This window comes from Chanodichthys erythropterus, chromosome 10 (genome assembly GCF_024489055.1).
Source record: "Chanodichthys erythropterus isolate Z2021 chromosome 10, ASM2448905v1, whole genome shotgun sequence".
NCBI classification, from domain to species: domain Eukaryota; kingdom Metazoa; phylum Chordata; class Actinopteri; order Cypriniformes; family Xenocyprididae; genus Chanodichthys; species Chanodichthys erythropterus.
In genome coordinates this window covers 3706978-3777987 of record NC_090230.1, presented here as the reverse complement: position 1 = coordinate 3777987, position 71010 = coordinate 3706978, and the positions used below count along the sequence as shown (strand labels likewise).

Here is a 71010-nt window from a genome sequence, read left to right as displayed (position 1 = left end):
ATATATATATATATATATATATATATATATATATATATATACAGTGCCCTCCACAATTATTGGCACCCTTAGTAATTATGAGCAAAGGCGGCTGTGAAAATAAATCTGCACTGTTTATCCTTTTGATCTTTCATTAAAAAAATTCTAAAAATTTCTAACCTTTCATTGAATGAAAACAGTTGAAAGTGGGGGGAAACTCACATTATGAAATAAATGTTTTTCTCCAATACATGTTGGCCATAATTATTGGCACCCCTAGAAATTCTTATGAGTAAAATATCTCTGAAGTATATTCCCATTCATATTTACATTTTTTTAGCACACTAGGGTGATCATGAACATGAAATTGTCTAGCCATGACTTCCTGTTCCACAGGAGAATAAACATCAGGAAACACAAAGGACAAATTTCCTTAATCATTCATCACAATGAGTAGAACCACAGAATATAGTTCTGATGTTCAGCAAAAGATTGTTGAGCTTCACAAAATAGAAAGTGGCTTTAAGAAAATAGCTAAAGCATTGAAACTCCCCATTTCCACTATCAGGGCAATAATTAAGAAGTTCCAATCAACTAAAGATATGAAGTGAGGAGGAGAGTTTGAGTGGCTAAAGACTCTCCAAGGATCACAGTTGGAGAATTGCAGAGATTAGTTGAGTCTTGAGTCTCAGAAAGCCTAAAAAAAATAAAATAATAATAATCAAACTGCACCTACATCCCCACAAGTTGTTTGGGAGGGTTTCAAGAAAAAATCCTCTGCTCTCATCCAGAAACAATCTCCAGCATATTCAGTGGTCAGACACGACTGAAATGAAACTAAAAAAAGAGCTTTTTGGCAGCAAACCCACCGGATGGGTTTGGTGCACACATGGTTAAAAAGTACCCCATGCCCACGGTTAAATATACTGCTGGATCTTTAATGTTGTGGGCCTATTTTTCTGCTGGAGGTCCTGGACATCTTGTTCAGATACATGGTATCATGGATTCTGTCAAATACCAACAGATAAAAATCAAAACTTGACTGTTTCTGCTAGAAATCCAATAATGGACCGTGGTTGGATCTTCCATCAGGACAATGATCCAAAACAAACATCAAAACCAACACTAAAATGGGTCACTGAGCACAAAATGAAGCTTCTGCTATGACCATCTCAGTCCTCTGACCTGAACCCTAAAGAAAATGAGTGGAGTGAACTGAAGAGAAGAAGCACCATCATGGAGCTGGGAAACTGAAGGATCTGGAGAGTTTCTGCATGAAGGAATGGCCTCTGATCTCTTGTCAGGTGTTCTCCAAACTCATCAGGCATTATAGGTGAAGACTCAGAGCTGTTATCTTGGCAAAAGGAGGTTGCAAAAAGTATAATAAAAGTGCCAATAATTGTGGCCAATGTGTTTTGGAGAAAAACATTTATTTCATAAAGTGAGTTTCCCCCCACTTTCAATTATTTTCCTTAAAGGTTATAATTTTGTGAATTTTTGAATGAAAGATCAAAAGGATAAACAACGCAGATTTATTTTCACAGCTGCTTTTGCTCATAATTAAGGGTGCCAATATTTGTGGAGGGCACTGTATAGGGCCTGTTCACAATCTGATCACTCAAACCACTTCAGGAGGTGGTCTGAGATGCATTCCAGTTAAAACTGTAATTGTAAAATGAAGAAAACTAAAGGGGCTTTTGCACTGGAGGATCTTTTTCATAGATCTTAAAACTATTGTTTTTTGTTTGTTTTTTAAGAGGTGGATTCACCAAAATTTATAATAGACTAAAAAAAAGTAGAAAAAAGATCATGAAAATTAAAGGTACAATATGTAAAATTTTTGCAGTAAAATATCCAAAAACCACTAGGCTTTTCAACTACTTGTAAATCATGAGAAAATTCCCATCCTAAACAGTGACACGGGGCAGTGCAGTCGCCTGTCAATGACGTCAGTTACCTTTGTTACCGCCTTTACTGACGTAGAAACCACATGACAACAGTGCTGTGGACAAATGCGGAAGTAGAGTCTAGCGTCCAGCAAACCACTAGCTTGCTTCAAGCAGTTCCTTATTTACTTCTTGCATGTTTTATGGTGGATTGTGTTACTTATTTATGGAACATAATTACTGTTTACCATCTGCCGCTGGTTCTGTCGACAAGGACAGCTCCTGTAAACTCATGCGGAAGCGGCGCCGGCGACTGTGTCATAATAAAAGTCCCGCTGCTCGTGAGGCGTGTGTTGATCAATCGCTCCAGCTCCTCGTTCAGCTCCCGCAACACTCGGTCCTGCTCTGCTTCATACTACAGTAACGTTAATAATCGCATCCACAAACATGAGTTCTTCCAGACTCCAATCCCTATTCTTTTGAACCGTCTGTTGAGGTGTCCCAAGTTTCCGCTCTAAAACTTGGCGTCATCAAACTACGCCTTTGTTTTGAATAGGCTTCTAGCGACCTCTAGCGGAAAAAAATATCACAAATTGTACCTTTAATGCAAACTAATGAAAGCAGGTAAAACAGGTACATCTTCTTGGGGTTTAATGGAGGATTGGTGTAGTAATCACATAAAGCCACGTACATTGTGCATCTATCACTAAATAATACAATGCCATGCTTATTATTTCAACCTAAATAAAATCAGTTTGAGATTTTAATGATAATCGGTAATGTCATTACAACGCCAAATCATCAGAATCAACATTGTGTGGCACTAAATCTTTAGATCCAATGCCTACTAAACATCATTACATTAATGTTACACAATGATAAATTATAATATAATTACATGTTGATATTTTGTTGCTTTTAATTTTTGGTATTAAAGGGTTAGTTCGCCCAAAAATTAAAATAATGCCATTTATTACTCATCCTCATGCTGTTCCACACCCGTAAGACCTTTGTTAATCTTCAGAACGCAAATTAAGATATAATTGTTGAAATCCGATGACTCAGTGAGGCCTCTATAGCCAGCAATGACATTTCCTCTCTCAAGATCCATAAATGTGCTACAAACATATGAAGAGTTTGGTTCCAAAACGCGATAAACGCCATTTTCAAAAAATTTGAGTTTCCGCCAAAATCAGTATTGTATCTGGTCGGTATTGAAAAGTCATTTATTAATTTTGCGCAAAATGCGATATCCGTTGTGTTATTCTGTCATGTTTTCTCCCTTTCTTTCCAAAACGCGACAAACGCCAGTCTCCCTTCTCTGCAGAACGCGATATATCCGCTCAACCAATCACAGCGCACCATTCCATGCACTGTAAACAGTAATGGCGGCGCTCTGAATACACCCCGCATCCTTTATCTACTTTGTACTTTGTGATCAACAAAAACAGAAAAATGAATAATTTCGATGAACATTGCTGAACCTGTGGTGCTTTCTGCGGTGGGGAAGAAACGCAAGCCATCGAAATCATTTACGTGAGGAGATTAAGAAGGCGAGGCACTCGAGTCGGGAGGAGGAAAAATGCCGGCTGTTGCTTGTTTCACGACAGCATCAAACTTCTATCACGCTCCCTAAACTGAACTGTTTATTTTAACCATGCGGTGACGCCAGATACGCCTTGATCGGTAATGACAAACAGAGACATAATTCATTTATAAGATTAACAAGATGACTCGTTGAATTCATTTTGGGAGCGACGAATGAATGTATTTTTAGTCAAATGCATGTACATACGATTAGTATTGACAAAGTTCAGAGGCTGTCATATATGTGAATTAACTTACTTTCAATATGAAAAATAACTTTTATATTGATGGATTAAGTGCATTTTGAAAAAAACAAAAAACCGTGTCATGCATTTATTGCATTTTGGGGAAAAAATAATAAATTTTTATAATAAACCTTTGAAAATCAAAATCTAGATTTGAATTTTTAATGTTTTTATAACCAAAAGATGCTATGTGAAAGTTTGAAACAGAAAAGAGTGGTTTTCATTTTGCCAATTTCTTGGTAAAGAAAACACCTTTTTACTCAAATTAATCAAAATGGATTTATAGCGTTTTGGAACCAAACTCTTCATATTTAAATCAGTTCATGTGAGTACAGTGGTTCAATATTAGTATTATAAAGCGGCGAGAATATTTTTGGTGCGCCAAAAAAACAAAATAACGACTTAATTAGTGATGGCCGATTTAAAAACACTGCTTCAGGAAGCTTCGGAGCACAATGAATCAGTGTACCGAATCATGATTCAGATTGCATGTCAGACCGCCAACGGCTGAAATCACATGACTTTGGTGTTCCGAACTGCTGATTTGACACACTGATTCATAATGCTCTGAAGCTTCCTGAAGCAATGTTTTGAAATCGGCCATCACTATATAAGCCGTTATTTTGGTTGATATTCTCCTCGCTTTATAATATTAATATTGAACCACTGTACTCACATGAACTGATTTAAATATGTTTTTAGTACATTAATGGATCTTGAGAGAGGAAATGTCATTGCTCCCTATGCAGGCCTCACTGAGTCATCAGATTTCAACAAAAATATCTTAATTTGCGTTCCGAAGATTAACGAAGGCCTTACAGGTGTGGAACGGCATGAGGGTGAGTAATAAATGACAGAATTTTAATTTTTGGGTGAACTAACCCTTTAAGTAATAAAAATGCAACATCTTCCAAACGTCTCATTTCAACACCATTTTGACATCAAACACCAACATTTAGTCATGTGGTATTGTATCCAAAACCCAATTTCTGCTAAACATCATAATGATAAAGTCCACACAACAACTTTTAACATCTAATGATGCTATTATTTAACGTAATCCTTCACATTAAAAATCAGTTTACAGGCTTTTATAGACAAACTAGGAAGTCAGGGAAGGTCTCGATCTTTCCCATCTTACACACTATCCTGACAGCGCACTCATCTCATTTTTCTTCACTGTTTTAAATCCTATCGTAAAACAATTGCACCCTGCCCAATCATGATTCTTAAGGGAGGTTTTAAGACTTGAACATTAATGTGAAGAGTTGATCCTTGTTCACCATGGGTAAGGTGGAGGAATTTGTCAGCCTCTCAAATACCACAGTCACGTCAGACCCAGAGACCTATCCAGTCTTTTGCGATGGACACTGAGCCAAACCTTAGCCATCCACCCCTTCAAAACCACTGGACACCGGCATCACAGTTTTCCACAGTTCCAGTTCCCTTGCTTTCACCCACTTCCACCAGCCACTGTTTGGAAAGATGTTGTGTTTGTTCCTATTATCATCTTTATTTTGGTTTAAGTTAATACAGCTGTTATTATTATCCACCTCAGCTCATCCTTGCCTTCACCTGCACATAACAATTACAAATATTACTGTATAGCTTTAACTGTAATGAATATAAAGTTATTAATTTTCATTTCAGTTTGCCGAGCACATTCAAGCAAACTTTAGTGGGACCATCAGGATTACTGTGAAGAACTCAAGAAAATTGTTAGCCTAAGGATCTGACATGGAAAACTTTTGTCCATCCACATGCAATCCTCTACATAAAATCTCTGAATGAAGTTGCCACTTTACAAAGTTTTGTCTGTTCAAATGAATTTTGTGCATATTTGAATGTTTTTTATTTATTTTCATTTCATTTTTGTAGTATAGTTGCACTTTTCATTCTGAACTCAAACAATAATTTGAGCTGTGTTGCATTATATGTAATGTTGGATATTATTTAACCTCTGCTCCCTTTAGAGCAGTGGTCTCAAACTCAATTCCTGGCCACAGCTCTGCACAGTTTAGCTCCAACCAGCTCCAGCTCATGCCTGTTTGGAAGTTTCTAGTAATCCAGAAGACTTTGATTAGTTGGATCAGGTGTGTTTGATTAGGGTTGGAGCAAAACTGTGCATAGCTGTGGCCCTCCAGGAATTGAGTTTGAGACCACTGCTTTAGTGTGTAAAATATCTGAATAAAACCTTTTCTCCAGCTGCCATTTTGAGTGTTGCATGAGTTTCTGTGTGCCTCCTTTTACTATTTTTGGCCTCAGCATTCTGCATTATTACTTTGATGCTAATCTTACTTTTCAATATACAATAGGAAACTCTGAAGCTTATTTATAAGTTATTTGATAACTCAAAATCTCTGGCCATTTTGACAGCCTGACCATCATTGTTATTAATTGTACTAATTTTAATCTTAAAGGTGGGGTAAGCCATTTTTCAAAAATGCTGTTGGACAGTGTTGATATTTGAAATCAACCTAAACAAACACACCCCTCTCTTCATTGCTCCACCTTCAAATCTCACCCTCCAATCCTAACCACCCTGCTAAGAGTCCCCGGCCCCTTCGCTTAGGCGAATGCGCTAACAACGACATTAAACACCGCATTCTCTAGCGGTCATCAGTGCGCAGTGGTTTACCTGCACAACTCTCACTATGATGTGGATCTCATAGTGGATGTCTGTTTATCACAGCTGACATGCAACAAAATAATGCTTCATGAAAAATAAAACGCAGATGGTGAACAAATGACAAGGAAGCACAAAAAAAAACAGCAGCTCCAGACAATCAATGACACTCAAACCCAGTGTTACTCACATGTGGAATCAAAGCAGCCTCCACGTCTGTTTTCAGGCCTTCCCACTTAGCTCTCTCCAGCGCTGGAAAGCTTTTCTAGTATTAACGCAGGTCCTAAAGCACTTGTCCAGCCATAAACCTTCATTCCAGCGACATTCTTTTGAGCTCTTTTGTATTGTGTCCCTCTCTTTGCTTTCTGCAGTTTTTCTTCAAATCTCCCTTTTGCTCGATCTCTCCCCTCGACCATCATACGCCCCCTAATGATGATTGGCTACACGTTTGTTGTTAGTGTAGGCCGGCTAACTTCCAAACAGTGTTTTTGAAACATGACTTACCCCACTTTTAATTCTAATCTCAACCCTAAAACAAACAACAAAAGTGTGCACTTACATCTACACCAATCAGGCATAACATTATGACTACTAACAGGTGAAGTGAATAAAACAATGAATCAAAACATCGAGCTACTGTAATTCAGAGATGGCAACCCGTGACGTTCTAACCGGAGCTGTTCTGTGAGATTAGGAATTATATGTTTCCATGTCAAAAGCTCTCCATATACAAGCTCTCTAAAGGTGATACATGGGGCATCCTTTTGAGCAATGTTGCTGGGCAATGTTGCCGAGCGATGCAAATTTCGATGTAAAGTATCCAGATAGAACTTTGTTGCCCATTCTCAATGGGAAAGTGCTCAAGCAACATCGCTCAGGAACACTGCCCGGCAACACTGCTCAAAAAGTTGCCCTGTGTATCATCACCTTAAGTTGTTTACATTCATTATTGTATTGTTAAGTGCTTTGAGGCATGAGGTAGTTTAACACTGTCTCTTGAGACGCTTTGCTGAGAGCAGCTGAGTGTGTGCGTTCATGCGTTTTGGAGGAGACCTGAGTTTGGATGGCGATTTGTGGGAGGGTGAGATCGTATGCTTTCAATGCTAGCAGGCTAATGTTAGCATTTTCCAGATCACCTACTGCACCTTTAAGCTAACCTTAAACTGGTTTAAGCATCATCCTTTTATCAGAACGAACTCAAAGAGTTGCCAAAGAACTGGTCTCTTTACATCCCAATACCTTCAGCCAGATCTTTTCTTTTCTATTTTATCAAGATTATCAACAAAGACTGGTGAAGACAGATATCTATTATAATGCATGAAGCTTTTTATCTCATTCTTAATAACCAAATAGCATGTTGGTTACCAAGAATGATTGAAGGAATTACATGATGTTTCCTCTTACTGAAAATCTGAAGTAGGTTAGTAAGTTAATCAGTCTGATTTGCAACATAGTAGGGATGTGACTGTAATCAAACTGTAAAGTTTTGCATCATGACATTGTTTCCAGCAAAAGTATTTATGAGCTTGTTGCTTATCTGGTGCAGATACGTTTGATGGACAGTGTTATAGCTGCTCAGTTGCTTACTCTCATGACACATAGCTGAAAGTATTCCTTGTCTGACCTTTTATGCCTTGTGTGGAGTTTGAGTTGAGTCAGGCAAGACACGGGAAAGGACCATTTGCAAAATATTCTGTATTTTTGTAATTCCGCTAGGTGGCAGTAATGTCGCAGAAACTGCACTCCAGCACTGCACATTTTGTATGTCGCCCGCCTTATACTAATGAGCTGAAGAGTTGAATCAGGTGTGTTAGATGAAAGTGATATCCAAAATGTGCAGTGCTGGTGGTCCTCCAGGACAGGTTTGGGAACCACTGACCTACGGTATGGCGCATCGGCTGAAGACACACATCTAAATCAGAGACAACAAAATAAACACGGCAGGTGTCAGTATGCCAGATGTGTTTTTTAATTAAGAATTAAAAATAAGTAGGCAATAATATAATAAATAGTAGCCTATTATAAGCATATACATATAAATAACTTTGATACTTTGGTGTTACCAGCAATGCAGTAATGTGAACATAAATATAAACTTTAATACAGTGTTACCTGTACTGTAATGCAAACATGTAAATATAAATTACTTTGATAAAGTGATTTATAATAATCAATAATCATTTCCAGTACACCATTGTTGTGTATATACAAAAATGTATATACACTGTATATAAAATGTACATTGCTAAAGACAAATAAGCAGACAGATGGGTCAAGGATGTAACCAACAAGTGGCAGACGTGGCAGCGGTGGAACATCTTGATGGTGATGAATAATGTTACGGATTGTTGCTGCTGGTATGACAACACACTCCCAGCCTGAACTTTTCCAAACGCAGAATCCACCAATAAATCCTCATTGAACATCTTGATTGTGGTAGCCAAAGGGAGGTAGGTAGTGCTGGCAAAGTCTTAATACAGCTCGGCCACGTGGAGGTCTGAGGTCAGGCAGCTCACTGGTTACACATCTGTAAACTTCTGAAATAAAAAAAAAGTATTAAGCAAAGTAAATTCCTTAGTTTTTAATCTGTAGTCTGACCTTTAATATTTTTCATTATATTCATCTTATTTATGCTTGGGACACACTTAACGACTAGCTAAAACATTCTAAGAAACACAAAGACTGTTTCCTTCGACTGAATTTAAAGCAGATTTTAATACTTGCACAATACCAAATAAATACCAACTGCTGGCTCTGAATTCGGCGCATTTGTATGATCAGTCATAAGAATCAAATTACATTCATAGTCATGTAGTGTGTTCCCGGCTTTAGTTTATTTTAAAAGGATTTGATAATCTACCAAACCATTGTTCTAGGTTTGTGCCAGCTCTGTTCTATTTCAGTACAGAAATGAACAGGAGGAACTTCACTGATGCCAAGCTGCGAGTTGTGTGCTGTCTGGTATATTACTGCAACAACGTGGTTGCACAAAGCTGTCCCAGCATCACAGGAACAACTGCTGTGGGACACTCACAGTATTTTTAATATCTTCTGTGAAGAAAATTAAATTAATATGACAAAAGTCCTAAATTAATATTCTAATTTGAATTTTTTAAACAAATACTGTAATGAGTACTAGGCCTATACCTAACCTTTTTACGGAATAGTTTCACCATGTCTGTCTTTGTACAGAAACCTCAAAAACGGCTGTATAAAAATTAGCACTTAATTCAGACTTAAGCTATCTTGTGTCCTCCTACTCTTAAACTATGTTGCTTCTGCCATCCTCACTGACCTGAAACACATCACCCTCATCATGCTTATCTCTCTCGTTTCTTGAAATTATTTATAGTTATTATTCATAGTACAACAATCGTATATGTTGCATCAGTCAAAATGAACAGAATATTATGTAAACATGTTAACTATAATTTTGGTATGAATGGTCAGAAACTGGGACGAGAATATACTCACTCTCAAGGTGTTAAAGCAATCTGAAACTTTGCTGTTAGGAGTGACAGCTGACTGCCTCACAATACAATTAATGTCGTCCACAGTAATCCTGGGAAGCTCTTTTAAACAGCGAGTGTAAAATATCATCTTCTTCTGCACTGTCTCCACAGTTAACCAACAGCAAAAACTGAGCTGGCTGAGGCAATACGAGGACGTGAAGTTTATTATATACTTTATTATGACTCCCTACAGCATTATTTTGCAGCAGCTTTATTAAGGTCACGGTCACCGTGATTTTGCCAAGTAAGACATGTTCCTGGATCAATATATTTTGTTGATCCTGGAACAACATTACAGTCTGAAAATTTAGTCTTAAAGGTGCCCTAGAATCAAAAATTGAATTTACCTCGGCATAGTTAAATAACAAGAGTTCAGTACATGGAAAAGACATACATTGCTTACATTGCATTACATTACATTGCTAATGTACTGTTAAATGTGGTTAAAGTTACCATCGTTTATTACTGTATTCACGGAGACAAGAGCCGTCGCTATTTTCATTATTAAACACTTGCAGTCTGTATAATGCATATACACAACTTCATTCTTTATAAATCTCTCCAACAGTGTGTAATGTTAGCTTTAGCCACGGAGCACAATCAAACTCATTCATAATCAAAACATCCAAAAAAATACTATAATCACATGATCCGATCCATGCACGCAGCATGCATGATGGACATCTTGTAAAGATCCATTTGAGGGTCAAAATAGACAGTTAAAAAAATGAATAAAAAAAAATCTATGGGGTATTTTGAGCTGAAACTTTTCAGACACATTCAGGGGACACCTTAGACTTATATTACATCTTTTGAAAAGACATTCTATGGCACCTTTAACCCTATTCCTATCCCTAAACCTAACCCTAACCCTACCCATAACTTATCCCTAAAATCAGAGGGAAAGATAGGTAAATACGATTGATGTAGAAGCACCTAACCCTGGTTGCAAGCCTAAACTTGACATAAACAGCAAACTTGTCCCTCAAATCTGATTGGTTGATTTGAATGTTGTTCCAGGATCAACAAAGATGTTGATCCAGGAACATGTCTTACTTGGCAAAATCACAGTGACCACTTTATTAGGCAGTTTAAATCACCAAGAGATATGTTTTAATGCATTTGATATTTATAGTGAACAGTAAACATGTCAGATTAAATAACAGCAAGTTTACAATGATCATGCACATAGACTGATTACATCCTTTATCCTTTATCATCCTTTGCAATGAAGTAGACAGCAAATAGTCATGGCTGGTTAAAGGTCGGGACGGCTGTTTACCCAAGACTTCAGTTTATCATTAATTACAAAGCTAGTTATTTATTGAGAAATATTCTGAGGGGAGCGGTTTAAATATGAATGTTTTTAATGGAGGTTTTGCTAACTTTTACATTTTATAAGTTTTTAATTAAGGAAAAATATCTGTGAAGGATAGACATACATCGATTAATTTGGTTGTACTGTTAGGCTATTTAATGTGTTCTTGGATTGTTCTGGTGACGAAACAGTGCAAAAATATCTCTCTGGGGAATTTCAGTATAGACAAAATAAATAAATAAAATATACAATATGATCTGTGGGAAATTATAAGTGATCTAGGAGCTTTATATAGGGTTTTTTTGTTTGTTTTTTTGTTACAGTGGATTACTTTGAAAATACTATAAGTCTATCCCTCTTAGACTGCACCTTTTCCATTAATGAACAATATGTGCCCCTAAATTGACTTTCCAGTGCATTTTTTTTTATCTTTATAAATGCCTTTACAACATTAATAATGTATTAAATTAAAAAAAAAAGTTCAATATAGAAATATGCAATGATAAAACTTGAAAGATGGTTTTAAAGGGTTAGTTCACCCAAAAATGAACAATGTCATTTATTACTCACCCTCATGCCATTCCACACCAGTAAGACCTTCGTTCATCTTCGGAACACAAATTAAGATATTTTAGTTGAAATCCAATGGCTCAGTGAGGCCTCCATAGCCAGCAATGACACTTCCTCTCTCAAGATCCATTAATGTACTAAAAACATACTTAAATTGGTTCATGTGAGTACAGTGGTTCAATATTAATATTATAAAGTGAATCATGAATCATGATTCGGATCGCGTGTCAAACCGCCAAATTGCTGAAATCATGTGACTTTGGCGCTCCGAACCGCTGATTCAACACAAAAGATTCATAATGCTCTGAAGCTTCCTGAAGCAGTGTTTTGAAATCGGCCATCACTATATAAGTTGTTATTTTGCTTTTTTTGGTGCACAAAAAATATTCTCGTCACTTTATAATATTAATATTGAACCACTGTACTCACATGAACTGATTTAAATATGTTTTTAGTACATTAATGGATCTTGAGAGAGGAAATGTCATTGCTGGCTATGGAGGCCTCACGGAGCCATCAGATTTCAACAAAAATACCTTAATTTGCGTTGCAAAGATTAACGAAGGTCTTACGGGTGTAGAACGGCATGAGGGTGAGTAATAAATGACATTATTTTCATTTTTGGGTAAACAAACCCTTTAACACGTGAGTCATCGAGTCGTTCGTTCAACGAAGCAAGTGGCTGTATTTATGAATGAATCATTGAATCAGGAACAATTTGTTCAAAGCTGCAGATTCGTTCACAAAAAAAACGCTGTTTTGTAGTTCTGATGTGGCTTTTCTTGGAGCTATTATTTCATTGCAAAATAGAGCAAATACTGACAATATTGTGAAGAACATCACTTGATATGATAATTAATGTCACATCGCGTGGATATTTGGATTTGCATTCTTGCTCGTATAATATTATCAACATTAAAGGGATAGTTCACCCAAAAATGAAAATGTGATGTTTATCTGCTTACCCTCAGCACATCCAAGATGTAGGTGACTTTGTTTCTTCAGTAGAACACAAATGATGATTTTTAACTCCCGTCTGTCAGTCAAATAATGCAAGTGGATGGTCACACAATCTATAAGAGTCAAAAAATATGCACAGACGAATCCAAATTAAACCCTGCGGCTCGTGACGGCACATTGACGTCCTAAGACACGAAACGATCAGTTTGTGTGAGAAAACGAACAGTATTTATATCATTTTTTACCACTAAAACACCACTATGTCCAACCGCGTTCATCACTCGATTCGTGAGGTCTGATCGCGCTCTGACAGCGGCAGTGATGTCTCGTGCATACTTCAATGAATACTAGACATCACTTCCGTTGTCAGAGCACAATTAGACATCACCAAGTGAATGCTGAACACAGTTGGACATAGTGGTGTTTTAGAGGTAAAAAATGCAAAAACCGATAGTTTCGTGTCTTAAGACATCAATGCGCCGTCACGAGCTGCAGGGTTTAATTTGGATTCGTCTGTGCATGTTTATTGACTCTTATAGATTGTGTGACCATCCACTTGCATTATTTGACTGACAGACGGCAACGGTTGGAGTTAAAAATCATCATTTGTGTTCTACTGAAGAAACAAAGTCACCTACATCTTGGATGCCCTGGGGGAAACAGATAAACATCACATTTTCATTTTTGGATGAACTAGCCTATCCCTTTAACTTTTTTTTTTTTTTTTTTTTTTTTTGTAAATTTGATGCAAATGTAATATAATACTAAATATAGTGTTAGAAATGTACATACTTTTTTTTTTAAATGAAAATATAAAAAAAACTGCAGGTTAAAACGCGTCATCACGGTCTGTGAAAAGGGTCTATGATTTGATAGCCCTTATTCTGGGATTTGTAGTTCCTGTTTAAATTGCTGTTGTAATTACGCTTTTATGTATAAAATGTAATAAAATGTAACGTTATTTAAAAAATAGTAATGGTTAGAAAAAAAAGAAAAAAACTTCAAGGCGAGCGTCATGCTTGTCGCAATAAAGCCCGCCCATACACGCGCTTGGCCAATCAGAAGAAACTCATTGCTTCAACTCATAGCTTGTCAATCATGTAAATAAGCCCAATATATTTGCTTAGCCAATCAGAAGAAACGGACCACTTCTACCTTCAAGGCGAGCTTGTCAATCTTGTGTAAATAAACCCCACCTACACATGAGGCAGAGAGGTCCACTTTCACAGCGTGATTTCGGCAAGTTCTTCATGTAAAATGGTCTCGAACAAGTTTTTCAAGTAACGTTAGGTTTGCCCTTTGATATTGTTTTAACAACTTTGTCTTATGCTAAAGACATAAACGAGCTGCCCGGTAAAGAACTTACATTAGTGATGGCTTCGGAAGGCGAGCATGATGATCCATTCCAGAGAATTCTGCATCAAATCGGTGGGAAAAGTAACATTCATTTAATCAGCGCATTGAGTGGACCTGATGGAGACACCGGCGTTTTACAGGACTTTATCGCTGATATGTTTAATAATGGGGACCATGAAGAAATCACCGACTGCATTGGCAACCGTAACGGAGAAATCAAAATCCAAACAAATGTCTGCAGTCCTGACCAATCACACGCTGATCAATTCGGACAGAGTTCATCCACAGCTGCCGATAGCTGCACCAAGAGCGAGAAACTAGATCCACTCAAGAATAAAACCGTGAGTTCAAGCAGAAACATCGGCGGCAAGCAGAGAGCCATTAAATGCTCCGTGATCATATTCATCTTCAGACACGATTATGTGTGTAATAAAGAGAACTATGTGTGTTTGAGGGAGATCCTGAAGGACGTGAGAGCTCGCTTAAAGAGAAACGCACTTCCTCCGGCTCTGTTGGGACTCATTCACACTGACTGCGATCAATCGGAGAGCCGCGAGTCAGTGGAGTTACTGGATCGATCAATGCGATCAGTGTTTATCAGTCACCCCCAACAGGCCATATGGACCGGCCGGTACGTCACGAAGTCCCCGGATTTGTTGCAGGAGATCAGATGTAACGCCTGCCGGGCGGTGAAGTCTTCAATGTCTGCAGGTTAGACATTAAAACTAGTGCACTGCCAGCATGACAGCCTGTTTGGGTAATATGGGTATCACATTCCAACCCGATCTCATCATGAGAAAACCTAACTATTTTACGATATGGCGGTTTCGTATGATTTCCTGTGTTATTTGTATGGAAACCTTATTTCCGCCATGAAATAATAACATAGAAAAGGTGAGACCCCCCTCTTCTCTGATGAAGTGTTTACAGGCGTGAAGGAGGGACAACTTGTCACTCACATGAAATCGACCAATAGCAAACCACAACCATCATATCCACTACCCATGGGCAAAATCAAGTCCCGCCCTACGTTTTTTTTTTTTTTTTGTCTTGTTCGAGAAGCCGTTTCACTCAGATATTAAGTTAGCTACATCACATCAGGGAAGAAAATACTATCTCAACTATCATTTCATGCCGACTTTAAAGGGTTAGTTCACCCAAAAATGAAAATTCTGTCATTTATTACTTACCCTCATGCCGTTAGGAACACAAATTAAGATATTTTAGTTGAAATCCGATGGCTCCGTGAAGCCTCCATAGGGAGCAATAGCCGCTTTTCCACTGTCGGGCCAGTGTGAGCCAGGGCAGTGTGCCAGGCTGGGCCTATGGCCACAGACCTTAGGCACCGAGGCCAAAATCAAGTTGCGTTTCCACTGTCGGTCCGCTAGCTCCGCAGCGCTGATCTAAAAACAGCCCCTTAAACACACCTCCCTTCATGGGCGTAGGTTTAGGGGGGGACGCTAGGTACTAGTCCCTATCAATATTTTGATATGACAAATTTGTCCCCACCAATATTTAGCAAGCTCCTTTGCACTGCTATTTGGATCGATTCTAACGGCCAGGACGACGACAGTACAAGAAACGGCGTAATTTGATTGGCGGCGGGGTATCTTACAGGCTACACGCGCGGGCCGGGTATGGAAGGCGAAAAGGGCCAAAACGTGTGAAACCGACGTCTTAACACGTAATTAAATCAAAAGACAAAATCCTGCCATTTGCAATCCTAATCTGCTTGTGCAAGTACACCACACCACCAGGTGGTGGTAAAGTCCCACGTTTTTTATTTCGCAAATGACGTGTTAACACGTAATTACGCGTTAACACGTAATTACGCGTTAACACGTCATTTGCGCGTTAACACGTAATTACGTGTTAAGACGTCGGTTTCACACGTTTTGGCCCTTTTGGCCTTCCATAGCCGGGACTACTTTTGTGCTTGCACTAGCAGCGAGCGGTTGGTGTGTGTGTGTGCGCGCGCGCATGTTGACGACGCCGACGGTAAGTTACCAGGGCTGTCTCTCTGCCACATACAAAGGCCAGAGTAAAAACATTTTAATATTCCGTTTTAACTATAATTAGCTAACCCCACAAATAAACTAGCAGTAGTGACTGACCAGGCTTTCAAATGCAGATTCTACTGTGGAAAATAGTATTAACTGGTGATAGTATGTGTTACCCAGGATGATAGAATGCTACATTAGCAAGTAACTGAATGTCAATTAGCCAACAGTGTTTTTTGTAAGTATAAATAGGCTATTAACGTAGCCTATAGTAAATTATGTTTGTTTGTTAATAAACCGTATGGTTGTTCAGCATTTCACATTCCCAGGTATTAACGTGAGTGTCCCCACCAAAGCTGAGACCAAACCTACGCCCATGCCTCCCTTGATCAAACGTCACACAACCCAACCCATTTTAGCTCCGCCTTTCACCTCGACCGCGCCTCAAGCCCCAGCTGGTCCGCTTTGGACCAAGGTTTTCGGCGGGCCGAAAAACCCGTGCCTTTGGCACCGAGGAAGCACAGAAAAGGCACGATCAAGCCCCGGAAGTGACAGTGGAAACGAAACCGGCCCTGGCGTGCACAGGCACGCCCGCCTTTGGCCCGGCAGTGGAAACGCGGCTAATGACATTTCCTCTCTCAATATCCATAAAGGTACTAAAAACATATTTAAATTGGTTCATGTAAATACAGTTGCAAAATATTAATATTATAAAGCAACGAGAATATTTTTGGAGCTCCAAAAAAAATGATGGCCGATTTCAAAACACTGCTTCAGGAAGCTTCGGAGCATAAATGAATCAGCGTATCGAATCATGAATCGGATTGTGTGTCAAACTGCCGGCGGCTGAAATCACGTGACTTTGGCGCTCCGAACAGCAGATTCGATACACTGATTCATTGTGCTCCGATGCTTCCTGAAGCAGTGTTTTGAAATTGGCCATCACTTTATAAGTGTTTTTTTTTTTTTTTGGCGCACCAAAAATGTTCTTGTCGCTTTATAATATTAATATTGAACCACTGTACTCACATGAACTGATTTAAATATGTTTTTAGTACCTTTATGGATCTTGAGAGAGGAAATGTCATTGCTCCCTAATGGCCTCACTGAGCCATTGGATTTCAACTAAAATATCTTAATTTGTGTTCCGAAAATGAACGAAGATCTTATGAGTGTGGAACGGTATGAGGGTGAGTAATAAATGACAGAATTTTCATTTTTGGGCGAACTAACCCTTTAAGGTCTACCCCTAAACCTAACCCTCAGTGGGTCGTAAGCAGATCATACAAAATCGTATGATTAGATTTTATGAATTCATACGAATTGGTCACCAATTCGCCAAAAAGTAATGTTTCGTTTCATAAAAGTTTAACTTCTTTTAACTGGAGTGTCATGTCTTCAGAAAGCTGTGTTATGCTCAAGATACTGGAAAACATAAAATAAACATAAAATTTCAAATTGCCATGAGAGTGTGTTGAGGTTTTTAGACTATGCAACACTCTGGCAATTGGAAACTATTTTGCGTCTTGCGCGTAACACAGCGTTTTTAAAAAATGCAACACTCCAGTTAAAAGTTCAACTTTTATAAAACGTGTCTCTAGACTTTGCGTTTTTAAAGCAATTTTTTAAATTTCACTGCGCTGCTTTTCTATAGTTTTCATGTGTAAACTTACTTAAGGCTGGGCGATAAAACGATAACAATAATCGTCGAAAATCGTGAAAAATTTGAACGATATAAAGATTTGACATTTATCATGATAATTATCGATATCGACTTATAAGAAAAATGTATTGTGATAATTTTTTTTTTGGGCCCTATCTCCCAGCCCTAAATGTAATAAACGGACATGTTTGGCCATTGAGCATCCAATGCAGGAGGGGCCATTCACACAGAATGGGCTTTTCTGTGAAAAAACATGAGAATTTCTACTCACTAGTTCACTTTTAAAAATATGTTGTTCATACTCATTCTCTTGCAAGCTATTCAAACTGTAGATTTAAAAAAAAAAAAAAAAAAAAAGATTTGTCAGAAGATTAATGGTGGTGTAAACATGGTGTATTTGTTAATTTCAGCTTTTTACTTTACTTTTTACTGATTATCGAGCTGCATGATTAATCATTAAAAGATCACGATCTCGATTCAAACATGCACGTGATCTTTTTCCTAAATGACAGTTATGTGTTGGTGCTGCCGTTGAACCAGAAAGAGCAGTTGTCATGTTTAGGTATGAAACAGCTTTGCAAACATTCTTTTTAACCACGCAGTATTGTTATTTCGGTAACACTTTACAATAAGGTTCATTAGTTAAACATTAGTTAATGTATTAACTAACATGAACTAACCATGAGCAATACATTTGTTACTGTATTTACTAATCTTCGTCAACGTTGGTTAAAGCTGCAGTCCGCGATTTTTCCTCTTTGTCGCCATCTCTGTTTGAAACCTGCAATTGCAGTCATATGCGGAACAGTTATCTGTACGTGCGTTGTGCATCGGCACAGCTCGTCAGTGCGGATGAATCTAATGCTTGCTGTCAGTCACCGCACCGGTGTGGATACTGTACTTCAGAATCACAGATTCTACGTCTTGAAAGTATGACCAATATAAGAATTTTCAATGGAAAATATCATCTGAACAAGTAACATGTCTGCCACTTTTGTTCTGACCAACTGAGGAAAAAAGCATTAGGCCTACAATAAATTGCGCTGCCAATGATGATTAAATCTAACGAACGCTTAGCTCGGATCATACGAAACCGTGCAAATTATTATTACTGTTATACTTTGTTCTCAAATTGTTAATGTTAACAACATCAGCATTACTATGACTATGTGTATATTAGCCTTACCTGTAGATTTTAATTTCTGTAGCCACTCAACAGTCCAAAGTCTTTTGCTTTTTGACTACGGGTGAATCTCCAGTTGTCACTGATGATTGTCACTTGGACCTTTCTGGATTATAATCCGCCATCAAAATGATTTTTAATTATTTCAGCTGCTGTGAGAAAAGGCTATAAATGATCCGCTACCAGCAGCATCCTCATGTGATAAAACGATTAGCCTAGACTCCTTCCTTTCTGTTTACGGACGTGACATAATGAGGCACAGAGGAACTGCTGCATGCTCAAATTTCCCGCTGAAGTCCACAATGTCGCTTTTATTATAAAACATTATTACAAGCTTAACGTTGTGAATCGAGCTAATGAGATAATGAGATAGTTTTGAACAGTGGCTGGTTATGTTCTTGCTCAATAATTGATTTTGGATAATTTTTAACCAAAAAAAGTTACGGACTGCAGCTTTAATGAAAATAGTTGTTCATGTTAGTTCACAGTGAATTAACTAATGTTGACAATATTTTAATAATGTATTAGTAAATGTTGAAATTAACATTAACAAAAGGTGCGTCCCAATTCGCGTATTCTATGACGTTTTTAAGTATAAATAGTGTGAGTAGTGCGTTCATACAGAAAATTCCAAAAAGAAAAGGTGCACTTTAAATACCCGGATGATGCACTAAATTAACAGAAAAAAAGAAGTGTGCAATGTTGGACACTTCGTGCACTCAACTGTCGCAGCTTTAACTACGTAGGAGATGGGAGGGTCGTACTCCATTGTTAAATGACAAAATAACCTTAAACAATTCACACACTACATGGATGAGTGCATAGTGCACAAGTACATAGTGTATAACTGTATAGTTCATCATTTGGGATGCAACTAAAGATTAATAAATGCTGTATAAGTGCAGTTCATTATTAGTTCATGTTAACTTATACTTAACTAATGTTAACTAATGAACCTTATTGTAAAGTGTTACAGTTATTTCTATGTTACAGTAATTAAAATGATTACAGAAGTACTAGGATAAAAGTTTATAGTTCGGATATAAACACTGACGTCTACGGTAGTATCAAAATAAAGTATAATAAAGTAAAAATCACCTTTTGAAAGTAATTTGGCGCTTCAAATAAGATTGTATCAATTACATTGTTACATTAGTATGTGGTGACAAGTGACTTACGAAAAAGTATTTGTCATTGAATCATTTACTCACAAAATTTGTTCAAAAAGTAACTTTTAATAGTCAAACTTTAGTGTAGCATTCTTTGGTTTTTGTAGCCATAGCCATAATTAGCAAAAATGTTGAGTGTTTTTGCCCATATGCCTGTTGGTTTTGTTGTACCGCCAATGTAGGTCACAACTCTTTGGTTCATGAGTCACATGATTTGGCGAATTAGAATGAATGGAGCCCCCAAGAAGAACGAAAGAAAGAATGCTTTTAATGAGTCCATTCTCAATGGCTCTTTATGTTGCAGAGAGTGGCACTGGCAGTAAAAGCAGTTTGTTTTGGTCCTTGAAATGTTTACCAGGAATATTCAGGAAGGGACACAGAGGACAGGCTGACTTCAACACCAACAGTTTGCAGCAAGGTATGCTATTCATTTGCATTGGGCTTCAAACCAGTTGTTTCACTATGTATTCACTGCGCAATCTTTACTCTTGCAGCCAATCCAAATACAGGTGAAGAAGGAATTCCCTTGCAGACGCAGACTACGGCACAGTGACGCCAGACAGGTTTTGCAAATAGACCAAGATGGTTGAAAAACAAGCATCAAACTACCTGTCTGTGTTCTGCTCAGGTCATATATTCTTGCACTATACCTTACCAGTCAATAGGATTTGGAGGAATGAGAAATGAAGGCAACGAAAGGCTGCTAGAGCATTATTCTTGATACCATTTTGATATCAGTAGGAAATCTCACTACTATCACAGTAGTATATAGAGTCTGAGTTTATTAGTATTAAATAATCTAATGTGACAATTGTTGAACACTGTGACTGACTGTTATGTATTAATTGCTGTTATTTGAAATAAAAGAAACATCATTTTGTTGCATCATAGGCAGTACGTTTTGCACTATTCCTTCATGTGATTCTGAAATAACCAAGGAAATGAATTGTAGCTGTTCAAAACCATTCCAGGACTACATAAGCCATACTGTTGAAAACATGAAAAATTAAAGTTACCATGAAATCAAAATTGACGATTCTTGTTTTTCTTTGTTTTGTCTTGTTTTTTTGTTTTGTTTTTTTTTTTTAAATTTTGCATTGTTTATTCTGAATGATTTATCCATGCACATCATTGTTTAAAAAAAAAAATCACTTATAACTTTCCCTCCCTCTTGCAGCACCATCTCTTCTCTGATGAGGGCGGGGCGACCTGCCACTCACATGAGATCCACCAATAGCAAACCACAACCATCCAGTCAGTTCCCCATGGATAAAATCAAGCCCTACCCTACATTTGGTTTTTGTTCTAGAAGCCGTTTTACTAGGATATACATCACAATAGGGAGGAAAAGACTATAACAACTTCTGTTTTGCTGACTTAAAAAAAAAAAAAATAATTATAATTGACATTAACAGTTGAAATTATGACAAAGTCAATTATAACATGGAAAGTTGCAATTTTAACCTTTTATCTCATTATGACATAGTATCTCAATTTCAAATTTATCTTCAATATTCAGTATTCTTAATTTGTTTTCATAATTTCAACTTTTTGCCTCAGTACTTAATAATTTTGACTTTTTATATGATTTGGTAAGTCAAAGTAAAGGTTTGGCAACACATTATTTATTTATTTATTTTTTCTAATGTGGCAGAAATGAGCTTCCATAGACTCTTGTTAGTTAAAACTGATTTTATTATACGTACTGCATACAGAATAGGCTAAACTATATATATATATATATATTTATTTATTTATTTATTTATTTTTATTTATTTTTGGCTGTTTACAATCTGAACTAATTAATCAATTAGTTAGTAGTTTTAGTAGTTTAATTTATATATACAGTTGTGTTCAAAATTATTCATACCCTTTGTAAATAGTAAATTATGTAAAATATTCAAACCCTTTGCAAAGAAGGCTGTGAAAATAAATCTGCATTGTTAATCCTTTTGATCTTTTATTTAAATTTTTTTTTTTTTTTTTTACAAAAATCCAACCATTCATTGGTGAATAAGAATTTTAAATGGGGGGGAAATCTCATTATGAAATAAATGTTTTTCTCTAATACACATTGCTCACAATTAATCATACCCTTTTATTCAGTACTTTTTGCAACCTCATTTTGCCAAGATAACAGCTCTGAGTCTTCATCTATAATTCCTGGTGAGTTTGGAGAACACCTGACAAGAGATCAGAGGCCATTCCTTCATACAGAATCTCTCCAGATCCTTCAGATTCCCAGCTCCATGTTGGTGCTTCTTCTCTTCAGTTCACTCCACTCATTTCTTTAGGGTTCAGGTAAGGGGACTGGGTCGGCCATGCTCAGTGACCCATTTTTGTGCTGGTTTTGAAGTTTGTTTTGGATCATTGTCCTGTTGGAAGATCCAACCACGGCCCATTATAAGATTTCTAGCAGAAGCAGTCAGGTTTTGATTTTTTATCTGTTGGTATTTGATAGAATCCATGATGCCATGTATCTAAACAAGATGTCCAGGACCTCCAGCAGAAAAATAGGCCCACAACATTAAAGATCCAGCAGTATATTTCATTGTACACATGGGCTACTTTATCTTTATCAAACTTATCTTAATTAAAAAATGCCAATTTACAGTATATATTGTACATGTAAATTGTTGATTTTGGTGGTTTTAGTAGTTTAATTTATATTACATTAGAAAATCTAAACATACTAAGTAATTTATGAGATGAAGTCATAATTAAGAGATAATAATTCTAAATTATGAAATAAAAGTCAAAATCATGGCTGACAGCCATTTTATCTCATAACTTGTCTCATAATTTTAATTGTTGTCTCGTATTTATTTATAACTTAAAATAGTATTTATTATGATTAACCCAAATCATGGGCTTCCACAGATACATAACATAGTACCGTTTTTATTTATTTGTTTTTATTTAGTTGTTTATTTATGTATTTTTCAGATTAAAAGTAGAAAGGAAATGTGTTCCATTTTGGACCACCGAGTGGCATGACGAACCACAGCTTCATATTATCTTCGCTAAATAGCAGAGAAGAAGAGCCACTGAAGGGTTGACCGCTTCAAAGCCTGTCTGGAAACATTTATCACTACATGCCTTACACATCTAATATATTCATTTGAAAATAATTGATAATACCCATGAAATAATAGTTTTGTAATATTTGCTTATTGCCACTTTCATGTATTCTGCAGCACATGGTCTTATACTAAATGACATTTCATATTTTCAGGCACAATTTTCGGTGTGTCCCGTAGAAGCGCTCATTGTCAGATGAGTTTGTGCCGCTGCCGTAATAGCAGTTGATCGCTCGAGCGCTCACACTGTTTCATTGAGAGTCAAACAAGCTTTATTCCTCTTATTACGGTTTGTGTATTTAAATCATTGTGCTGGAGGAGATCCGGTGACAGTCGCAAACAGACATGATCACTTCAGCCGGTGAGTGAATGCAGTGAATGAGAAAGAGTGCGTTTGATTTAGCTGAGTCACACAGCTAACGGCTAACACAGCGAATAAGTTTATTGAGCTTTAGAACTTTATTTGTGCTTAGTGTACATATATTTTCAATTATAATGATGCTATATGTAATACTTTAGCGCTTAAATGCGCTGGTGATAGTGTAAATGTTTGTTAATGTCATTTCTCGTGGCATTTTCACTGCCGTGGTTTGTTTACAACGGCAAAAAAGTGTGATTTCTTTTATTTTTAAAGTTGACCTAGTCTCAACATTGTTTTGACTATATAAATATTATCAAGAAGCCATGCATATCATATGTTAGTTGTAAATAAAACTGATGTTTTAGGGTGTTATTTAGCAGATCTGTCATGTCACTGACAACATTATGATAGATAGATGGATAGATGGGGAGACTGATATGTGGACAGATGGATAGACAGGCTGAAAGACTGATTTCTAAATAGAAAGCAAGAAAACACTGTTGTACTGATGGATGGTTTACTGTTTTGTAGCTGGTATCATTTCCCTCCTGGATGAAGATGAGCCACAGCTCAAGGTACAGCATGTGCTCAAACAAAAAGATTAATGCTTATTATTATTATATCGATGTGGTTATTATTAACAATATTTTGTTCTTTTTAAGGAGTTTGCTCTACACAAACTAAACTCCATTGTCAATGACTTTTGGGCTGAGATTTCAGAGTCAGTAGACAAAATGTAAGTAGCACTGATCATGGCTTATTTCTCATTTTTTGAAGGAGATCACCCAAAATTGCCATAAATATGGAAATATTTGCACCATTTCTTTATTTTCTAATCTGAAAAGTATGACCCATATGAACTGCATAAAATTCAAGAAAAATTTCTGTAAAATATTATTATTATTATTATATTAATAATTTATGAGATTAATGAGATAATTAATGAGAGAGCGAGTGTGTGTGTGTGTGTGTGTGTGAATTAGTCATACCATCTCTCTATTAACTGTGAAGCTGTGGGTTGTAAGTAGTTACTTCAAAAGTAGAAAAATATATGCTATAACTTTTGAGCTACTAAGATGCTTTAGTAATAAATCACAGGACAGGGTTTTTGATGAGTTTCCATGCTCCTCTCTGTGCACGCAAACTTCATGTGATGTGCAGCTACTGTCTGTATGAATGTTCGTGTGCCACAATGCATCAGCGCCATAGCTCAATATAATGATACACATCCAATGCTCCAAAATCGCTTGAATGTCCAAACTGACAAACACATAATTTCATGTGGACGTAAGCAAAAGTGATCTCACTTCGGGGATCGCGCTCTCTCTATGTGTGTTGACTCTGCGTTTGAGTTCGCCTCCGTGTTGCTTCCATGCCGCTGACTGGACCGGGCGTAGTCACGTGACTACACACGTGGTAGTATGTTTTTAAGGGGAAAGTATTAACAGGATTAAATAACTGACATGGGAAAATTATGTCTGTTAGAGGTTCTGAATTTCGGTTTCAATTACTTTTGATTAATCATGCAGCCCTACTAAATAATAATGTTTGGTATTATGGTTCAGTAGTATTATTGCAATAGTATTTTCTTTATTGTTCCAGTTCAGTTTATTTATTTATAAAGCACTATTAAAACAACAAAGTGTTGACCAAAGTGCTATAAAATTATTCCTGACGAAATGAAACAACGACTTCATAACAGACAAGACACCTAAAAACAGTACAAACAAAACCAATGCCTCAACACACTGCAGTCTCGAAAGCTAGACAAAGAAGATGCGCCTTCAAATGTCTTTTTAAAGTGTTTAGAGTTGGAGCGACTCTAATCTGAGATGGTAGACTACCATATGTACTACCAAAGACTGTCAGACTGTGGCTTGTGCACCTGCAAGAGCTCTGACAGATAAGAGGGAGTTAACTTGTTGCTGGGAGCTGACTTATTGATTTTTAAAATAATTTAAAGGTCCCGTTCTTCGTGATCCCAGGTTTCAAACTTTAGTTAGTGTGTAATGTTGTTGTTAGAGTATAAATAAAATCTGTAAAATTTTAAAGCTCAAAGTTCAATGCCAAGTGAGATATTTTATTTAACAGAAGTCGCCTACATCGAACGGCCAGTTTGGGCTACATCCCTCTACTTCCTTCTTTAATGACGTCACTAAAACCGTTTTTTTGACTAACCTCCGCCCACAGGAATACACAAGAGTTGCGTTTGTAGAGTGTGTTTGTCGCCATGTCGTCGAAACGGTGTTATTGTCATCCCGCAGTCCAATCACCGGGTCACGCAGTTACTGTGATACTCTGCGGCGAGTCCTACCAGTCCGGTCTGAAATAGTCAGAATATAAACACTTATTATAAGTGTACCATAATGATTCAGGATAAGACAAAAGCACGGTTTGGAAAATGGATTCATGTTGTATATTCTCATTATATAATTTTTGTACATTTTTAACAGAAAAAAGTTGCGGACTGCAGCTTTAAATAATACATTTTTTTATTACAACAATTATAATAATAATAATTTTTTTTACAGTAGTATTATTGCTATAGTAATATTTCTTTATTGTTTTTTAAAGTAATAAAATAAACATTATTTTCAGGGCCTGATATTAAGCCTTGTCATGTATTGCATTGACATCATTCAGAAAAGCCAGTCAGTCATTCACTTGTCCGAGTAAAAAAGTTGCTTGTCCTGGAAAAAAATAGGATTTTTGTGTTGTAAATATAATTTATTCTGAAGCAATATTCTCATCAGTATTCTATCAGCTTTGACATATTAAATTTGCATATTTGTGATATTTACCCTGAGGGCATTTTTTTTAACCTTTATAAAGGGCATTTTTTTCCTAATCTTATTAATGTTATTTGTTAAAACTGCTAATTCATTCAAGAATGAGTCAGTTGTTCATGAATGGGTCATTGAATCTTTGACTCAACTGATTCATTCAAAGCACTGAATCATTCAGTAATGGAAACACGGCTGAGTGTTGCTGTGGGTTGTGCTATGGTTCTGCTATGATCTTTGTTTGAAACTATTTTCGCTGTTAAAATAGAAAAAAAGTCAATATTGCATCTAAAATGTAAGTGACTTAATATTAACTACTTGTTTATTGAACTTGTCATATGAAATCAGTGTCACATTTTCAGTCATGATGATATTCAGGGAAAACAGCTCTCTCGGTCGTGTGATGTTACTTAATTTTATCATACGTTATGAATATGAAAACAAGGAAAAATTATGAACAATGTCCGAGCTGCTATTTTCCATAATATTGAAATCATATTATTTTACAGAAAAGAGCAGCCAGTATAATTTTCTCCTTTTGTGTCCCATAGAAAAAAAAGTCATACAAGTTTGGAATGAAATGTCTGCTAATGAAGCCATTAATGAGCTTGTCCTAAAACATTTCATATGAGTGTCATTATTAGATTGCAATAAAATGTGTTTTTCTCTGTCAGTGAGGTCCTGTATGAGGATGAGACATTTCGAAGCAGAGAGTTTGCTGCACTGGTGGCGTCTAAAGTCTTTTACCACCTCGGTGCTTTTGAGGAGTCTTTAAACTATGCGCTGGGTGCTGGAGATCTCTTCAACGTCACTGATGATTCCGAATATGTGGAGACAATTATTGGTAAGTGATTAGTTGTCTGAAATTTTTTAAAGGAAATGAATACTTTTATTCAGCAAGGATGCGTTAAATTGATCAAAAGTGACGGTAAAGACATTTATAATCTTACAAAAGATTTCTATGTCAAATAAACACTGTTCTTTGGAAATTTCTATCCATCAAAGGATCCTGAAAATGAAAATATATTGCGATTTCTACAAAAATATCATGAAAGTTCCTTTGACTATTAACCATATTTTGTTGAATTGTAATTTTTATGATGCTGCTAGAAAATGCTTTTATTCAGAAACATGCTTGCATGGAATATTTGAAAATGTACCACCTGAATGTATTTTAGATGTTGAAATGTTTTATATAATGTAAATTTTATGGATGATACTGAACGTTTTGGCCATGTAAATAGCCATGATGCTAACATGGTGTAAAATCTTAATAAACAAACAAACAAAAATATCATGCAGCACAACTGTTTTCAACATTGATAATAATCAGAAATGTTTCTTGAGCATCAAATCATCATATTAAAATGATTTCTGAAGGATCATGTGACACTGAAGACATGATGGAGAAATGATGCTGAAAATTCAGCTTATATATTCAAATAGAAAACAGTTATTTGAGATTGTAAGAATATTTACTTTTGATCAAATAAATGCGACTCAAACTTTTGAACATTATTGTGTATGTATTCTTCACCCATCAGCCAAGTGTATCGATCATTACACCAAACTGCGTGTTGAGAATGCCGAGCTACCAGAGGACGAGGAGAAGAAAAGCATCGATCCTCGTCTGGAGGGAATCGTCAATAAGATGTTCCAGCGCTGCCTGGGAGATCATAAGTACAAACAAGCCATCGGCATTGCGCTGGAGACCAGACGCTTGGACATCTTTGAGAAAACCATCTTGGAATCTGTATGTTATTTATATGCAAAATCTTAACTAAATATTGCTGGTTCGTAGTGACGTTGAGGTGATCGTTTAAGAGTGATGTGTGCAGATTATGAGTACGTTAGGGCTGAATGACATAAAAAAAATCAGTATCGCATTTTGGCTTGGTGCGATTGTGAAATCGCACAGGATGCAATTTAAATAAATATGCTCTACCAGTTTCAAAGTGTTTACACAAGCGTGTAAAAGAACACACAGTGCCGAGCTTCACTCTGAAACCAGCAGTTTTAATTTGCTGCAACCCATCAAAATAAAAGCTTGTTGGGTTATCTTTTGAAAATGAAAAAATTAAATATGTAACATTTTGCAACCTGAACTAAACTTGAATTGTCATAAAAATGTTTTTAGAGACTTACTGACCTTGATACACAGTCTGTAGTAGTCCTTTCTATGATATAATTTCCTGTTTGTTGTACCACATTTGTGGGCAATATTTGAAAAATATTTTTGAACATATTTTAAAATAGACCGTTGTGTAGATGTGGGTAGTTACATGTTAATGATCTTGTGGATGTGATATTATAACCTCAACGATTTCAGTCCCAGTTTTTACCATGTTTGTTTTCCTACAGAATGACATTGGTGGTTTGCTGGCCTACAGCCTGAAGATCTGCATGTCCCTCATGCAGAACAAGAAGTTTCGTAACGAAGTTCTTCGAGTTCTCGTCAAGCTGTACATGAACCTGGAGAAGCCTGACTTCATTAACGTTTGCCAGGTGTCCTGAGTGAACTTCAGCTTTATTCTACTGAACATTCAGAGATTCCTCTCTAACATCTTTTTTTTTAATCGTAGTGTCTGATTTTCCTTGACGACCCTCAAGCTGTGAGTGATATTTTGGAGAAGCTTGTGAAGGAGGATAACCTCCTGATGGCCTATCAGATCTGCTTTGACCTGTATGAGAGCGCCAGCCAGCAGTTCCTGTCCTCTGTCATTCAAAACTTGCGGACCGTAGGCACACCTATCCCCTCTGTGCCCGGCTCCACCAACACAGGCACAGTGCCCACTCAAGAGAAAGACAGGTGGGAGACTGAGGACGTGTTACTGCTTTCGTAATTGTGTATCATTGATATGAGTGAAAATTGATCAATGAGTTTAGAAAAATCTATGCAAGTGAATGGGCTAGGGATGGGCATTTTTGGCAATATTTCATTTCGATCATCGATAGGTTTCAAAAACGAGAAATCGAGTACTCAGGGGACGGGGCGTTGCGAGGGGGTTGGGGCGAGACATGGCCGTCATGCATTAAGATAATGAAAATATTTGAAGACTTATGAAAATTAATGTTAAAAATAAAAATATGACATGAAAACTTGTTTATGAAAACATGAACATGTGATTAGAAAACTTTTGAATTATGATGCAGCAATATAATTAAGAACCATCTAAAAGGAATAGCTGCCTGACGTGAAGTGACTTTATGCCAATAAACTGAAGCCCGTTCTATGCTACATCTATGATATTAATCAGATAACTCCGATACATAACATAGACGTAACATTACTACTTGTATCTGCATGAAAGGATGCAAATGCCAGTGAACGTTAAGTTACGCGCTATAGCGAGAGCTCCCACCGTGATATGCTTTCATGGCAGCACGCTGAAACACGGGCATTATCAGGAAAAGTTTATTTAAAAAGTAGGTCAATTTATATATCATGGTAATATTTATTGTACATCCTTTAAAAAAAAAAAAATCATTGTACAACGTTTTTCCTGTAATACAGTAATAATAAATAACAATGCTCCTTAAAATAGGCTTAATTTCATTGCACATTTTTATAATTTTTTTGGGGATTTTGGGTTACTGTTTTCATGAAATTCAGCCTTTTAATCATTGTAAAATTATTGTAACCCACAGCCTTGTTAGGTTATTTAACGAAAAAGTTTGAAAGGTGCTGTTTTTTCCACAATAAAAAATATTTATGAGCTGATAGATCATATAAGGAATATGTCCTTATTACAGTGATGCCATGGAGACAGAAGACAAAGCTGGAAGCTCTCCTGCTGGAAAGGCTGTGGATGTGGTGAGTCTTTTAACTCATCAGATATTAGGCTTGTATAAAATGTCTGTTTTATCTTATTTTTTTATTATTTGTTTAAAATAGAAGGATGAGCCAAAAGACCAGAATTCAAAAATGATCAAAATACTAAGCGGTGAAATGGCCATTGAGCTGCACCTTCAGTTCCTCATTCGAAACAACAACACAGACCTGATGATTCTCAAAAACACAAAGGTGAGAAACCAGCTCTTTAACTGATTTAAGACTCTAATGATCTTTGATGGAAGCTGGTGTAATTTTTAACATGAATCAAATCCCAGATGTCGGTATGCTTCATAAGCTAAGTATAGTTTTATTTCTGATTTGTTTCAGGATGCAGTTCGAAATTCGGTGTGTCACACAGCAACGGTCATTGCAAACTCATTTATGCACACAGGAACAACAAGTGACCAGTTTCTACGGTAAAGCACATTCACATGTTTACTAATCCAAATTTGGCCTCTTGATGTAGATAAGAAAACAGAGATGAGAATTGTCATATCTTTTTATTTTACAGAGAGAATTTGGAGTGGCTAGCGAGAGCAACTAATTGGGCCAAATTCACAGCAACAGCTAGTCTTGGCGTCATTCACAAGGTTAACATTTTAGATAACACTTTAGTTATCTATTAGTCTGTCAGTCTGTTTGTATGTTTGATTTAGATTTCTGTCTGTTTTAGATTTCTCTTTGTTTGTTTTAGTTTTCTGGCTGTTTTAGGTTTCTGTTTGTTTGATTTAGATTTCTGTCTTAGATGTTTAATGAAGAAAAAAATATCTTTAATATTAATACTTTTTTATTTTCATTGTTAACTCTACTTGCTTTTACGTCCAGGGCCATGAAAAGGAAGCACTACAGCTAATGGCGACTTACCTGCCCAAAGACACCTCACCTGGATCAGCCTATCAGGAAGGGGGAGGGCTGTATGCCCTTGGGCTAATCCATGCGAATCATGGAGGGGACATCATCGACTACCTTCTGAGCCAGCTCAAGAGTGCCAGTAATGATGTAAGTGCATAATCGCATTCAAATAAACTTTTGCAGCACTGCGACTCCAAAAAGCAGGAGTAATTCTCCATCTTCATTCTTTGCAGATTGTCCGTCATGGTGGCGCTCTGGGTCTCGGGTTAGCTGCCCTGGGCACTGCTCGCCAAGATGTCTACGATCTGCTCAAATCAAACCTCTATCAAGATGACGCAGTAACAGGCACGTAACATATCTTTTTATTTCAGATGCATTGTATATCACTAATATTGAAAGGTTTATTTTTGTTAGTAGATTTCTCTAAGGCAAACATCACTATTACTAATGATTAAATAAAAGTCGACCACCCAGAATACTTCATCATAATGCAGGGCAACAACCACTCTATATTTCAAGGTTAATCTCACTGTCATGTTAAATTGGTGTTGTCTCAGGAGAGGCAGCTGGCCTTGCTCTGGGGCTAGTGATGTTGGGCTCGAAGTCGGCCCAGGCGATAGAGGACATGGTGGGTTACGCTCAGGAGACCCAACACGAGAAGATCTTGCGCGGATTGGCTGTCGGCATTGCCATGGTAATGTACGGAAGAATGGAAGAGGCCGATGCTCTAATTGAGAGTCTATGCAGAGATAAGGTGAGCACTGTTTTCAATTTAATATTTTGTATGTGCTTTTTAGATATTTAAATTTTTGCTGGGAGGTTTTATAAAAAATATTAAGTAAAAACCTTAAGGGCACTACCTCCCCTTGATTGCATAATTTTTCATACAAATGTAATGTTTCATAACACCAAGATTCTATTTTTGGCAAATGTAAAAGCCCTTTCACACAAAAAGTGAAATGAATAGGCTGATCACAAATGTGATGTTTATCTAAAGTAATTTTTTGCTTATTAGTATGGTTGAATTAGATCAGTGAAGGTCAGCAGCAAAAACATTAATAAAGTGAGATTAAATACATAAAGTATATTTTTTTTATTTAATATATTTAATTATTGCAGGTTTATGCAATATAGGAGATTGCATTTCACTGTTTTATTTCATTTTGAGAAATACTGACTCTATTTTTGTGCAAGTGAGATGAGTAAATGCTCACATTTAATCTAGAACTACAATAACCATCATGTTCACACACAACGCCTCTGCGCTTACTCCTGATTTCTCTCAACATGGCGACACGACAGCTGTCAGTCAATACATGGGAAAACAAAGTAATTTGTGTTCCTTATTTGAAAAAGTAACAAAGATATTTTGTTGTAAATTTAAAAGTAATGAGTTACTTTACTAGTTACTTGAAAAAGTAATCTGATTACTTAACTCGAGTCACTTGTAATGCGTTACCTCCAACACTGGTCCTGATTGTTTTCAGAAAACTGTTTATTCTGTGAATGTATTAACTGTGCAGCTTGAGGTTCTGCTCTTGCGTGCAGATAGCATATTGAGCTTCTGTTTTATCTCATTGTCCTGACAGGACCCCATCCTGCGCCGTTCGGGAATGTACACAGTGGCCATGGCATACTGCGGCTCTGGGAACAACAAAGCCATTCGGCGACTGCTACACGTGGCTGTGAGTCTACCCTAGCAAATGTTACGAACAATAAGTATTATTAGACACCAAAAAAATAAGGGTCATTCCTCAGTTACAAGAAAGAAAACTGTTTGAGATTGACCATTTGTCAATCAGTATGTATGACCTGAGAGTAGCTTTATTGGATTAGATATTACCAAACAAGTCAGTTTTTTTTTGAGAATTTGTATTCATTAAAAAAAGGCAATAGTCTGATATTTATTTTAGGTCATGGACATTTAGATTTTACATAACACACACATACACACAAAATGTGCAGATTTTTTTATCAATGTAGTGTTTTGTTCAGCAGGGTGTCCAGCCTGCATTTCCTGCAGGTGGCGACATTTCCATACTCTGTTGTACTTGCATCAAAAGAGCTTTCTCTGTTTCCTGTTCTGCAGCACATTTTGAACTCTGTAACTTTAAAACATGAATATGCTAGTGTTGTAATTTATTTATTTTTTTTAGATTTAGGCTCTGGTAAAGCCCGGACACTTAAACTTTTATTATTACTTGTAGTAATGCACCGAAATTTCGGCCGCTGAAAATTATTGGCCAAAAATGGTATTTTCAGTTTTTGGCCGAAAGAAGAAAAAAGGCTGAATATATGAGCCCAAAATATATGCCACTCCACCCCTCAGTGTTTAGCACTCAGGTTTCACTCTCATGCAGCATTTTTTATTTAAACTTTGCAAGCAGCGCCGCTCCTGAAGATGCACAACTTAAGTCTGTACCGGCACTCAGTTTGCTCTGCTCAATGTTCCGCTCTGAGTGTGCGGTCAAGTTCCACTCATGTACCGCTCACAGGAAAAGCAAAGTTTGCTCAAATAACACTCCAAAATGAAATTTCTCTTTAATAGGCTTGTTTCTGTTTGCAATAGCTCTACTGTGCTGTAACATGGTGTGGTATAGCTGCGCTGAGCAACGCTGCTAAAATGACGCTACCCTCCTGTTCACTGATCCACTCCCCACTACGCTCTGCTCACATGCTCTAATAAAAATAGCTTTGTAGGACAAAAAAAAAAAAAAAGTTAAATCTATCTTAGCATAATATATAATTATATATTTAAAAAAAAAAAAAACTTATATATATATATGTGGTTTTTTTTTTTTCTCCATTCAAGTGCATCCAGAAATTTCATTTTTAGCCCATAATTTTCATTTCTGTGCATCCCTAATTACTTGATTATTACAGTGGCAAGAAAATAATCTACATGCCAAACTGAGCCATTGCTCAGTAAGGAATGGAGAGTTTGCTTGCATGAGGACTATAAAAGAATAACAGGTTGTAAATTTGAAATAGTGGACATGTCAAAACCCGTTATTTATGAATTAAACCAATATTCCCAAGAAATGTTTTTTTTTAAACATTTTATTTGAATTTGTTTTTAAATGAAACGCCATGAATATATATTCTCACATTTTTCTCAATTTATCAGATTTTTGTTTTAGAGCTGGCAACATGTGGCAATTTTGTGACAAAATTTGGCAATATCCAATTAAATTATGTGTTTAGTTAATTATGATATTATAGAAAAATATGTTCTTCTTTAAGATTAGAGAGTTTAATATTTTATCCGAATGCACTATTCTGATTTTTCGCCCCCTTTTCCTGTCAGGTGAGTGATGTGAACGATGATGTTCGGAGGGCTGCCGTTGAGTCCATTGGATTCATCATGTTCAGGTATGGTGCTGCCTTTCCTCACCTGTCTCTCTCTCATCAACGCTCCCTGTCGTCTCGTCCTGCGCTTCATTATAAACAAATGAGCCGCTTTCAGAATGCTTGCCAGTGACTGATTAATCAGCCCTTAATGTATACACAGACGAGATTCCGCCCATTCCTCTGCATTGGTTTCCAAACGTTTTTGGAGTGTCTCCTGAGGTGCTTGTTGCCGGAGGTTGTTTGTGATCCCATTAAGAAATCAATCACTTCCTTCTATCGTGCCCTGTGACACTTGCTTTATTGTCAGTGAGAGTGTTCCCATGTTTTGCCATTCTCTTTTGCTCCTACTTGGTGGTCCTGCATTGAGTGTTTGTTTGTTATCTTATCAACAGTCTTTATGGAAATATCTGCCATATTCTTAAGCAGTAGTTCAACCAAAAATGAGTTGTCATGTGCTCCATTTATTTTAAATCGCGCGCTCTCCGCCACCGGAGCTTGTGCTTGCCTTAAACAGTGCATAAACAAAGTTTACACTGCTAATATAACCCTCAAAATGGATGTTTACATTTGATTCTGAATGAATTTGAGGCTGTGATCCGTGGCTAACGGCTAATGCTACACTGTTGGAGGGATTTATAAAGAATGAAGTTGTGTGTTTGAATTATACAGACTGCAAGTGTTTAATAATGAAAATAAGTACGGCTCTTGTCTCCGTGAATACAGTAAGAAACGATGGTAACTTTAACCACATTTAACAGTAACTTAGCAACATGCTAACGAAACATTTAGAAAGACTATTTACAAATATCACTAAAAATATCATGATATCATGGATCATGTCAGTTATTATTGCTCCATCTGCCATTTTTCGCTATTGTCCTTGCTTGCTTACCTAGTCTGATTAGGCTGTGCAAATCCAGACGTTAATACTGGCTGCCCTTGTGTAATGTCCCCAAAATTATTAAAAAATAATTTTGGGAACATGGGCTGACATATGCAAATATTGGGGGCGTACACCCAGACTGTTACGTAACAGTTGGTGTTATGTTGAGATTCGCCTGTTCTTCGGAGGTCTTTTAAACAAATGAGATTTATATAAGAAGGAGGAAACAATGGAGTTTGAGACTCACATGTACGGAACTCTTGTTATTTAACCATGTCGAGGTAAATTCAATTTTTGAATCTAGGGCACCTTTAACATCAAAACTGACATAACATATGGAATACTCTTAGTCAGATATGCAAATTATTTTTGACGTCACTACAGGCAAATAACCTGAGTTATTAATAAAGTCATGTAAACGTGGTTTACTTGCGTGGTCGGTTTACTGGTTTACATATAAACATGGAAAACTGGTTATTTCAGTAAGCTGATATTTGTGAGTTATCAGCTTACTTGTGTGCATATAAACGTGCTCAAACTCTATTTAGTTTAGGGTCATGTCCACTACACACTCACATACTCATTCTTGATTCGAAACATCTGAGCATTGAGTGATTCTTGAAATAGTCAGCTAGGCAGCATTGATCGATACGCCAATATTTGTTGACGGGAAGAATCAGTAATTTCTCAAAAATACCTTAAAGTAGTAGGGTTTAATTATCTAGGTATTCATGGGCTCCAACTATTTTGTGTCATCCACAGATTTTGATCAAGAGCATGTTACACCTTTAGACATCTTGCATGCAGTTGGTAGACCATTTTGTGTTGTCCCATATACTACTTTTTTTATTAGTCTTTTTTTTCATTGGTGGACGCCTCAGACGCCTCTCAGTGTTCTGGGCCAAGTAGAACTAGTGAACTATTTTAAGCCCTAAAAAGGCCATGCGATATTCCCATGATCAACTGTCAGTTAAACAAAAAATTCTATGTGAATCCTTCTTGTGTTTACAGAGTGCATAGATCTGCAACAATTCAACAGGTTTCTGTTATCTGTCTTGCAGGCCCCCTGACCCTCTTGCACAATCATGCGAATCATGCAAAACAGTTTTCTGGGTGTTTATGGATCTCTTGTTACAAATGCAAATAAAATATTCCCACTTAGAGAATATAACCGTAAAACATGTTGAATGTTTTTAGTGGTCTAAACCAGGGGTGTGACTAGACGGGTATTTCATGAGACGAGATGAGACTCGAGATTGAGTTCACGAGACGAGACAAGGTTTTTACACACTATTTTTAAGAAATCCTCAATGGCAAAATACATGACTAGAAAAAATATTCTGCAGGTGTATTTGAAATGTTTTAACTAATCATCTTGTAATGAATGTCATTCAGTTCTACTTCCGGAGTATGAATTATCATATGCAGTAAAAGACAACAATACTCAAGTACTGTAAAAGGTTTTGCCACAAACTCAACTGACTTCTCTTCTGTAAGATTTCAGTCTCTTCAGACCTTACTGTACATGATTTATGAGCTTCTACAACTTTTGTCATCCTAACTGAACTCCTTTCCACAAACTGATCATAGAAATACAGTATAAATAAAAATGGTAACACTTTACAATAAGGTCTCAATTATTAACATTAATTAACCAACATCAATACCATCAATATATGTGCTACAGTATTTATTCATATTTGTTAGTTTATAAAAATAGTCATTCATTGTTAGTTCATGATAGTTCACAGTGCATTAACTAATGTTAACAAATGAAACCTTACTGTTTGTGCTAAATAAGATTAAGAGAAAACTGTTATTCATTTTTATGGTAACACTTTACAATAAGTGCAACCATAATCGTACTCTCTCAATATTAAAAGTGCAAATAAGACCAAATTTTTCTTTGATACAGAGCCAATAGATGGTTACAACTACATTGCCCAGCCTAAAATAGCTTTCTTATTGAGGGATATATGTATTCATCAGGGAGCCGCTTTCAAAATGCAGGGTATTGAAATCACGTTTTAATATGCGCTCGCGTTTACTTTTACTTTCATTTTCACGATCACGTGTAACTCTGTGAATATGGAGCGGCGGTGACCGTTATCCAACTGAATTAAATGTTTTTTTTTTATTAAAATACAAAGCAAAAGGACAGTGGAGGCGTAATGTAAACGTAGTGGTGGCATATTCTTTCCTAATCATCCTAACGCTTTGTCATGGCAATATCACAAGACTCGTTTTCACCTCGATGAGAAATCTTTTTCTCGCGAGATCTCGTGACACAAGATCTCGTCACACCCCTAGTGTAAACACAAAAAATAGCTAGCTGAATGGGATCAGTGTACAACAAAATTTACAAAATCAATTCTGTTGTTGGTGTACAACGTGTCTATTTTGAAAATCACTATGATCATATTACCTACACACGTGATGCTGTATATATGTTGAAGAGGGTGCTTCAGATTATCTCTTTTTAGATTAATTTTTTTCACACAGTGTCAGCGTGCAAATATTGAGTTCTTTTTCAAATCTTGCGCTTGAGTGGACAAATTCACACAGAAATTGTCAACATGTCTGTCTTGGTGAGTATCCTAGCAGACAAAATAGGCTTTGTCTTAAGTGAACATCGAGAAAGACAAGGCATGTGTCAATATGTATCAATATTTTGGATCAGTGCATTGTCTTTAAGTGACAGCAGCCTTATATTCCTGCTGTCTGTGTTTGTGATGTTAATCAAACAACAAATAACAGGGAAATCGCTCACTGAAAAGCTTTTGTAACTTTAATAATGATTAATCTTTATTTAATTTATATAGTGAAGATTATATGCAATGATGTTTTACATTGCATTACTTTGTTCAGTTTCTGTACCTGAACTACTGTACCTGATACCTAAATATAAAAAAAACCCTTTATTTTATTTGTATCTTTGCTCTTTTGTATTGTATTTTCCCCTAACATGGCACATACTGAACCGTACTGAAACCGTGACCCTAAAACCGAACCGTGAGTAATTTGAGTAGTTATACCCCTACAAGAAACTTAGTTTTCCTAATTCACAATGAAACCATGATGCCAGTTATTTATCTGGAGAAAAAGTTTATTTATATAGTTCCAAAAGTTCCAACTTTTGCAATGGTTCCAAGAATCTTCAAAAATATCAGTATCTACAGATAATTCTTTCTTACATTTACAAAAGCACTTGATTCAAGATTAGTCTACAAAAATAACGAAGCCCTGCCATAATTCAGTAAGGTATTTATTTTTCCTTTTATACAGAAGGTAAGTGGAGGTGTGACTTTTAAATGACCGGCTTGTGCTTGTCTTTCTTATTTTGGCTTCACATTGTAGACCCTGTCAACCAAATTTGTAATGTGCGAAGATGACCCTATCTTGCCCCCAAGTAATGTTTATTTTCACAGCACTACCAATTAAGCTGCCCATTATTTTCTCACCCAGAAGCTGTGTTGTCTTTTGGTGGTTGTTAGACATTCATCTTATGTGCCATTATATCCCCCAGTCCAAGGCTTCAAGATGGAGTATTGTATTGACTGCATTGCAGAACATACTTATGTTTATATGGTCTTGAAGTTCTTTTTGACCATATCTCACTGTTTTCCCAATGAAACACTATGGCATGTCTCTATCTTGTCATCTGCGTCTGAAGTGTCAGATATCCTACACGTGGCTTACATGTTCGTCAGGTTTGCGGTCTTCATTCCCTGCCAGAAGCAACATGTCTAGTGTGTTATTTGCAGAAGACTGCAGATGTGTAGGTCGATGGCGGAGAGGACTTTGATAGCTTACAGGGCTGATGCCATTCTTCTTACTGTGTTTCATAAACCGTTTTGGGTTTTCAGTCACTGATGACCGAAAATAAATTCTGCTTCTCCTTTGCATTTTTGGAGTCCTCACACGCCTGTAGTTACAGGTGATGTAGCGCGTAAAAGCTTGCCTGAACGTCCTATTAAACAGTGTATAAACAAGAGGGTTGATGCCTGATGAAACATAGCCCACCCATTGAAAGATATCCAACAACTGTTCCACTAGATTACTATTGCACCCTTGACAGAGTACAGAAGTCACATTAGTAATGAAGAAAGGACACCACATCACAACAAACAACATGAATACAATCCCCAAGACCTTTGATGCCCTTTGTTCATTAGACAAGTTCTGCATGGATCTCTTCCCTATGGTGGACATCCTGCGGAGAGGAACCTCATCCCTTGTGACACGGTTCGGTGTTCGGTCCCTTTTTATTCCATTTGCAATGGGTACTTTCTTAGGTGAAGAGAGAGCCGGCAATTCCTGCTGGAAGACAGTGGTAATGTTGGGCCTTGTAGCTCTCGATCTCAAAAGATAGGCCTTCTTGCGCAGTACTTGGATTGTCAGCAAGTAGATGATCATCATAATTATAAGGGGAATAAAAAAAGCTGTCAAAGACCCATACACCTTGAAGTCCCCAAAGCCCTCTGGCGACAACAAACAGGTGTGGTTGTTGTTGAAGGTGATGTTGTTGGGATGATCGAAGACTTGTAGCCCTTTGATTGGAATAGGTATTGCAATACCTGATAAAGAGAGACCAATCATTAAACTGAGCAGAGAATAAGGTTTAAATAAAACATTGAAATGATAAAGCCTATTTTAATTTATTTAATTTAATTTAATTTTAATTTATTTAATAAATTGACTAATTCAGAAGTGTCCACTCTTGTTCCTGGAGGACAGCCGTCCTACAGTTTAACTTCAGCTATTATTAAACCCCTAAACCCACTAATCATGACCCTTGGGATTACTTGAAACTTCTAGGCAGGTGTGTTGAGCAGGTTGGGTTCACTTCATTCACCCCAAGAAAAGCATGTTTACATTGTCTAAAATATCCAGACCCGCTTCAAGTTTCTGTCTTGACTTGCACTCTACTTTCCTTTGGTTTGTCATGACTCTGATTCAACCCACTCAAGTCTCGGCCTGGACTCGGTCGGACCTGAATGAGCTGCTCTCAACTACAACACCGGTTAGATTTAAACTGTCCAGCAAAGTGGATTCCCATGAGCAGGATTGGACACCCCTGGACTAGGTTTTCAAAATGAGTTCTTGTGATGGAACAGAACACTTTCTTTTAAGCAAAAGTTGTAGCACAGTACAGTCAAAAACAGCCTGAGATGCTTGTCTTGATATGATGGACTATTGTGTAATAATGTATAAATTTTTGCCAATTATTACCATTAATAGCGATTGTCATCAACACATCTGGAACTTTTTACATGAAATATCCATAACCATGTGCTCCTGTTGTCCTGTTTTGTTATCCAGTTTTGTTGTCAGTAAGACTGCTTTGTGAAATGTGTGAATATGTGAAAATCGTTCTCAGGAGTACACAGGGATGTTGTGTTCATGGTCATAGTTAAAGTGACAAAACACATGGCCTGCCTTTCAGGGAGGTGAAACAGCCTCATGATTCCAGAACCATGTGTTGAAGTCCTTCAAACAACAGCCAAAGTAATCATCGGTACTGCTGTTAACGAGTAGAAATTTTTAGGTGTTTACTTTCAATTCACTCCCACAAGCAAATGTCAATGTATAACTGAGACCTGATCGTTAAAATGAAATCTGTTTTTGGAAGTTTGCTGGTCAACCAGTGACATGAGATAAAAGAAATGTATGTGTATGTAACTTTTCCAGAGATGAGTGTTGAGATCATTAATCGGTGTAGATATTAAGGACTGGGGTTTGCCACAGTTTGTATAAAGCTACAATTTTACTTTTTAAATTTAGGATGGAACTCTAGATTTGAGCTTGTTCCTATTTTTGAAACCGTATAAGCCTCTTCATCTTTTGAGAGAAAATTGTGGCAATTGTTTAAAAAAAAAAAAAACATTTTTAATTTGTTAATGCAGTTCTCTACATTTGTAAAGAGAATATTTCCTTTTGTTTCATGGTAGAAATATGTAATATTTGTAATTTCATAAATGATGACTTCTTACATGCTGTATATAAAAAATACTGAACGCAGTATAGGTTTCATGTAATATGTAGTCCATAGTGTCTTTTCAGCTTGCATTTTAGACATACCTATAGAAATTAGCCAGACAAGTGCGATTTTAGCCAACGCTTTAGCTCTGGACTTAAACTGGCTGTGCTGTATTGGTTTCTTGATCGCTATGTAGCGGTCGAGGGAGATGGCGCACAGGTGCATGATGGACGCAGTTGAGAACAAGACATCCAGAAACAGCCAGATAGGGCACAGGAAGTCTGCAAGGGGCCATCTGGAGTCTGAAATAAGAAGAAAATATTAAGCTCTGATCAATGGGTTGGTTGAATTAGAGATTCAGGACCAATTTTGAGACACTTTTTTTTATTTTGTGATGTGACACTGGCAAAAAAAAACTACTTAATTCATCTCTTCAACACCATTTCATTAACTTCAAATGGCTTACTAACCCTGACCTAAGCGATGTTGTGTTTCTGGAGACATCCTAACCTGCTCTCTCAAAGTTTTAACACAAGTATTAATAGCTTGTTTCTCCTCTTCAGCCTAATATATTTTACATCACAGACTCTACACAATCATTTGAGTAGTGTTTTTTTTATTATTATTATTATTATTATTTTATTTATTTTTTTAATTTTGATGATCATACAAAATGTTTTTGGCAATGCTTTCAGATGACTATTGTTGATGGATGACTTTGCAACTTTGGAGGACTCAAACTGGTTTTCATTTGTTTATAATGTCCTGTTTGGACATGGACATTAGAAAATATATTACTTTAAATTTGTCACAGCCTTTGCATCTCATCTCATATTTAGTGGATCTTAAATTGATACAAGCTTGAGTTCAACAAAAACAGTTCATAAGATTAAACACTTGGGGGCTTTTGGCCTATTCATAAAGCACTTCGCTATTGCTGTTTATTTTAGTGACACAAAAGAAAGGGTGGATCATTTTTTATCTTCATCCCATTGCACTTACAGCTGATATTGTCTAAAACGGGGATAGGCAACATTGGTTCTGGAGTGCTGCTGTCCTGCAGAGTTTAGCTCCAACCCTGAAAAAAAAAAAACTCATCTGCCTGTAGCCTTAGTAATCCTGAAGACACTGATTAGCTTGTTTGGGTATGTTTGATTAGGGTTGGAGCTAAACTCTGCAGGACAGCGGCACTCAAGGACCGATGTTGCCTGTCTCTGGTCTAAAGCCTTTAGATAAGATTTTGTTGTTTTCATGTTGGCAGTTTTTCATTTTGTCTTTATAAACTGTGTGGTACGTGTTTATATTATTGCTCCAATAGGGTTGGCTCAATACCAAAATTTTGGCTTCGGTACAATACCCCAATCTAATACCGTAGTATCGTTATTAACCCTTAAACGCATACCTTGGGACTTAAGTGACCCGGGACATCGCTCACTAGCCACCTCCTCCACATTCATTTTTTAAAGTTAGACGTCAACCTTCTTAGTATTCCTTAATCAATTCATTAGCAACAATATAACAATTAAAAAATTATAAAATAACAGAATGCCCGTTTTCCCATCTATTTTTTGTTTAAATATAGGGTCACTTACGACCCGAGGTTTGTAGCAGTGTAAAAAATTTTTTTAATTGAATAATTGAATCTTTGATGACTGAATAAGTACAATTCACCTTATTCCACAAGGTAGCAATGTCTGATAAACAATGATGAAGTGACGTTTAACTGATAGTTAATGCAGACAACAAAAACAATAGGAAGTATCATCAGCAAAACTCAGTGATTTACCGCAGACCAAGTACTGATCACAATCAGATATTATTGTCACTGTCACTTGATGGTGGATCTGGTGAAGAAGCTGTCTGCGATCAAAATATTGATTATCAAGATGTTGAAAATGATAGTTTTGAGAATATGTTTGAGATCATGAAAATGAGCCAGATGCTGAATGAACTGGGAAATGAGCTCTGACGAGGACAGTGTTGATGGTATACAACATCTAATCAAACTGAACCCTTAAAAGCACCAAAAGGTAACTAAATATTTTATTTTATTCTTCTGTAATTGTTACTCTAATACCAGTTTTATAACATAGTGACTCATCCGTTGAGATTCATCCGTGTTACATATAGATCCGGGTTGCTAAAGACCCGAATATGTAATGGTGATTGGCAAAACATTCATGGATTTAAGAGTGAAATCGATACCATAGTCTGAATTTCGGTGAGGGTAATAGTCACCCTGTGGGGAAAATCAAGTTTTTGATGTTGTTTATATGTCTATGTGGTGTTTTTAATATGAATTTGCACATGGTTTGTCTTAAAGTCAACACCATTGGAGAGTATTTTCTCTTTAAAACTGCAGTGATCTAAAGACAGTTTCAAAAATGTGGTTTGAAATCGCTGGTGTTTGACATGTCAAACTACCTAGTAACCAATCACATCAATGTGCCAGCGGGCTTTAGCGTATCATTAACTTTGACCAATCTGAGGCAGGGGAGTCTCAAGGGAAGGTTCTCCCGGTATATTTTTCTGTTGATACGAAAAATCGGGTAGATTTAGCAATATAGCTGGTGTTGTAAGCGTTTCTAAGGATACAGATTTTTTAGAAGACCGCTGACTCTGAGATGACAAATGGGAACATGGTTTAACAACACATTAGCTGTTTGATAAGTCAAGCAAAAGGCTTATCATATTAATTAATTTTTTATTAATTACAAAAAAAGATGATACCATTGTGCAGCGTTTACCTCAGTAAGAGTGGATCTCTGAGCTTGTGTGTGGAGGCGGAGCTGATTATCATATTCATAGATCTGCATATACTTAATGAGACAAGGGTGTAGAGTTGCATTCAAGCTATTTTAAGGCATGAAGAATTTTTTTTCTCAGGAAAAAACACGTTTAAATATGTAATTTTGGTGATTTAAAGATGATTTTTATGGGATAAAATTCTTGACTACAGGTGGACTTTAAATATACTCATAAATGTACTCATTCCTGCAGGTTTTGCGTTTATAATGCAGGATATAGCAAATATTTATTAGTAAATTAATCGACATAGATTATCAAAAAACTGTCAACTTTTTTTTTTTTTTTTTTTGTGAAGTTATATCACAAAAAGTGTGTGTGAATCAACAGTGTCTATGTCTCAAAATGAGCAAATGGTTTCTGGCTTCAAATGACAAACCCTCTGAACTATAAGCGAGCTGTGCACTGCGATACAACACTCTCGCTCGTGTTTCGGGTCATTAGATGGAAATGTCACTTGCCCACATCTTTTTAAGCCTTGTCAAATTAAAAATGCAAGTGATTTCATATAATTCAGTAGTACTTGCATGCTCAAAGAGCTTGCATGTTCCAAAATTGTGTTTCACTGCTTTTTGAGCTTAAAAGATACACACAAAATTGTCAAAATGTCTTTGTGGGTATTCACAATGGAGCAGTCGGTTATGTCTTCAGTAAATGTAAACAGTTGAAAAAGAAAATGCATGTGTAACAGTAGGCTATATCGGATCTGTGACAGCAGTCTAATATACCTACTACTGGCTGTCATTAAATAGCTTAATATCTAAATGTCTTTTGTAACTTAGTGAGGATTTATCTGTTTAATTTTTACAGTGGAGACTATCCAGTGTTATTTTACATTTGATTACTTTATTAAATTTCTGTAGTATTTCTGTACCTGAATACTACTGTTAAGGTGATGATACATGGGGCAACTTTTTGAGCAATTTTGCTGAGCGATACTGCTTGAGAATGGGCAGCAAATTTCTATCTGAAAACTTTAGATTGAAATTTGTTGCCCATTCTCAAAGGGAAAGTTCCCAAGCAACATTGCCTGGTAACATTGCTCAAAAAGTTGCCCTGTGTATCGTCACTTTTAGACCTACCTAAACTCAAGTGCAAATATTATGAAATCTAAACATCATTGGTTCTAGCGTGTCAAATACACACTGGAGCTTTCGTGTCATTTGAACGATATAATCTTATGTATTTGCATTGATCAGTGTTAGAAGTAAATAAGTCTAAAATTAGATCATCTGAAAGATGCGCTCACCTGTCTACCTCTTAATGCCTTGTGCAAGTCAGAATGGGCAAGTGACGGATGCTTGGCAAGGTTTGATGTGTTGCATTCCAAAACAACACATGATATATAGCAATGTTTGCAGACTGGTATGGTAAGGTCTGTTTGGTTTGCCTTTTTCATCAGTTTTATCAGCAAAGTAATTCCAAATTTCACTTCTATTGCCCTCTTTATTAATTAGTTTTGGCTGCGTTGAGTAACATTCATCCATTTTGTTTTTCTTTGTAGTCACTTTTGCCAGTTTTGTGTCAGTTAGTGTAGCACAACTGCTACCTAACGGTGAACTTCAGAACAACGATGTATCAAGTACCGAAATGAGCAAATTCGTGATATCGTACCATTTGAGAAAATTACATACCAATATTTACCCTGTAGCTGGATATCATGACTTTATGCTCCCATGACAAGGAGTGAAAAAGAGGGTAAAATTATACATTAGTAACATTCTTCAAAACGTTAATTATATAAAATATACTATATAAAACTGTCAATAAACCTGAAATATTTGGATAATTTGAGCAAAACTGCCTTTTGATGAAGCTCTTTTGATGTATATACATTTTCAAACATGATTTTTAGCTTGCATGGACCTAAACTACAGTGTTTCTCCAAACTTGTGGTATGAGCAGACCTCCATGGTTTGGAGAGCCCTTAACCAGATGTTGAAAACTGGTATTAGTGAGATCAGTCCTCTTTTCTAAACAGATCTACATAGAAGATTCTCAGAGGGCACATTTTTTTTCAGCTGGGCTTTTTGAAGCTTTCTCAATCCAGCATGTTTTTAACAGTCATTTTGGATCTGAATTGATTTAATCAGCATGAGTCAAATGTATAACATGCATTAGATGACACTATTCTGTATTTTGAACAGTGAACAGAGCAGTGTCACTACCTTGCCATGGCTGGTAAAATTTAAATATATTATTTTTATCCACTATGTGAAGCAGTTAGCATAGTTTGAATTAATTACATTTATATTTTTTCCCTCAATCACAGGAAACCTATTGGCTATTGTTACTCAATAGATTCAAATCTTAAAATAATTTTGTGCAGTGTTGTTTGGAACATTTTAGAACAACAAAGAAACATGCATGAAAGAGAAAATAAAGTGCGGGACATGTTTGATGTTGAGAGTTAAGTGCAGTAAGCCTCAAAAAAGAAGTTATGCGCTGCAGGGCAACATGCATAACCAGAAGCGTGCGCACAGAACGCCACCTTTCAGACAAATTTGGTTCTCATTCACAGATTACTGCACTTGAATGGTCAAAAAAACAACAAAAACAAACAGGATGCGCTTTCTGCGTCTTGGTCTCCGTGAACTACTTTGAAGTGCGTCACAAAAAAACAAACTGAATGCGCTTTCTGCATCTCGTTCTCCATTAACTACTTTGAACCACGTCACAAAAATGAGCCGAAATACATACTCATACGAGCATATACTTGCCTCACAGGCATGTTCTATGTCTATAGCAGTGTTAATTTTGAAAGCTAATTTATATTTAGCGTTAGTCATAGGCTTTTGACTAAAATGCCTTTTAGTTTTAGTCATCTGAATTGTTTTTTAGTCTAGTTTTAGTCGACTATATATAAGATTTTAGGTTTATGTTGTTGATTTGGAACTAAAATCTAGACACATGATGACAAATTACTTGTTAACAAAATTAACACTAAACTATAGAAAGCTTGAAATGTGTACTTTTAAATGAACCAATTCAAAAACAACAACAAAAAAATACTCTTATTCAGTTCGTATGAAACATTCATTTCTCTCTATAGGTGCATCCTCTACACTGTGGAGATGGCGAGGCAGCATCGTCAACTTCATAATTTCAGCCGACACCTACTCAGAAGTTTACTAGCTTACTGATACATTTATAAAATGTTCAGTAAGTCTGCTTGCTGTTTTTTCTGACAAATTCATAAATCATAACTTTTCTCAGTGCACTCCAGCAAGTGCTGTGTGCGGTTGAGTGCTTATTTATATTTTAAAGGCTCAGTATTATGGTTTTGTATTTCTATGTATTGTAGAACACCTGCATATATACCCCCCCCCCCCCCCATATATGGTTAAGTATTTAAATTAATACAAACATGCGGATTAGTTGACTATTAACTCAAATGAACGACCACTAGTCAAGTAGTGTATAAAATAATTGCAGAGTAGTTAATAGTGCATAAAATATTTACAATATTTAAAATTCCTAAATTTTATGTTGCAAACTTATCATTAATATTTACTACATCGTCCAGCTCTAGTTCCCAAGTTCCCATATAGACTGTCAGGTAGGCTTGCCTTCTCTTCCTGAAAGCAAAATAAAGAGACACTCTGCTCTACCACACTTTAGGTTTGCACTGCCAAGTCTCAACTTCCTCATGTAAATATTTCTCTCTTTCTCAGAGAAATACATTTGTGGTGTGCTCTGAAGGGTAGGCTCTTGTTTTTAGCCCTGCTGAGACTCTTTATCAAGCACTGTGTAGATTTTCACAGTGTTTAGTCATTGCTTTTTCATGGCTTTAACTTCAATTCCTGTCTTCACCTGGTCCACAGATGTGGACGTGGCCTTTGGTAGAACATTAGTTTTACTGTTTGAGCAAGCACATCTTACAGGACAACTCCACAGAACTGAAACCCTTGAATTACTCCAAATGGTAAAGGTTACTTTTATTTTTATGATTACATTTAATCACAAGTTATTATCTTGAGAATTAACGTCTAGAGTTACTGCCGAGTCTTATGTAGAGTTACTGCTTTCTTTGTCTGCTGTCTTGGTCAATAAGTTGTTGCACTCAAACAAAATGTATTATTGTACCCCTTCCTCCTAAGGTAATTCAGCTTAATTACCCGTCAGTGTTCATGACTTCTGGTAAGTTTCAGCTGTTTGGCGGAATCTTTTTTTTTTCATTTTTTTTTTTCACTTTCTGCATTCACACATGGTTCTTTGTGTGGAACACCTTTAGAACCTGTCCTTTTGCTCCTTTGCCTACCCTTATGGTCCTTGGGGGACTCCTCAATTTTGTCACATCGTCAAGGCTTAGTTTAACTCAACTACTGAAACCTCAAAGTTTCTGTCATCATTTTTTGACCTTTATGTCATTCCAAAACTTGGACCACTTTGACTTTCATTCTATGGACAAAAACGGTTAAACATTGTCTTTTGTGTTCCACAGAAGAAAGTCATTCAGGTTTGGTGAGTAAGTGATGATGAATTTTTGGGTGAACTATCCTGAATTGTGATCAAGCCAGCAAAGTTCACCTTAAGCTTAAATGTGTGAAGACCAGGTGCAGCAAATGAAGTAATAAATGTCATCAAATCTAATTAATGAGGAATAATGGACCAACTGGAGTGTTCTGGCATTGGAACTGAAAGTCAAGCTGGCATAAGAATGACAGTAGTAGCTTGGCAGATGTTGTATAGTTTGAAAGTTGTGAGACATGTTGTTATGACTGCTGTGTGTATTCGGTCTGTCAGTTATTTCTTAATTTTTTTCCATTTGCCATTAAGTTCTACAATCAAAGTTAAGATCACTTACGGAAAAGCACAGTCACCAAAGCGATGGGCATCACTAGCAATCCCACCAGTAGATCGGCCACAGCCAGAGACATCAGGAAGAAGTTAGTCGCGTTTTGGAGTTTTCTCTCCAGTGATACTGCCAGAATGACCAGGATGTTTCCACCAATGGTAGGAAAGATGACCAGAAGAATGAGCAGTGCGGCCCAACGGAGTTCTCCATGGTTTACGACGTTATTGTTATCCATTCTGCTTTGTAAAATTGAGCTTTTGTTTTTCCCGTGGGCTCGTCCAGCATTGTCACAGACTCCCTCTGATCAGAGGGTGATGGTGTGTTTAATTCAAATGATGCACTTCTGTTTGCTTGCAAAAATCCGATGTATTGAGCAAAAGAGATTCCAAAGTATTTCCCTCAAAATTATTATCTCCAGTTGGAACCAGAGTTTAGAGTAGTCACATGGTAGACGAGGTATTGCCCATCTTTGTTCTGTCTCTGTGGTTTTACACTCCTGGAAATATAAACATTTGAATGGTAATCCCGTCATTCAAAACACATTATCTTCAACTCTCTTGAACCGACATATGATAAATATGATTTTCTTGTCATATGATTAGCGGTGCGTGTTCCAGACCATGTTCATAATTAAACAAGGAAATGGCTATCAGTAATGATCTGTGAATGTTGACCATATGCAGTCATTTGTGTTCCTATCTAGCTCAATCAGTCGAGATAGATGACTTCATAAACAATGTTTATGTTTTTAGATTAATTAGGGTTTCATAATGGCATTAAAATTTGGAAATGGTTCCTTCTGGCATAACATTATGCAGTAAGTAAGTACAAACACATATGTAATATTATTTATCTTCTAGATTAAAATCAGTTTTTTGTTATATATTGAAAATTATAGAAATAAAATCTAAAAACAACTTTATTTAAAATTAACAGGGTTTTAGCTGTGTGAAAGTAGACTCTTGTATTTTCACCTGCAAACTCTGTTCACTGAAATTTTGCCTTTTTTTCATATAAGCTAAAGAAAATTCACCAATATACATTTTCAGTACTTAACTATATATTTCCTAAATTTAAAATATTTCTAAATAGATTACATTTTTTTCCCATTTTGGATGGGAATGATTGATTTCAAATGATTTCTGCTACTTACCTTGAACTCAACACTGTGGGATTCCTCTATTCATTAGCTTAATTCCGTATTATTCATGGTTGTATTTTTTCAAGTGAAACAAGTGCACAAAACGTCCCTCAGACTGTGACTTATTGCCTTTTATATGTACACCAAAAAAAGTAGAAACAAAACATTAGGATGTCCAAATTCTTTGTGGGAAAAGATCCAGATATCATCTCAATTTTCGGTTTCATGCTGAGGAATTTCCTTGTTCTTGAGGAGCTGGACGAATCCCCAGATCTTATCCGCATCACCTATCGTGATCACCGGTCTAAAACTTTCATACGTCCTCTAACCCTTCCTCTCTCATTCTGCTCTGTTTACTGACTCGCTCTGCTTCTCCCTCCCTCTCTCTCTCACTCGCGAGTTAAACCTGGAGAAATGGATGAATGTGTCAACACCGGGGTGGTTCCAGTGATCCTGGGGGGTCATTTTCTTCAGTCCAGCGGAGCAGCTATTTATATTTTTCATTCACTGTCTTGTACCGCAATGTGACCAGCTTACTTTTTTTTTCTTTTTTCCCCATTTAGTCAACTAGACTATTTTAAAAAGGGTTTTGTACATCCCAGCCGCCTACCTTTCATAATTTGTGTGGAGGAAATGAGGGAAAAAAAAAATATATTAGTTTTTCTTGTCTCTGAAAATATGGTGTTGCTTTGTTTTTTTTTTTTTTTTTTTTTTTTTTTTTGAGAAAATAAAAATTTAGAGCCCATTGAGTATCTCTTCAGACTTGAACCTTAAGGCACCAAGCTAATATTCTTCAGGTGTCTGTTGGGTGGGATTGTCCTTTAACAACCTGTGAATACTTAAGGGGGTTTGTTCAATGGCTGATCTGTCGTATTTTAAGATCGATTGAGGACTTGACTCCCCCTTTTGCATTAAATGACTTTTTTTGCAGGGTCAACCCATGAACAGTCTTTCTCCACCTCCCATTACCTTAGTGTATTCAGGCTGCATAGGTCTAGGCACATCTGTTTCCCACCTTGCCAGGGTGAATTTGGAGGTTGAAGTTGGTTATTGGGGGGGGGAGGAAAAAAATGTAAAATGTGTTTTAATTGGTAGTGTACACAACATATAAAGTTTGAACACACCTACTACTTTTGACTTAAAGTAGTCATAATTTTGAAATCGCATACATGAGAGTACGAGAATTATGTAGTGAGTTTTAAGTTCAACTCAATTTTAAGTTGAAATCAGTTAAATTAATTTGTTCATGGGAAAACATATGTTGCCATTACTTATTGATCTCATCCTTTTTTTTTTTTTGTATGTCTGCTTGACACTTGTTGGCTGCTTTGTTCATTATCAGCTCCAATTTCTTTTGAAATTTATACATCTACATTAATGCTCAAAATTTGTTTTGAAGATATCTGAATTGTCTAAGCCATTAGATCAAAAAGTTAAGATCATGAAAAATATTTGTTAAAAAAAAAAAAAAAAAAAAATAGTATTTTGTGTGTGTGGAAACTTAAAGCAAAAATGTCTTTAAATGCTTGTTTAAAGGCAAAAGAATAACAGCTCATAAAACTTAAATTCTATGCTTTGATGATAAACTAGTAAAGAAATACTGTTTTTTTTTTTTTTTTTTTTTTCTCTCGCTCGCTCGCTCTCTCTCTCTCTCTCTCTCTCTCTCTCTCTCTCTCTCTCTCTCTCTCTCTCTCTCTCTCTCTCTCTCTCTCTCTCTCTCTCTCTCTCTCTCTCTCTCTCTCTCTCTCTCTCCAGTGGAACAAGGGCTGTTTTACGGAACTCTTTTGTTTGTTCATTTTGCTGGTGCGTTGGATAGTGTCTGGCAAATAGAAACTCTTGAACCATGTAAGCCTCCAGCTCCTGGAGTGTGTCATGCTTCATCTTTTGTTTATAAAAGTTAACAAGAAAAAACTTAAATCAGACCAAACAAATTTAGAAGGGAGCTTTTAGCTAAAGATTTAAGAGTCTTTTAAGGCCGATTGTGTTTGCCAAGACAGACAAAGCAGTTCTTATGAAGGAAGAAGGTTACATTAAAAACATACATTTTAACATTTGATGTAAAATCCACAATTTTTATATAGAACTATTATATAGTCTATACAGCATTAAATGCAGTTACATCAGAAGTAAATGTAATTAAATTACAGAAAAAATTATAAAAATGAATGCCTTACTTTTTCAAGGGAAATTAAATTACAGTAATTACCCAATACTGCTTCGACATCACAGCAAAAACTGCTAGCCTAACTAATAAAGTTATGAGACTATTGATATAAACTTAAGCATAATAATTGCAAAAAAAAAAAAAAAAAAAAATATTAAAGTTAGAAAGCATGAAGCTTGCGGTATCTGTCAGTCAAGTCTGAAGCAAGACGCAACTCATAGCAACATGTTACGGCAACAACATCTCAGATAGTCTGATGGCAGATAAAAATAAATCACAAATAAGTGACTTTCAAGTGATGAGTTACAAACTTGTGCATCAAATATGCAAAATACGGAAACGTGTGTTTGTGTGTGACTCTAGAACAGACCTCATTGGTGCTGCACGTACATTTGAGCTTCTTTTGTATACCGCCACCTACTGTATGACACCTGTGTGACAGCAGGCTTAAAAAAGAATTGTTCTTGGGATACCCGATACCAATAGGTTAAGGAAATTCTTAATCGGCCCTGATACCCATACATATACACAAGTTTGTGTGGTGTAAGCAAATGTTTTTGTTTTTTTAAATGGCTTTTTTTTTTTTTTTATCAAATTGGTAAGTGGTTATGAATAAATACCATAACAAATTGAAGGCAAATATAGATTTCTGAGTGAAAACCTTTTTGTAAACAAATGAAGCTTCAGTCTGAATCTGAGACTGAAGCTTCTAAACCCAAATGACTAGTCAGGATTAGATGAACTAAATGTTCCTGAATAGGCATAAGACCCTGGCTAAGATTTGTATTTGTACAGAAGGTTCCCAACTTCATCAACATTGAAACTGTATTTCCCAGCCTGCCAAGTTTGGCAGAACCCTTGTTATCTGGCACAACACGTTAATTCCAGCCTGATGAAAGATTAAGTCAAATCCTTTTTTATTGCTAGTTGGCATTTATATGTGAGTGCTAAACTGTGGATTAGCTTCCCACGGAAAGGGTTTCGCTGTGGGAAGAGTTCGAACAGTTGTCTTCTGGACATACTGTCTGTTATTACAGATGAGATTATTCTAAAGTCTTTATTTGGTTACTGTGGACCTAAACTGAACTTCAACGTATTTTAAGTTAACCTGGTTTTTGAGCAGTATATCTGTTAGCAGATTGGTGTCAGCCATTTAAATGATCTTTATTGATCAGATTGGTATGATAATGATTTGATTTCATTGCCATGTTTCCATAAATAAAAAGCTTGGCAAGATAGGAGCTTAAGCGTTTAAACAAGTATATAGCAGTATAGATTGATAATATTGGCTATGATTTCAGTTATTGGTAGGGCTGGGTATCTTTCAAAAATTTTTGATACCGAGATGATACCGATACCTTGACTTCGATACCGATACCTAAACGATACCTTTTTCGATACCAATTTTATAAAATCTGTTTAAACAAGATTACATCAGCTCAAAAAAAATCTTTAGTTTTATATTTCAACTTTGACTTTTTTTCAGACTCAAAGACTCATCTCCTGAGCCACTGCGGGGAATAAAAAAAGCACAAATTAACAAAATTTACCCAACACAATAAATCAGTGCAAATAGTTTTAATAAAGTTTAGTTTTCAATATAAAAATTCAGTATGTGAGGCTCTTTTTAAATCACTCAGCAATTGTTCTTCTTCAAAAAATTAATTATTATTAACAAGATCAAAGCGGAAGTAAGAGTGACGCAAGTTTGTTGCGTCTTACCGTGAAATAAGAGTTGTGTCTTTATTAAAATCAACACATTAATGATTCATCTCTCATCCACCCGCAATTAATTTGAATGTTATTTTTTTATTACTTGGCCCGACCCGCAGATTATCCGCAGTATCAGGAGGACGCTGATACCCCTTTTTCAGCAGAATTGTTCGCAGAGACAGAGACTGTCACGAACCGGTCGCGAGTTTCCATAGACTTGAGGGACGAACGCTGATGTAAAGCTGCTGTGTGTTGTACCTGTCCATAACAGCGTTCCGCTGTTTCTGCAGGCAGTGCGACACTTTTGTTTTCCGTTAACAGTATCTGTAGTGAACCGGCTGCTCACATAAACAGTCCATCTCCGTCCATTCGGAGATAAACGGAAAACGAAACCGTTGATTCGCTCGCCCTCTCGCACATAGGGTCTCTCTCGCGCGTATAGTTTTATATATTTAGATATAAATAATAATGTAGCGCAACGTTACTTGCTCCTCAACGAGACAGCGAAAGCATTTCTCCGCCCCTCTACTCGGCTCCATTCTGAGGTACCGAATGACAAGACACTTTTCGATACTCGATAGTATCGAGGCAGTTCGATCGGTACCTAAAAAGTATCGAGTTTGGTACCCAGCCCTAGTTATTGGCCACAATAAAAACACATTAATGTGCATTTATTAGCAGAATTTATATCTCTGCCTCCCTAAGATGACAGATTTAAATTAGAAGTTTATTCTTATTTTTTTTAAATGTAAATTGCAAATTGTTTCAGTGTCAAGTAAATGAGTACAACGAATTCTCTTTATATGATACGTTTCTTCCCTTTCATTGACTGTGTTATGTGAGTGTTGGCATAACATTCACATTGGAGTCTCTGAGGATTTAATGAGGAAAGTGAGGCTGTTATTTGATTATTTTATTCCTAGATTTAGTCCTTCAGGCTATTTTAGAATACAATCACTGCAGACTCAAACAGAGGCTATACATAATCTCGCAGGAAAAGTTTCAAGGACAAAAAACCTAAATGTAAATGGAGGGGGGAAAAATATGGCATGCATTTTCTCAAAATGACACGTTGAAATTCAGTGTGTGATTTTAATCTGACTGCAGAATTTGAATATGCTTTCACATCATAAATATGTGAAAAATACCTAGACAGTGTTGACAATGTTTCCAAGTGTAGTTGATAAATGATTTTTTTTTTTTTTTTTTTTTATGATTTTTGACCTTGTAGTATAGCAAATTATTTTTTCAGAAGCGTAGCTTGACTAGTTTAACCAATTGAAAATTCCTTGTTACCTGGCTTGTAATCAAGTTTTGTACAAAAATGGAAAAGTCAATTTTGTCTGAAAGTGCTGCTGCTTTTACTAAAAATGTTTGTCACAATTGGCCCAACATTCCCATTCCCATAATTTTATGGGATTTTACGGCTTCATAGTAACCACACATGTATACGTAAAATATACTTGATTAATGGAAACCGAAATAACTGTCCTGCACTGTTTTATCAAGTTAGCATCGTTTGTGCTACGAAAGACAAAGTGACAGAGCCTGTGCACCAGTTTAGTTTCTTTGCATAAACTTTTAACACAGAACTAAAGCCTCACATTCCTTCACCCGATCCAAAGTATTACTGTCAGAGAAAATAAACTGTTTTAAAAAATTGATGGTCTTTCCTTTCCTATATATATGTTTTTGTCTACAGGACTCCAGAACAATGTCCCAGTGTGGTTTCCCTGCTGTCCGAGAGCTACAATCCCCACGTACGCTGCGGTGCTGCAATGGCTCTGGGCATTTGTTGCGCTGGCACTGGCAACAAGGTACTCCTATCAGTACTCTTACAGTCTGTTTCGTTGAATTAGTTTGTTAATGAGGCTGTGTAATATGTACTATGAATAATGTAATTAAAGTGTTAGATCACCCTAAAACTAAATTTCTGCCAATAAGTACTCACCCTCGTGTCGTCCTAAACCCATAAGACTTTCGTTCATCTTTGGAGCACAAATTAAGATATTTTCGATGAAATCCAAGGGTTTCTGAACCACACATAGGCAGCAACATCATTGCACCCTTTAAGGTCCAGAAAGGTAGTAAAGACATTGTTAAAATACTGAGCCGACATTCAGACGTAAACACTGAAAGTATTCTCGTCACCTAATAACATCAAGGTTGAATGACTGTAGTCACAGTGACTATTTTAAATGATGTCTTTACTAGCTTCCTGGACCTTTAAAGGTGAGTAATGAGGGGGAGTAATTAATGACAGAATTTTTTTTGGTTGAACTAACCCTTTAACACAACCTCACAAGATAATATCTGATGAATAGTCGTATAGGTGCATACAAAGCTGTTGTTGCATTTGTGACCATTTTATTCAGTCTGGAGCTCAGATGTGACTGTTAAAGGATAGATGGTTAAAAAAAAGTTCTCAAGTCTGTGAGACAGCTGAGCAAGTTCTGCTGTGACCCAAAAGAGATGTTTGAACTCTCTTACAACAATCCTGAGTGACATTATTGGCTCTTTTACACGCTCAGGTTGGTTCTGCGACTAATTGCATTACCAGTGGAAGAGTCACAGATGGCACATTTACCACTTGAGTGGAGATAAGATTCAAAAGGATATCTTGGACAATGTTCTTGCCATTTACCACTCAACTCCCTCATTGGGAAATGGAATATGAAGATTGGTCTTGACCATTTTACTTATAATAACTTTAATCCAAATCCCTCTCAGGTGCCCAAATACAGTCATGGGCGATTTTGTGGCGATGCTGGGAAATCAGACTGGCCTAGGAGCCAAGATCTTCCACACTTTCCAATCTGTCAGGCCTTTTAAATGGGTCACAAATTCAACTTTGGCTCTGTAATTTATACACCTGCATATTTTTACTGCAATATAATTTCTGCCGACACAAAATGTCCAGTGGATTTGTTTCAAATCCTTTTTCGGCTTCATCTGTCTTGGGCTACAAGTAATGACTGCTTTGTTTTGGATGAATCGTTCCAAACAACCTCTGATGCAATTGCACAAATATGTATAACGATGGTATACTGTATATTGTGTAATGTTACTTTAGATGTTAGTTGTCTGTAAGCCAAATTTGCTATTTTGGACTGTCTTCAGTGCAGTCGTAATTCAAAAAGTGCTTGCTGTAACATGGTTTGGCTTTTGGCCTGAAGATCAAATGTGACACTAAATACCCCTTTTAAACAAACCCAACTTAATCTTTCTAAGAGAAAGGGATGGAAAGTTCATGTGGGGCTTTTCTTTCTCTGTGGTCTATGTATCATTAGGTTACTGTATTATGATACCACAAATTCTCAAAGATGATTAGATACTTGGGAGTCTGATGAATTTGTGGTTTAGGTCTAACTATTCAGCATGATTTGTCAGGATATGCTGCTGTTTTTCCATAATCATTTTTAATATGCTTCCATTGATGATTTCCTTTAACAGGAAGCAATCAATCTCCTGGAGCCCATGACCAATGACCCGGTGAATTACGTCAGACAGGGTGCTCTGATCGCCTCTGCTCTGATCATGATCCAACAGTCGGAGGTCACCTGTCCAAAGGTAAGGGGAGTGTGGACTAGGTTGTTGGGGTTAATTATTTGGCTCATGTGATTAGTAAACGTAAAATATATAAACGGCCACTGATAATTCAAGTTAGACCTCAGGCCTTGCCTGACAGCGAAATGTGACACAAAGCTACAAAATCACAGCTAATGCTAATTTACAAATGTGTAGCATGTTGGACCTAAAAAGTTCCAATAAATAAACGAATGTACATTATCTAGAGGTGGAATTATGTGGGCTTCAGAGACTACACAGAATGAAAGTGAACTATAGTCTCTCATTTTTACTGTTTATTACAGATTCTAGTACTCGCCTGAAGTCATAAATATTGGCCTCTTATAATATCAGGCTTCGTCCAGTCATTTCTACAGTGTGGTTGTGTAGTCACGGTACATTTGCTTGTTTCTTGGGGTGATTTTCCTTCAATTTTACCACATGATTATAACTGGGCTGCAAATTTTATGGCCACATGAAAGTAAAATTGATTTGAAATCCCTGTTTTATGGTGTAATAAAGAACTGGAGTTGTAGTAATGGCAGTCTTTGCTAAATACCCCTTACGGGCACACTTTGATTCACTCTAGCCATGTTGTATGTGCCTGGCCTTAAAAATTGTGGTAAGAAAGATTATGAATGTAATAAATGCCTTACAACAGACTTCAGTTAACAGTGTGTATGCCTCTGAATTCAGATGTCTTTAGTATTTTGCAAAGCTAATGAAGTAATTTTGCACATGAATCCATGTTAATATTGAGCGTTACCATAGAAGCTAATCATATCTGAGTCAAATCACTGAGATACCATCTTTTAAATTACAGTAAGCCATGAAAGCATCATAAGACCAGAGCCATTTATTAAGAAAGTAAATATTGTTCCTGTTTTTGGCAGTTATTTAATTTAAACCCACCTAGGTAAATCTACAAAAGTCGCATCTTTGTTTCCATAGGTGAACCAGTTTCGGCAGCTCTACTCAAAGGTTATCAATGACAAGCATGATGATGTGATGGCCAAATTTGGGGCCATTCTGGCTCAGGGCATCCTGGATGCAGGTCAGTATTAAGAATATGTACAGATTTGTCAGTTTTTAATGTGCTTTAAGTCTTGTCTTAAATAACTCAATGTTTAGGTATTCAGTGCAAAATGTAAGGGTGGAAACAAACATTTGCAGGCATGTCTAGGCAGGTAAGTCTGTTAAAGGCTGTGTGATAAAATACTGATAGGATCGTGACAAGAATGTGGCATTAGAAACCAGATAGCACCACGTCTTCATGCCACTACAAGCAAATATCATTCACTTAAGCCCAAGGGTGCTTGCCTATTAATATTGCAAGAATGCATTGACCTTCAAGATGCTCTTGCCCCCTGCTTCTCAAACATCAGCTTGTGAGCCAACCCAATACATGTTAGAATTAGACTGGAAAGATGTTGCATCCTAATGATCTATTACAGTTGGGGCTGCAGCTAATAAATTGAGGATTTCAAGGTTTCAGTCAGGGGTCCATGCTCCAAACACCTCATTTAAATGCATGAGCCATACCGCCACATGCAGACTGAACTTTCCTACAACTTATTAAATAGCTGCTTTACAAAAACACCTTCACCGTGGCTCCAAAACCTAAATCTAGTGAGCTGCCAAACTGTCTACGGCATACAATGGCAGCTGCTTCATCCTAACTTAAATAGAACCTCAGATGTGACTGATTTGGAACATTATATATAGGCTGCAACTCCATGTGTTACATAAATAGAGCTCATCATGGAAAGCACCCAGGAGAATCAACTCATTTGATTTCAATAGACTTTGATGTTAGCATGTTGATAAGCTAATGCCACAATATTTCAGTAAGCAAAAAAAACTGCACAACAATCACAAATATTGAAGTTTGACATTGGCATATTGCTAAGCTAACATCACAATAATTTAAAGGATTAGTTCACTTTCAAATGAAAATTAGCCCAAGCTTTACTCACCCTAAAGCCATCCTAGGTGTATATGACTGACTTCTTTCTGATAAACATAATCGGAGAAATATTAATAAATATCCTGACGCATCCGAGCTTTATAATGGCAGTAGTGAGGTTCAACAAGTATGAGCTGAAGAAAGAGCCTTTATCAACCCCCTGGAACTGTGTGGAATAAGTTTGATGAATGGATGTAAATGGAAGCATACTCGTGAACCCTGTTCACTGCCTTTATAAAGCTCGAATGCGTCAGGATATTTATTAATATATCTCCAATTGTGTTCATCAGAAAGAAGAAAATCATATACACCTATGATGGCTTGAGGGTGAGTAAAGCTTGCGCTAATTTTCATTTGAAAGTGAACTAATCCTTTAATAGGCATAAAATACACTGCATAAAAACTGTTCCAAAAAGCTTAGCAACATACTAACGTCAAACTCCAACATTTGAGCAGAGGACAAGCCTATGATGCCTTAAAATGCTGACTTTGTAGGCAGCTTACTAGGTTTTAGAATGAAACGCATTAGTAACAGCTGTGGACCATGGAGAGCTCTTAAAGCTAATTGAAAATTGAAGTGTTTGTTGAAATTATGACCCCCCGATGACATTTTGAAGTCTTTCTTCGTTTGGGTTGGTTCATTGCCTGGTTTGGCAGAGAGTTTGAACACTTCGATTTTTGGTTGTCACAAATGATGTAAGTCACTGCAGTCAAAATAAACAATACAGGCTATAATTTCTCTTCACAATTACAGTAGATGCCAACAGGAAACTTTCAGTATCATGATTTAACAGGCTGTGACAAAAGTATGCTATTGTCTGTGATGCCTTTCATTCTGAGCCAAATCGATCCTTTAAACTCATGACACCATTCCTCTCCCCATTTATCTTCTTTAAAAGTGCATTTTTGTGGACATGTCCATACCTCTTTCCGTCCTGGCACTCATCCCTCACTCCTGTTATTGTCTGCTCATCAGGCAGTTCGAGGGTGGTGTCGTCTTTGGCCTTGGCCTTTGTCATCTCATATTAACAGCTCAATTCTGTATCAGCTCCATGCACTGTACACCTCGACAGGAAAGGACATTTGAAACGCCAGTTGTTAATCAAGCTATCACCAGTGCACGCCTATGCCCTTCTTTCAGCCTCAGTTGTGCGGCCTTTGCAGTGTTCAAATATACAGTGTAATAATACAACTCCAGAATCCAAGAGTAAAGTCCTGTGTAGCTAGACATTAACATTTGCTTGAGAAAATTTCATGGCCAAAATCCAGTCATTGCAATAGGTATCCATGCCATCAAGATTTTCTTGTGAGGGCAAAAAATGTCCCCACTTTCACGTGTGTTCAGGTTGGTCTGGCAAATTCACTGAATTGACAGAAAGCTGCTTGGTTTAAAAGGGAGTTGTGATCTTTCAGGCATTGCTACACTACTGACAATGCACCTTTTTTTTTTTTTTTTTTTTTTGCTGAAATTTCATTGTGACAGCCCCTTTAGATGAGAAGAGGCTGGTTGGAGTTCCTGAGGAACATAATGACACTTCATCTTTCTGATTCTTCTCAGGTGGTCGTAACGTGACGATCTCTCTGCAGTCTCGCACAGGCCACACCCACATGCCATCTGTGGTGGGTCTGCTGGTCTTCACCCAGTTCTGGTTCTGGTTCCCGCTCTCTCACTTCCTGTCGCTGTCCTTCACACCCACAGCCATCATCGGCCTCAACAAGGACCTGAAGGTAAGCAGAAATGTCTTCTAACCTAACCTGTACTACCTATAAACACTTGTAGTATATTTTTATGCCTTTACAATAGTGTGACAAAAGTTCAAATTACCATCTGGTCAGTGAGGAGCCAAACTATTAATCCATGCAAGAAGAGTTGGCAGCATTGGTGTTGTGGTTAGCACTAGGGTGTCCAATCCAGTTCCTTGAGGTCCACTTTTAAACACAATTAAACACTTGAACCACCTAATCAAGATCTTCGGGATTACTTGAAACTTCCAGGCGGGTGTGTTCAGGCTGGGCCTGTCATGATTATGAAATTTGGCTGACGATTAATAGTCTAAAAAATAAATGTTTTAGGGCTTTGACGATTATGGCAATTAATTGTCTGTTTTAGGGCTTTGTCATACATTTTTGTGTGCTTTTTTTATTAAATAATTGATTCATTTTATCCTTTGTAAGTTATTTTTGCAGCGTAAGATTACAGTTAACACCTTTTAAATATTAAAGAAATTTATTCAATTCAGTAAATAACTGAAACGGTCACAACAAACTGGCCAATCAAAGAAAAGGTGATTATATAGAGTATGCACTAATGGTCACTTTTTTTATTTGTTAAACGCAATACATACTACTTAATTATAGAGAAAAACAACATATTATTAAAAATATATAATCATAAGCTATGACAAAACAATGATTAAGTGAGCAGCAAATTCAGCAGCAAAAAGTAATTCTTGTAATTTTATAAAATCTAAACATGTTAAAAAAAAAAATACAAAAAAATACTATTTGTATTCTTATAAAATATATTCATGTATTCATACATTCGCCAATTTTTATATTTATAAATGAATGTAAAGAATTAGCAATATAGGCTTATTTAATTACTGGTTATTTAATTATCGAGACGGGCCTAGTTCAGGCAACTTAGAGTTAAACTCTGTTGGACGTTGGTCCTCCTGAAGCAGGTTTGGACACCTCTAGATAAGCACATTGTCAAAAGTAGGGAAAGCTGGTGCTGTCAACTCTCAAATAAAGCTTTGTTTAAATCCTAGTGAACTTTCTTGCTTTTGCCTACATAGAGTCCTAAGTGTCATTGATCCTCACATGTGACCCTTTTGGAAGGCTGTACAGGGGCAGCAACTTCTGGTGTCATACAAAATCACTTGGGAGTCATGAATCGCAGTGTATTTTAGTAGAGTTTGACATAAGCATGTTGCTGTGCCAAGAGCATAATATTATTCAGTGGTAAAATAAGTAAAACCTTTTTAATCAATACTTTTCAGTTTCTAATGAATAAGTTCTGTCCCATTAACAGATGCCGAAGGTGCAGTATCGATCCAACTGCAAACCCTCAACCTTTGCCTATCCTCCACCCTTGGAAGTGCCAAAGGAGAAGGAAAAAGAAAAGGTCTGTTTTACCAATGTACCATGAACACACACGGACTTGACAAATCTCAGCCTGATACTAAAAACAAATCATTCCGGATTTAATGTCCTACTTTTCTTCTGTCAGGTTTCCACTGCCGTTCTCTCTATCACGGCTAAAGCCAAGAAGAAGGAGAAGGAAAAGGAGAAGAAAGAGAAGGAGGAGGAAAAGATGGAAGTGGTATGCATGTCCAACAGCAGATCCATACCTTTGCAAAGCACTTCCTGAAACCTTTAGTATGACATGGACTCTCAAACACTTTATTTGATGCAGGAAACGCAGGCAGAGGCTGAAAAGGAGAAGAAAGACGAGGAGAAAGAGAAAGAGAAAGAGAAGGAGAAAGAAAAAGAAAAGGAAAAGGAAAAGGAAAAGGAAAAGAAAAAAGAGCCAGAACCAAACTTCCAGATGTTGGAGAACCCAGCCCGTGCCATGCCTGCTCAGCTCAAGGTCCTCACAATGCCCGACACCTGCAGATACCAGCCCTTCAAACCTGTGAGTCCAACTCTTAATTTGGGCCTGTTATGGATGTTTGAAAATTGTCGTCTGTAAAACCACTTATACTGCTAAATGAGAGAAACTCTTTAGAAGGAAACACAATCGCTTGACGGCTCCAAATAAAAAGATTCAAAAAATTTATATTGAATTGCAAAACACTTTTGCTGCTACTGAGGTGGGATATGGGTAAGGTTAGGGAAAATTTTGGTTGTATGGGTAGGTTTAAGGGTGGGGGTAAGGTGTAAGGGATGGATCAACAGTGTAATTATAAATGTAATTACAGAAATTAATTACAGATGTAATTACATGCAGGTGTTTTTAAAATATAAGTACAATGTAAAAACATGTATGTACACAAGTGCATTGTAACAAATGATTAATTTAAATGTAAGTACATAGTAGTTAAGGCCACTTAATATAAAGTGGGACCAAAGAATTTTTTTCTTTTTGCATTTTAGGAGACTTTGTACCTTTGCAGGATGTTATTCTGTATTTTCCACTAAATAAGACTTCTGGACAACTAATTGTGCCTGCAAGTATTTAGTTGGACTGTCACACAATTTAGTAATCACCTTTGTCCATATTATCGCCCCTCAGTTACACACAGGTGGCATCATCATCTTGAAAGACACCAGTGAGGAAGAGGAGGAGCTTGTGGAGCCCGTGTCTGCACACGGCCCCAAGATTGAGGAAGAAGAACAGGAGCCCGAGGCCCCAGAGCCCTTTGAGTACATAGATGAGTGAGAAACATCACCCTACAGGTACTTCCTCTACAGGAGCCCGACACTGACGTCATGTTTAACACATTTAGGCCAGTTTTACCCACATACTTGCATACTACTATCCCTCATGTTTCTATGGCCATTATTCCCAGATGTTTTTAGCCTTAGATGGAATGCCATTTGTAAATTTAGAAGCTTTTATTCTCTACACGGGGTTCAAAGCCTTCACTTCCTGTGGAATGTAAGCAACGAGAGAAGCTTGTCTGTGTCACACAGAGCTTCAGAAACACTTACTTGACATTTTCCAAAAGGCTTTTTTTTTTTTTTTTGTGCAATGTTTCATATATTTAATTTTACTAATTTAAATTCTTATATATATATATATATAATATATGAGATCCTATTTTGAAATATTTCTGTCTTTAATTGCTCTCAGAAATGGTTATAACTCAGTGCTGCTTATGTACTGATCTCTGCTCTTTCTTGCAGGTGGTATGAATTCAGCGTGTTCGCAGCATGCACTGCTCCATGTCCAGTCCCCCACTCTAAATGCCCAATTCTTTTCCTTTTTTTATGTTTTTTCCTCCACTTGGCCTATCATGACCACTTGAGGAATGTTTTACATGACAGAATTCAGTCATTACAATAAAATATATATATGTTGAACATGAGATTCAGTTCTTTTATTGCTGTGAGTCTGCAATATTCTTTTTCTTTTTTGACATTTGATTAAACAGTTGTATTATTGTATGCTTATCAGCTGATGTGATTGTGCATGTGTGTGTAGTTAAGTGGGTAGTTTACAAATGGCAATATATGCTGTTCTATTTTAAAAAGCATAACTTAAATTCATGCATGTAAATTGCAGGTTCTAAAATGAAATGAAGACAGAAAAGGTGGTTAAAATGGTAAAAAGCATATAAGAAAGTTGACCATTTATTGAGATTTTAGATTAAAATGTATATATTTATATGTTTAAAACAGCTCGTGGACATGGATAAGTGGATAAGCTTTAATGCACTTTATAATAGCTTTTATAACATAAATAGAGTTTTACACATTGAATATAGAACCACCAACAGTCTATTGTCTAACAAAAACTATTGATGAGCTGTGAGAAACTGATGCCGCGTCCGAAATCGCATACTGTAATGTCGGTACTACATTTGGTTTGAAACTTGCTTGTTCTATATAGTATGAATGAAATTTAGATGTAATACATCCCCCATGTTATCATTGTCAGGTGACCTGCGGTGTCAGTTATCTCACTTCACCTCCATTTACATTAGAACGTACTATATACTAGGCGAAAAAATATGAGAGACGAGTAGTATGGAAGTATAAGGCATATTCGGATGCAGTGATTAGTGACATTTCATAGCATTTTCTTGAAAAATAAACAAGCGTCATATTATAAACATTTTCATATTATGTACATCCTAAGGCGTTTTCTGTAGAAACTACCACATGACTATTTAATGGCATGTGGTCAGCGGTGTTCCACCAATCTGAACTAAACTGACAGGAGGAAGCATTTAGTCACTGCACCCCACCATTCAGTATATCCCCTAAAAGGAAAAGATTTTCGTCACGGCGCTAATTTCCCATATGTCTTTGCAGTGTGGGTTGTGTTTTTTTTTGGACTTTGACTTCAGGGAAATTAGCACAGTTCCGGAAAGATACTCTTATGCCATTTACATTTCCTTTTATTGCGGTTCATGTCTTAGCATCTGATTTTAGGGAGTTTGGGATCTTGACCTTCAAATTCTCTTTTTGCAGAGAATGCTGGATCCTGGTGTTTAGTAGATAAAAGATTGTAAATTCTGTCATAACTGCTGAAATCGTCATTGGTTTATTTGGTGAATAAAAAGAAAATGTTCCACTGTTCCACTTGTTTGGACCCCACAATACAGATCTTAGACATCAACAACCTCTCTTAATTGACCATGCTCTTGTAAACTGAGTTTCGAAGAATTGCAGTCCTGGCGAATCAAAATCCACTGGCCTCTGATAGTTCGACATCACAGCAGATGAAATGTAGATGAGATCACTATATCATTACACTTTATTATGTGTTGATATCTGAAAGTCCTTCATTGCCCTGTTTCTGTAAATATGACCATAGAAGGTGATAAGCATGTACTGGGGTAACAGAGACTTGTCTTGCTATGAACCTAGAAGGTCTATGTGAACATCTAAAGACTGGCATGTTCTACCAAAGTAAGATTGTTGGTGAACAAATACCTCCGTCCCTTTCTGCCGTGGAGTCACAGTCTGTTGCAGCCGCACTGAGTAACTATTGATGACAGAACGGATGGCAAGAGCAAGCCTCTTTTGTTTGGTCAGAACAGCGGACTGGCCAGAGTGGCTTCGGAGAAATGTTTATGATGGATGTCCAGGCACTGGAGGTGGTCAAGAGCCTTCTGTTTGTTGTTCTTGCTGGGTGCAGTGATGGACATGCTGGCTGGCCGTTTGAACTGGGGACAGGGATGGCTGTTATGACTTCTCAAGAGTCAGAGAATTTGTGGGTCTTGGCAAGAATTGCGGGAACATCATACATACACTCCTCTAATGGAACACAAAGGTCAGACCAATGGTACTCCCAGTGGGAATAGTAAAAGTCACATTATTGGACTAAGATACAATGACCTGGAGGAGCTTTAGCAGCATCCACTGGAACTGTGATCTGTTTGTTTGAAAGACCCAACTTTGGCCGGTCATAACTCTTGGTTTGGGTTTCTTAACCAGTGGAAGATGTTAGAAGTTTGTCTTTTTTGCAATTCTGTTTGGTACCTAGTGTGGCTTCACCTTAACTTTGAGAGCACTAACAGCTTTTTCATTTCCACCGCAGTTGAGGTCATTATTTTGGACCATCTTGTTAAGAACTGTTGTTTGACAGTAAACTGTTTGTTTCCATGATTGCATATCTATAATGCCCACATCCCAGGAACTACGCCAAAGGAATTAAGTTTATATAAGAGATGAACATAGTTGATAAGCTTCTATTAATGGGCATAGTCTTTGGGTGTGCCTCAGTCTGCTCCCTTGTTCAGTAGTAAGTACACTGCCCATTTATAGGCTATTCCATTTTTGAAAATGTTGCTGCTTACAGAAACATTTGCTCCCTGAAAATGCACCATAAAAACAGGTGAGCATCATCATTTGAAATGTCGCGATTCCTTGATTTCTTGTTTAGTCTCGGTGCCATTGTACTTTTGAACATCTACAGTTTAAGTCACAGCGTTTTCTACGATTAAATATGTCAGACTAGCATTCGTGTCACAGATAATTGAGTCATCATCATAATCATCAGTGGATCAAGGCCCTTCTAGGATCTCAAATTTGTTCACAATATGCTGGGTTCATGCCATAGGGAACTAGGGAGTTTGTTTTTGCAGGTAGAACGCCAGACCCAATCTTTCACATTGCTCTGAATTTATGAGGGAAATAATCATTGACTTGCAAAGTTTGATTATATGTGATGGGAACAGCACATTTTACTTGATTCGAATGATTAAAATGTACAAATACATGTTCGGTTTTATGGGAGGATGTGGGAGTATTGAACGATTCAATGACCTATTAAGTGTATTGTTCATTGTGGTGACTAAAAAACAGGGTTTGACTGAACAACGATCATGAAAGTGGTTCCACCAATCATCCATTTGCTTTCATGATATGCTTCATTAGGCCTTTATGGATGCTTTTTTTTAAAAAAAAAACACTGGACAGAGCAGTCCCTGCCAAGACATTTTGGATACTGATAGCCTCTTGGGCAATGTGTTGATAGAAATAACCTACTCAAAAGAGGCTTCTTGTATTGGTTAGGGTCTGGCCTAACCTGTCTGAACTCTCTCTTTGAGCACAGCTGGAAGGCAGATTCCCTGTTATGGATTCAGTAGATTTTCCATCCATTCTCTGGCGAGGAATTGAGGTGTAGATGATGAGACCTTTGGGACTCTGCTCTTTAAAGTGTCTCCACTGGAGAAACTACAAGGGCCTCCCTATTCTGGGAAGTGAGAATTGAGTAATAAAAAAAAGCAACCAGAATGAGTTGAGTAAACGGATGGTATAGGGCAAGAAATATTTAAAATTTTCCAGACATTAGGTGGACAATTGTGGTGTGCAAGTATGTTGCTGACAGCTCCCTTTCATTCAATATACATTCATCATCACCGTTGAAGGAATAATTCCACAAAGACTGTTTGGATTCTCCATGCTTGCATGCTAGTGATTCTTTAAGTGTGAACTCATGAGACAAACCTCAATGGTCAACTTCGACAAAGAAGTGAGAAGATCTTGGTTCATTAGGCAAAGGAATCATTAAATAGAGAGGTAGAACAAATGCTGGCCATGAACATGGTTATGGCTGGCCCCTACACTTTCCACTTGGTATTACTGTTAAGTAGGCTATGACAGAATTTGGCTTCTTGTGTTGCAAAATTGAAGCATTAGCAGACCCGAACTCATGTTGTTGCTGGGGCACTTGTTTCTATTGGCTTGTCGCTTTTTAACAAGTTTGAAGAAGCCACGGACAAGTTTAAAATAACAGTTATCCTGGGACTCTGAGAACTGCTTTTCAGGACAGTCAGGATGAGGGTTGGATACTACAATCAAACATATTATATTAATAGAGCTTGGCCTCTTTGTTTTTGTGCAAATGTCTTTTTTATGGAGGGAAAAGGACTCAAGCAGTGGCTCTCTGTCTCTCTGCAGGAAGCCAACCACAGATTTTCTCTCCGCCGCAGAGCACGAATGGATGCCCGGAAGCACTAACTTGGATAGAATGGAATGACTTTTATCTTTGTATCTTCTGGCCAATTCCCAAATGGAAATGATGTCATAACATTATTTCATTCAAGTTACTGTCAAGTCACTCACTCTTTAATCTATTTAACATTGCTCGACTTGTTTTATACGCTCAGACCACAGTCACTGGTAAATTTTTATGAAGCATCCAATGCAATAATTTGAGTGCACCAGTTCAGTGACTTCAGGAAGAAAATGACTTGGCATGGCAGACAGACAGGTCTCACTGTTTCAAAAAAAGAAGTGAGGCACTGTGGTTTCCTTCAGTCATCTGGTGTCCAATAGCAGAAGGCAGATAGCAAGATCTGTCAAGCCACTGTTTGCAGCTGTTTCAAGCCAACACAAATGGTAAACATCTGCTGGAAACCCAGCAAATAACTGCCAAATCATGTAGAATGGGAATTCTTCAGGTAAACAGACATGGTGGTTTAGATCAGGGATAAATAAGCAATTCAATTCCTTTAACTCCATCCCTGATTGAACAAACCTGCCTGTAATTTTCAAGTAATCCTGATGGCTTTGGTTAGATTTTTCAGGTGTGTTTGATTGGGGATGGAGATAAACTCTGGACCAGACCAGAATAGAACTGCCCATCCCTGCTTGACAGTGTCCTGGTGAGAAACCTTTGGACATCTGGAGTTTCTTGCTTCATAGATATCCATAAATTTTACCCCAGTTGGCAACTGGTTATTTTAACAGCACAACCTTTACAAGTTTGAGATTAAACTCATTGTTAAAGTGAGCATTCGTTGTTATTGTTAGCGAGACATTGTTTGGGATACAAATGGTGTAATCCACCACTGGCACCTTGTGATTTTCATGTTTTTTTTAAATTATTTTTTTTTATCTGCCTATTTTGGGGAATCATTAACTAAATCTCTCGCTCCCTGCCCTCCCAAGCTCTCAACTGTAAGTGCAGTTATACAGTGCATAAACAAAGTTCACACAGCTAATATAACCCTCCAATGGATCTTTACAAGATGTTCGTCATTCATGCTGCATGCATGCATCGATTCCTGTTAGTATTTATTTTGATGTTTACATTTGATTCTGAATGAATTTGAGGCTGTGCTCCGTGGCTAACGTCTAATGCTACACTGTTGGAGAGATTTATAAAGAATGAAGTTGTGTTTATGAATTATACAGACTGCAAGTGTTTAAAAATTAAATTAGAGACGGCTCTTGTCTCCGTGAATACAGTAAGAAACGATGGTAACTTTAACCACATTTAACAGTACATTAGCAACATGCTAACGAAACATTTAGAAAGACAATTTACATATATCACTAAAAATATCATGTTATCATGGATCATGTTAGTTATTATTGCTCCATCTGCCTTTTTTCGCTGTTGTTCTTGCTTGCTTACCTAGTCTGATGATTCGGCTGTGTGCAGCTCCAGATGTCCTGCCCTTGTCTAATGCCTCGAACATGAGCTGGCATATGCAAATATTGGGGTCATACATATTAATGATCCCGACTGTTACGTAACAGTCGGTGTTATGTTGAGATTCGCCTGTTTTTCAGAGGTCTTTTAAACAAATGAGATTTATATAAGGAGGAAGCAATGGAGTTTGAAACTCAACGTATGTCTTTTTCATGTACTGAACTCTTGTTATTCAACTATGCTGAAGTAAATTCAATTTTTGATTCTAGGGCACCTTTAAGTCTACATCAGGAGTAGCCAAACCTGCTCCCAGTGGGCTACCATCCTACAGAGTTTAGCCCCACCCCAAATCAAACACACCTGAACCAGCTAATCAGTGTGTTCCAGATTACTTTAAAGGTGTGCTGGGACAGGGTTGGCTACCCCTGGTAATAATTATTACTTTAAGACATATGATACAAAAAGTATTGTTCATTAAAAAGCTAAATTTATCATCACATCAGGAGAGGACTTGAATAGGTTTGGACTTGGTCCTTTGCCCTCATGAAATCTGGTGACACCAGAATTAAAATATTCTTGATTCTGCTAAATATTCAAATCCTGTTAAGACATATGCTTGCTCTCTGTCCCTGACCACATCTAAAATTATATATATATATATATATATATATATATATATATATATATATATATATATATATATATATAATTATATATATATAATTATATATAAATTATATAGGCCTATATATTTTATTAAATATGCATTTTCTTTAGCATTCCACTGTACCACCTACAAATACCATTCAAAAACCTTAGGGATGCTAAGGGGTTAACGTGTTAATAATAATAAACATGCAAGCTCAAATGTGTGACCTTCTGGGTTTACCATTTGATACTAAATTTGAACTTTCATTTTGGGTGAGCCTCACACAATATATTATTGCTATCCGCATTATTTGTTGCATTTTTCTATTGCGATTATATTGTAATAATATATTGTCACACCCCTATTTGGCAGATATATGCCAACTAAATTTTGCATTATGATGACTAAGTTTAGGGACATACCAAACTGACGCCAAAGATCTAGCACTGATAAAAGCCAACTGTGTTGTC

General features: G+C 36.9%; 3 protein-coding genes across 6 annotated transcripts; 2 read left to right on the top strand and 1 right to left on the bottom strand.

Annotated features, from left to right (window-relative positions):
• The first annotated feature begins 13874 nt into the window (after nucleotides 1–13874).
• On the top strand, nucleotides 13875–21065 carry LOC137027609 (uncharacterized protein C2orf72). Of its 2 annotated transcripts, none has more exons than XM_067395840.1 (3): nucleotides 13875–14750; nucleotides 20413–20472; nucleotides 20549–21065. In XM_067395840.1, exons 1-3 carry the CDS (start codon nucleotides 14057–14059, stop codon nucleotides 20605–20607), a joined length of 813 nt encoding a protein of 270 aa, XP_067251941.1. In that variant the 5' UTR covers nucleotides 13875–14056; the 3' UTR covers nucleotides 20608–21065. The 2 variants fall into 2 exon arrangements, with proteins under 2 accessions (XP_067251941.1, XP_067251940.1); XM_067395839.1 differs by having other exon boundaries at nucleotides 20359–20472.
• Nucleotides 21066–23320: 2255 nt separating this feature from the next.
• Nucleotides 23321–64350, top strand: psmd1 (proteasome 26S subunit, non-ATPase 1). Its single transcript, XM_067395825.1, has 25 exons — nucleotides 23321–23495; nucleotides 24027–24070; nucleotides 24158–24231; nucleotides 26953–27122; nucleotides 27823–28031; nucleotides 28640–28783; nucleotides 28861–29087; nucleotides 30032–30092; nucleotides 30174–30302; nucleotides 30441–30529; nucleotides 30625–30703; nucleotides 30939–31112; nucleotides 31199–31310; nucleotides 31523–31719; nucleotides 32555–32650; nucleotides 34273–34337; nucleotides 55503–55617; nucleotides 57254–57370; nucleotides 58319–58421; nucleotides 60892–61061; nucleotides 62368–62460; nucleotides 62566–62658; nucleotides 62752–62970; nucleotides 63571–63734; nucleotides 64185–64350. Exons 1-24 carry the CDS (start codon nucleotides 23480–23482, stop codon nucleotides 63715–63717), a joined length of 2943 nt encoding a protein of 980 aa, XP_067251926.1. The 5' UTR covers nucleotides 23321–23479; the 3' UTR covers nucleotides 63718–63734; nucleotides 64185–64350.
• Nucleotides 38077–50495, bottom strand: htr2b (5-hydroxytryptamine (serotonin) receptor 2B, G protein-coupled). Of its 3 annotated transcripts, XM_067395838.1 has the most exons (4): nucleotides 49936–50495; nucleotides 48792–49278; nucleotides 41281–41481; nucleotides 38077–39776 (listed from the first exon to the last, which is right to left on the bottom strand). In XM_067395838.1, the coding sequence occupies exons 2-4, from the start codon at nucleotides 49015–49017 to the stop codon at nucleotides 38884–38886; spliced, it is 1320 nt and encodes a 439-aa protein (XP_067251939.1). In that variant the 5' UTR covers nucleotides 49018–49278; nucleotides 49936–50495; the 3' UTR covers nucleotides 38077–38883. The 3 variants fall into 3 exon arrangements, with proteins under 3 accessions (XP_067251939.1, XP_067251936.1, XP_067251937.1); XM_067395835.1 differs by lacking the exon at nucleotides 41281–41481; XM_067395836.1 differs by lacking the exons at nucleotides 41281–41481; nucleotides 49936–50495 and having other exon boundaries at nucleotides 48792–49423.
• Nucleotides 64351–71010: the final 6660 nt, after the last annotated feature.

What these genes read in the sequence shown, in the direction of transcription:
- LOC137027609 (XM_067395839.1), top strand. Translation starts at nt 14,057, where the DNA reads ATGGCTTCGGAAGGCGAGCATGATGATCCATTCCAGAGAATTCTGCAT. An exon ending in GAAGTCTTCAATGTCTGCAG is followed by an intron (nt 14,751 to 20,358) that starts GTTAGACATTAA and finishes TTTATGTTGCAG; the next exon opens with AGAGTGGCACTGGCAGTAAA. An exon ending in CACCAACAGTTTGCAGCAAG is followed by an intron (nt 20,473 to 20,548) that starts GTATGCTATTCA and finishes TTACTCTTGCAG; the next exon opens with CCAATCCAAATACAGGTGAA.
- psmd1 (XM_067395825.1), top strand. An exon ending in GTCTTGGCGTCATTCACAAG is followed by an intron (nt 30,704 to 30,938) that starts GTTAACATTTTA and finishes TTTTACGTCCAG; the next exon opens with GGCCATGAAAAGGAAGCACT. An exon ending in GATACCAGCCCTTCAAACCT is followed by an intron (nt 62,971 to 63,570) that starts GTGAGTCCAACT and finishes ATCGCCCCTCAG; the next exon opens with TTACACACAGGTGGCATCAT.
- htr2b (XM_067395838.1), bottom strand. Translation starts at nt 49,017, where the DNA reads ATGGATAACAATAACGTCGTAAACCATGGAGAACTCCGTTGGGCCGCA. An exon ending in TTTGGTGACTGTGCTTTTCC is followed by an intron (nt 41,482 to 48,791) that starts GTAAGTGATCTT and finishes TTCTTATTTCAG; the next exon opens with ACTCCAGATGGCCCCTTGCA. An exon ending in TGTCTGGCTAATTTCTATAG is followed by an intron (nt 39,777 to 41,280) that starts GTATGTCTAAAA and finishes TCTCTTTATCAG; the next exon opens with GTATTGCAATACCTATTCCA.